General features: G+C 33.0%; 5 protein-coding genes and 1 pseudogene across 6 annotated transcripts; 3 read left to right on the forward strand and 3 right to left on the reverse strand.

Annotated features, from left to right (window-relative positions):
* Positions 1-5344: 5344 nt before the first annotated feature.
* On the reverse strand, positions 5345-12437 carry LOC145590219 (protein FAR1-RELATED SEQUENCE 5-like; annotated as a pseudogene).
* Positions 12438-15633: 3196 nt separating this feature from the next.
* Positions 15634-16994, forward strand: LOC145587375 (peroxisome biogenesis protein 7-like). The gene has a single exon (XM_081644109.1). It carries the CDS (start codon positions 15846-15848, stop codon positions 16803-16805), a length of 960 nt encoding a protein of 319 aa, XP_081500235.1. The 5' UTR covers positions 15634-15845; the 3' UTR covers positions 16806-16994.
* Positions 16995-20231: 3237 nt separating this feature from the next.
* On the reverse strand, positions 20232-21234 carry LOC145590220 (uncharacterized). Its single transcript, XM_081646969.1, has 3 exons — positions 21109-21234; positions 20869-20937; positions 20232-20678 (listed from the first exon to the last, which is right to left on the reverse strand). Exons 1-3 carry the CDS (start codon positions 21232-21234, stop codon positions 20232-20234), a joined length of 642 nt encoding a protein of 213 aa, XP_081503095.1.
* A 1019-nt stretch (positions 21235-22253) lies between these two features.
* On the forward strand, positions 22254-25968 carry LOC145587376 (uncharacterized). 2 transcript variants are annotated; one of them, XM_081644110.1, is made up of 5 exons: positions 22254-22412; positions 23759-23958; positions 24387-24832; positions 24938-25018; positions 25360-25968. In XM_081644110.1, exons 1-4 carry the CDS (start codon positions 22313-22315, stop codon positions 24975-24977), a joined length of 786 nt encoding a protein of 261 aa, XP_081500236.1. In that variant the 5' UTR covers positions 22254-22312; the 3' UTR covers positions 24978-25018; positions 25360-25968. The 2 variants fall into 2 exon arrangements, with proteins under 2 accessions (XP_081500236.1, XP_081500237.1); XM_081644111.1 differs by having other exon boundaries at positions 25427-25968.
* Positions 25969-27199: 1231 nt separating this feature from the next.
* On the reverse strand, positions 27200-53567 carry LOC145589375 (callose synthase 7-like). Its single transcript, XM_081645912.1, has 42 exons — positions 53002-53567; positions 52148-52248; positions 50459-50568; positions 50117-50204; positions 49907-50017; positions 49668-49823; positions 47777-47866; positions 47603-47694; positions 47347-47473; positions 46164-46298; positions 46004-46080; positions 45812-45932; positions 43587-43718; positions 43353-43470; positions 42358-42689; positions 42183-42235; positions 41953-42013; positions 41096-41177; positions 40954-41003; positions 40773-40859; positions 40092-40196; positions 39882-39979; positions 39696-39777; positions 39428-39591; positions 39185-39308; positions 38816-38925; positions 38349-38469; positions 38131-38282; positions 36384-36493; positions 35637-35756; positions 35486-35554; positions 35194-35380; positions 35001-35112; positions 34234-34356; positions 32551-32669; positions 32378-32461; positions 30153-30265; positions 29850-30079; positions 28580-29377; positions 28444-28494; positions 27935-28120; positions 27200-27581 (listed from the first exon to the last, which is right to left on the reverse strand). The coding sequence occupies exons 1-42, from the start codon at positions 53204-53206 to the stop codon at positions 27315-27317; spliced, it is 5853 nt and encodes a 1950-aa protein (XP_081502038.1). The 5' UTR covers positions 53207-53567; the 3' UTR covers positions 27200-27314.
* A 7082-nt stretch (positions 53568-60649) lies between these two features.
* On the forward strand, positions 60650-66744 carry LOC145587377 (putative receptor-like protein kinase At2g42960). Its single transcript, XM_081644112.1, has 8 exons — positions 60650-60912; positions 61538-62299; positions 62386-62490; positions 62648-62770; positions 62980-63150; positions 63255-63384; positions 63563-63772; positions 66187-66744. Exons 2-8 carry the CDS (start codon positions 61620-61622, stop codon positions 66325-66327), a joined length of 1560 nt encoding a protein of 519 aa, XP_081500238.1. The 5' UTR covers positions 60650-60912; positions 61538-61619; the 3' UTR covers positions 66328-66744.
* The last annotated feature ends 5345 nt before the right edge of the window (positions 66745-72089 follow it).

Here is a 72089-nt window from a genome sequence, read left to right on the forward strand (position 1 = left end):
CAAAATCTAAACAAGTAAATGGCTGTCTAGTTGCTTTTGTAATTGCATTTTACAAAAGTTTGAGTTTGGGACAACTTTACATCGCAAGCCGTTTATTTCGAACTGGACCTGTGAAAGTTTGAACCAAAGGATTAAGTCTGTTGCTGAAAATATGGATTATGGTACTGTGAGACTGTACCCTGCTGCTTCACCAAAACAATATGCTGTCAAATCTGAACAGGCTCTTCTTAAAACTTTAAGGCTTGACAGTATTGAGTTTAAGATTGAAGACAATGATGAAGATGAATATTTGGATCAAAAAAAGGAAAAAAAGAAGGAAGATCAGGTTGTACAATCAACTAGCTTTGAATTGAAGGATATAGATGACAAAGCTAGATATGTAATGTACAAGATTCCCAAAGAGTTTCCTACTGATGCTGAAATTGATAATATGGATATCGATGTAAGTTTAAACTGCCATCTTTTATTACATTTTTAGATTTTTTATTATTTGCTCTCTTTAATTAGAAATTAGAATACTTTTATCATGAATAATAAACTGTTATCAGACTATTCAACATTAATAATTTCAGTTAGAAAGTAGAATACTTTATCAGGAATAATAAATTGTTAGTCAAGAATATGGTAACTTTTGTCAGGAAATTAAATTAATATATTAAAGTTGTTGATTTGATAATGTATTATTATTGTCAGGATTTAACATTATATTATCAGGAATTATGTACTTTGTATCAGAAATTAGCATTTTCTGATATTTTATTTTGATTATAGTATATGTTTGTTAGGATTTAAATTCTTTTCATCAGAAATTAAGTTGTATTTGTCAGCAATAAGAAACTATTAGTCAGTAATAAGAAACTATCACTCAGGAATATTGTAAATTTGGTCAGGAAATGAAATTAATATATTAAGTTTATTGTTGATTTATTTACTTTGTTGTAATTTGGCAATACATTATTATTGCCAGGATTTTCTACCATACTATCAGGAATTATATACTTTCTATCAGAAATTAGCATTATCTAATATTATACTTAAATTTATTGATTTATTTTGATTAGTATCTGTTTGTCAGGATTTAAATTCCTTTCATCAAAAATTAAGTTGTTTGTCAAAAATAAAAAACTATAGTCAGGAATAACATAAACCCTCTCAGAAATTAGATTACTATTATCAGGAAAAATTGATGCAATAGTTGAAGCTGCAATGCAGACTAAAACTTTAGCTACTGATTTGGATCAGTTTGATAAAACAAAACTTAAATCTGATGCAATTGTAAGTTTGATTATATTTATTATCATTTTTTTATACTTATTAAAATCATATTAGATATATATCTGATATTATTCTTTATTTTGTATAGGTGAATGATGTTATTTCTGATCTTGGTTTGCAAGAAGATCTAATTGAAGATGCAGGGCAGAATTTAGAGGATGCAAACCAAGGAATTATGGAACCAGAAAAAGAAGCAGAAGATCTTGGTTTGAATAATGTTCAAGGAAGTGATGTTGAAGTCACAACCGCAGAACCCGAATTAGCTGAAGGCACAACACCATCAGAAAAAGAGGTGTATTCAGTTAGTAATGAAGGTCTATTTAGTTCCACATCACCTCCAAGAACACCAAAGAAAGCCAAAGGACTCAATGAATTTTATACATCTGCTATGAATGAGAATCAGGCTAGGCTTGTGCAAGAAGGGAGGAGTTTTATCAAGGGAGATACTTCTTTGCCTAGATTTAATTTAATTACTCCTACTCCTCCTACTTCTCAAGATACACCAGTATCCCAAGAAGAAAATGCACAAGTTACTGAAAAAGAAGAAGCTCAAGAAACTTCTGAAAAAGAAAATGATAAAAACAAAGAAGATGACAGCACATCTAAGGTGTAATATTTGTATTTTAACTCAATAATTTATTTTAATAGTTATTGTATTTAACTAACATATTTTATATAAATAAATGTGTTTATTATTCTATATTATTGTATTTATTTTTATTTGTATTATTCATATGCTTTCGGGTTTTTTCTAAATCTGATGATGTTATTCAGTCTAAAGCTACAGAGGAACTTGCTTTAGCTATTTATCAAGGTCATCAGGTAATGGTTTATGTCAAAAATTATATATTTTTTTAAGGAATACTGATTGAATTAGAATAAGATTGAGTAAGTCAGGAATAAAATTGTCTTTTTCAGGAATTAAATTACTTATATCAGGAATTACATTGTTTATGTTAGGAATTTGATTTAGTCAGGAATAAACTTGTTGTATTCAGGAATTATGTTGAGTTAATCAGAAATTAAATTGAGTTCATCAGGAATAAACTAGTCACTATTATTGTGGTAGTCAGGAATTAAATTGTGTTAGTCAGGAATAAACTTGTGGAAGTCAGGAATTAGATTGTATTATTCAGGAATAAACTAACCTTGGTCAGGAATTAACTTGTCATTGTCAGGAAATAGTTTTTGTTAGTCAGGAATAAACTTGTCATAGTCAGGAAATTAAATTACTTTTATTATGATTTATATTATGTAGTATAGATTATTATTGTCATGGTTTAGAAGACTTTTGTTTGATATATATATATTTTTTTCTTGTAGGAAGAACAACCTCAGCCTAGGGATGCATGTGCTGTTTTAGAATTGCCGAGGAATAAAACTGTTGTTGTTGAATCTATTCCTATTCCCATTGTTTCTATTCCTTTGGACTCTCCTACTGTTGCTACTGGTGACATTATTCAGATAGATAAAACTCCTGCTCCTCCTAGTATTGATTATACACACATTGACTTAATTGATGTTGATAGAATTCATGAATTAAAGCAAAGACAGGAGGAGAGATTGGTAGCAGCAGCTGGTGGTTTAGATTGGGTTCTACCACCTATTCACAAGATTCCAATTCAGATGAAAGACAAGATTGTGTGTAGGAATTTGCAAGAAAACAAGCCATTGTATCTAAAAAGATTGACTGAACATGAATTATACATGTGTGATTACTTGTTTTTTATGCACTATTTTAAGCAGCTTGAGTTAGATCCTACTGGTGAGGATGAGGGAGTTAAGAGGCGTAACAACAGTCTTTACGTAAAGGATATAGGTACTGTTATCTGTCAGTTTCCCACTGAAGATCCTGAATAGAGTGATCTTATTTTGGTAAAGGAGGAGTTCTGTTCCCTTCGTCCGTCTGAGTGGGTTAATTCTGCTATTCATGATACTTGGGCTACTGTGCTCAACATTGAAGAGTGTAAAATAACTGACAGAGGAGTTTTTCAGTATAAAAGATTTGTTTTTCAAACTGAAGTTGCTGTAAGTTTTTTTTTCCTTTCTTTACTTCATTCAGAAACCAATTTTATTTATAATATTCTGTATTTAATATATTTTTTTGTTTTGTAGAATGTTACCTGGAGGTACTTAGAAAAAAGGGCAGTTTACAGAAAAGAAGTTGCTAACATAAAGGAAAATGAGGCAATTTTGAAAACTTTGAAAAACCCAGTGGAGTATAATAAGTTTAAAGAGGAATTGTTAAAAATGGAGATGGATTGTAAATTGAATATGCATAGAGGTGAGGACATTTATGACTGCATTAGCAAGTGGGTTAGGCTTTTTCCTTCATTCAACATAGCCGAAGCCGATTTGGTAAATTTTTAACTTTATTTCTTCTTTATATATTGTATATTCAGGAATAAGCTAAACCTAGTATGATTCAAGCTTTTATTAGTCAGATTTTATATTATTTTAAGTCAGGAATTATATTACTATAATCAGGAAATAATTTATTTATGTTATTAATTAAACTGTGTTAGTAAGGAAAAAATATTATATAGTTAGGAATTAAATTGTTTTAGTCAGGAATAATATTGTTTTAGCCAGGAATAAAATTGTTTTAGTCGGGAAAAAAATTGTATTAGTCAGTTATAAAATTTTGTAAGTCAGGAATATAAATGTTTTACACAGATAATATGATCTTTTAATCTGTTATTTGGTTCTTTTATTCAGTTAATAAATGTATTACTTATTGTGAAAATTATGTTTTATTTATTTTGCAGCTATTCTTTCCCATTGCGTTCGATAATCATCATACTCTGCTGGTTTTCAATTTCATTGATGGTATCGGTCCAAGAATAGATTGGATAAATAACAGGACTGATATTGATCGAGATAGATTAAATGGAATAGACAGAGTGCTGGTAAGCTAATTTTAAATTAAATTTGTGAAAATTATATTTTTAGATGCTTTTAAATTTTATAATTTATATATTTATAATTACAGATTAGAGTTGTTGGTATCTTTCTGAAAAAGCATGAACATCGACATGGTGACACAAACTTGGAAGAATTGGAATGGCATGAACCTAAGTTTACATGGCAAACAAGCCATGAAAATGAGGATTGTGGCCTTTTTACATTAATGTGTATGAAAAAGTACAATGGTATATCTGGAGGTCTTGTCGACTTGAAATATGTAAGTATTTTTTCTCCTTTGTTTTTGGATTTATAACTATTGTTTTTTAGTGTTCTTATATTGTTTTTTATATAAATTTATAGAAGCAAAATCGGAAGATATATAGATGCCAACTTGCTTATCAGATGGCTACTAGAGAAGAGAATATTTTGCGGAAGAAATTGTGGAATGATTGCATTGAGTTTTCAATTAACAAGCTTAAAATTTGGAAAGCTCAACCTGCAAGAAAGAAGCTAGAGGCCAAATATCAGAAAGAAAAAGAAGCCATTGAAAGGGAAAAAGAGAGGCAGTGGAAGTTGATGCAAAAACAAAAAGAAAAAGATGAAAAAGAGAAGCAGCAATTGGAAATTGATCAACAACTTCAGAAAAATGAAGAGGAAGAGGAAGAGGAAGATTAGATTTTTTTTTTAAACAATTAATCATACATGTACATATATTTTTTTTTTTTTTTTTTTTTTTTTGTAGTTAGGCATTATTTTTCTTTTGTATAGATACTTATAAATTTGTTTTATATATGTATATATTTTCTATTAAATCCGTTTTCTGTTAATCATACATCTATATATTAGTCATATATTAAAATACTTGTGTCAGAAATTAATATCAAATTTTAATTTTAAAAATTTTAAATATCAAACTTAAATGAATAAAATGTTTGTCATAAATTAAATTACTCTTCTCATAAATTAATATATTTATTTTAGCAATAAATTTCTTTTGGTTAAGAATAAAATTTTGTTGGTCAGGAATAAATTTGAGTCAGTCAGCAATAAACTTCATTTAGACAGGAATTAAGTTGAGTTACTCAGGAATAAACTTGAGTTAATCAAAATTTAGTTTTTTTAAATCAGGAATAGAGTTGAGTCTGTCAGGAATAATTTTGAGTTAATCAGGAAATAGATTTTTTAAATCAGGAATAGAGTTGAGTCTGTCAGAAATAAACTTGGGTTAGTCAGGAATGATATTGTGTTAGCCAGTAATACAATTAGTTTACTTAAGAATAATATTCTAGAAGTCAAGAATTAAGTCAGGAATTAAAATTCGATTATCAGAAATTAAAATGTAATAGTCAGTAATAAAATTGAGTTATCACAAATTAAATCAGGCATGAAATTGTGTAAATCAGGATTAAAATTAGTTTAGTTAGGAATAAAATTAGATTTTTAAAGTCAGGGATAAACTTCAGTTACTCAGCAATAAGATTTTTAAAGTCAGTAATAAAGTAAGGTTAGTCAGGCATAACATTTATCTAATCAGAAAATAAAATAATTTTTTTCAGAAGTAATCAAACCTCAAAATGGCAAAATATAGTATTGTTTAGACAAGAATAAACTTGAATTAGTCAGGAATAAACTTGAGTTAATCAGGATTAAGATTTTTTTAATCAGGAATAGAGTTGAGTCAGTCAGGAATAAACTTGAGTTAGTCAGGAATAAGATTTTTATAATCAGGAATTAAAATGTGTTAGTCAGTGATACAATTAGTTTATTTAAGAATAAGATTCTAGAAGTCAAGAATTAACTCAGGAATTAAAACTCGGTTATCAGAAATTAAAATGTAATAGTCAGTAATAAAATTGAGTTATCAAAAATTAAATCAGGCATGAAATTGTGTAAATCAGGATTAAAATTAGTTTAATCCGGAGTAATCAAACCCCAAAATGGCAAAATATAGTATTGTTTACAATTATCTTGAATAATAAAATAAAAAATTTGAAGATTGACTTTATGATAGGAGAAGGCAGCAATAGGGATGAATTAAATGAGTTGTGGATTAGGAGTTATTGTTCCAAACTCATTTGGATCTCTTGTTGTTGTTCTTCTTCTTTCAAAATGTCCTCTAATTCTTCTGTTCTTCTTTGGCCTTCCCTTTGTTTTTGGTCGTTTTGGATCTTTAACTGTATTTCTTCTTTCTTCTTCTTCATCAAGTTCACGAATTTTTTCTTCATTTGTTTGGAACACTTTCCTTACAGATTTGTACATTTGTTCCAAAGCATCATCACATATTTTTGATGCTTCTTCATTCCCTTGGCATACTGTCACAAGGTTGTAAAAATTCTTTGTTATTGATTGCCTCCAAGGAGTGTTTATTAATGAATAATCTGTGGTTGAATTTCCTAATCAAAAAAAAATAAAAAAAAAAGATTACTACATTTTTGTTAGTAATAAGAATAATAATATTATAATATCAGAAATATAATTATTTATATTATGAAAATAAAAGTCAGCAACGAGCTATGTGATAATATTTTTATTTTCTGTTTCAGCCATAAATTTTCTGACAAAATTGATATTATTCCTGATAAATTTTAATTGTCAGTAGAAATGTCAAATTATTGCAAAAAGTCTTACAAAACAGAATAAAGTAATTTATTGCCTCATTGAAAATTCATTATAATGTAGAAAAAGTCATTTATTGCATCATTAAAAAGTCATTCTAATTTGACTAAGTTAATAAATTTTTCTGTTAAATTACAGATTAATTATTACTGTTCATACATAACTCTTTTCTATTTAAAGGCTGTTCTAAATTAAGTTTTTTCTATTAAAAGAGTTATATTATAACAACCTCTATTGTGTTCTATAAAAGGTGCATTCTTGTAAAAATAACTTATATTTTTCTTCATCTAATCTATCATCAAAATAATGGCTGATTTCTACGCAAATAAGGAGAAGTGTACAATTATTGTTAAACCAATTGATCGCATTAGTATGGTAAATATATTACATTAACTTTTAAATTTATAAATTTGTTTTGTGTTTTAGTAAAGATTAAATGATATCAAAATTGATTTTTTTTTCTTTCAGGGTCTTTCTGATGATTGGAAATTTTTTCTTCTGAAATTCAAGAACTTTGTTAGAGTCTTTGCTGGGAAGAATGGCAGAGAAGATAGACATTGGGAAGTAAGAGTCTTAAGCATACCAGAAAATACAGGTTGTGGTGGTATGTTGATTGATCGTGAATGGGAAAACTTTGTAGCTGCAAACAACATAGTTGTTGGAGACAGACTTGATGTTTATCATGATCATTATAACATTTATATTAGAATTTTTAATGCTGATGGTACTGAAAGGCTTCCTAATGAAGGAGGAAGTGGTACTAATGTATAAGTTTTTAAATATTTATATCATTTTATGTGTAAAATAAATCTGATTTTATATCAGAAATAATAATAAATGTATCAGTTATTATTATATTTTGTTCATGAATAATAATATTATAATATGTTGTTCAGTGTTCATTATGTTCAGGAATTAGATTATTTTTTTCATTTATTAGAGTTGTTTTGTCGGGAATTAAATTATGTTTGTCAGGTATTAAAATTTTTTGATTACATGGGAATTAGATTGTTTCAGGAATAAAAAATTTTCAATCAGAAATTAGTTATTATAAATTAGAAAGGATCAGGAATAAGGTATAGTTTGTCAGTTTTAAGATTTCTTTGGTCAGGAATTAAAATATGTATGTCAGGTATTTTAAATTTTATTCAGGAATTAATCTGAATATATCAGGAATTAAATTGTATGTTTCAGGAATAAACTTGTTTCAATCAGGAATATTATTATCTTTTTCATGTATTATACATTAAGAAAATCTATGTCAGCAAATTATTTATGACATTAGTTAAAATGTTTATCTCAGGAATAAAGATATTTTTTTTATACTAAATAAACATGAAATAAATTTTAAAATAACAAAGTATGTACGTACCTAATTCACTGCCATCCCAAATGTTTTATTTAGCAAGCTTGGTCCAACGTTTCAGAATGTATCTCTCTGGTATAGCATGTATGCTATACATTTGCATTATCTTGATAATGTGAAAGCACAGCAATCCAGTCTCTGTGAAGCACATACAAGAACACATAAACTCATTGTTTTGAGTGTAATATATGACTTGATAGGTGTGCATATAATCTTCATCAAGAGAAACATCAAAGAATTTGACATATTGCATTGAAGTGGCTTTTTCTCTTGTATATGCTCCAAGACTTGTTTCAAATTCCAGCCTAAAATCCTTGTATAAGTTTAGAGTATAAACTTCAGCTGCATGTTTTAATATCTTTGTTGTTGTTCTTGGTCTCTCAGTAGTACATCTGAAGTTGTCACTCTTTTCAGTGCTTCTCCATCTTTTCACAGTAGCCTCAAAAATATGAAAGAACTCCAAAAGCTTTGTGGTTTTGTTGGCCTTAAATGAAATTGCTCTGTTTGTTACTTCTACCCTTTGAGATGAAAGAATTCCAGCTGAGAAAATATCCTTGCTCAATGCTGTGCACCATTTATCTCGTAGACCATATAACCTATCAAACCATTCTTTTTTCTCTAGCCCATGTTTTTGAACCATCTTGTGCCAACAATCTTCAAAGTCAGATTCAGAATCACATCCACTTAAGCATTTGTGAAACATATTTTTGAATTCAGGATTTGTTTTTAGAGTACCAAAGTGTGAGACAAAAGTCTTTTGCAAATGCCATAGACATAGCCTATGTCTTGAGTTTGGATAAACCTGCAACAAAATTAAAATTACTGTAGTCAGTAATATGACTATTATAATCAGAAATTAGAAACATTTAGTCAGAAATTACATAAATTATGTAAGATATTAGTATATTTTTCTCAGGCATAACAATATAAGAGTTAGAAATTAGCAATTTGATTATTTGTATAATCAGGAATTAAAACTATTTTGTCAGGAATTACATACTTTTCCTCAGGAATTAGATAACATAGGTAAAACAATGTAATAATAATAAAAAGGAATATATTTAAAAATTATATTTTTTTTAATATTTTTTATTTGTCTATAAAAGTATTATTTACTCATACATTTTGCATGTTTTTGTACTTTGGTATATTCTCTCTCCTACAACAAACTTTTTTTGCAATATTCCTCAAAAATGGAAAACAATTCTCAGTCTTCTACTTCATCAAACGATCCTCAATATTTGTCAAATATGCAAAACAATTCTCAGTCTTCTACCTCAACAAACGATCCAGAAGAAAATGCAATTGATAACTTTGAAAAAAAGTTAAATGAACTGTTGGATAGAAGAGATAGAATGAAGAATGGATTGATGAAGCTCTATGAAAAGGTTGAAAAGAATGAAATCGAAGAACTAAGCAAGAGAAAGAGAGCACGAGAGATATGGCAGGAAACCCAGAACAAAAAGCAGAAAGAAGAAGATCAACACAAGAAGGAAGAGAAAGAACAAAAAGAAGATCAAAAGAAAAAACAAGGTTAATATCTGAGGAAGAACATAAAGAAGATTATGATTTTAGGGTTTTTTTCTTTATTTTTTTTTTCTGTTAATTTCTAGTCACAATCAATATCATTAAAATATATGGAAAATATGATATGCTATTTTGTTTATGTTTCTGTATTTCCTGTTTTTATTATCAAAAGATTTATTTAGTGATGGTTTAAAATGATGTGGTTTTGTTGGTTTTTATTCATATATTGATTATTTTTTTTTAGTATTAATAATTTTTCGTCAGGAATTATATTATTTTAGTCAAGAATTTTATTAATTTGTTATATATTCCATATTTATTTCAGAAATAAAATAAATTATCACAATCAGGAATAAGAATATTTTACTCAGTAATTATAACATTTTCAATCAGGTAATAAATAAATAAACAGACTTATATCAGGTAATTACAACATTTTCAATCAGGTAATAATTTAAATAAATTTGAATTAGTAATGACTTGATTTCAATCATGTATTAGAAAACTTATATCAGGATTAAGAATCTTACTATCATGAATAAGATTCTGTCAATCAATATTAAATAATTTTAACTTATTAATATATCTTAGTCAGGTATTGCCTTTATTTTATCAGAATTAATATATTTTTAATCAGGAATTATATTACATTAAATTATGAACATGAAATATATATTATTAGTCAAGAATTAAACAGATATTTATCAGGAATTATATAATTTCTGTCAGGTATTGATCTGTTTTTATCAGTTATTAAGTTATTCTAATCCAGGAACAATATATTATGAAGAATAAAATTCTTACCTCTGGTATGGCGTTACTCATTGCAAGATCCTGATCAGTGAAGATTGATTTTGGTTCGATTCCACACATCGACTTTTTGAAAATTTTAAGAAGCCAAACAAATGTGTCAGTCTTTTCGTCACTTATGAATGCACATCCAAACATTGTTGTTCTCCAGTGACAGTTTATACCAACAAATGGTGCACATATCAACCCATATTTGTTTGTTCTGTATGTTGTATCAAAGATTAAAACATCACCATAGGCTTTGAAATCTTCAAGCATTTGAGAATCACGCCAAAAATAGCTCACCACATTGTTTTCTTCTCCAAATTTCAGTCTATAAAAGAATGAAGGATCATTATCTGCTCTCTCTTGAAGAGTATCCAATACATTCTGCATGTCTCCACCTTCAACCATACTCATTTTCACCCTTGATACATAGTTTAGGTGATCTCTCTTAGTATGACCTACACATTCTTCTCCTCCAGCTTCATTGGTGATATAATTGTAAGCATCCATTGGTTTGATACCACTTTCAACCATGCTTTCAATTAGTTCACCCATTGGTGCTGATATTTGCCTTTCTGATCTTAGATGATTACGTTGAACTGCTATAACCAATTCATGATTATGTTCCAACTCATGTGTAACAGCTTCGAAATTTACTTCTTTGGTTTTCTTGAAACGAATATGAGCTTTGCAACCAGTTCTTGTCTCATTTACCTCCCTATCTTTTCTCTTTTTTTCATCAGTTTTACCCAATATGGGTATTTCCGCTGAATTTTGTTCAGCTGCCATCTTCATTTTACCCTTTGTATGCCCTTCTTTAGAACACCTAAAATAAAACTCATACAATTGATCATTATTATCTCTTCTCTTTGTTGATTTTCTGACACTGAAACCAACAGTCCTTGAATGAGCTTTGTATAAAACAAATCCCTCATTGTAGTCTGATACAGTATAACCTGCTAGACATTTACTTATGTTTTCATCCTTCTCATATTTGTAATAATCTGCAAGAAAAGTATATATGAAACATATCATAATTTATTTTTGTCAGGAAATAAAATATTATACACAGTAAATAAATGTTCTTTAAATTTATGATACTTAAGTATTATCATGTCGTCAGGAATTACATTATTTAAATCAGGAATTACTAAATACTAGTCAGGAAATAAAAGATCTCAGTCAAGATTATGTTTACATTTAATCAGGAAATAGATAATATAAGTTAGAAATAATAATATTTGTATCTGATTATAATATGCTGTTGATTATTTTTTCAGGAATTAGATTATTTATGTCACTTATTAGTTTTGTTTTGTCAGGAATTAAATTTTGTATGTCAGGTATTAAAATATTATGATATCAGGAATTAGATTATATATTTCAGGAATAAAATTGTTTCAATCAGAAATAAGATTACGTTTGTCAGCTTTAAGATTTCTTTGGTCAGGAAATAAAATATGTACGTCAGGTATTTTAAATTTTATTCAGGAATTAATTTAATATATCAGAAATTAAATTGTATGCTTCAGGAATAAACTTGTTTCAATCAGGAATAATATTAATTTAATTTCAGTAACAAAAAATAGTCAAAATATCAAAATAATGTTCGAATCAGAAATTAGATTATAATATTCAGGAATAAAGTTATATTAGTCAGGAAAATAGATAATTATATTAGACTTTAACCCATCTAATGTTAAAGCCTTGTTTAGAAGAACAGTGGCAGAAATTGAGCTTCATAGAAGAGATTTGGCATTTTGGGATTTGAAGCTAGCCTCAAGTTTAGATCCCTCAAACAAGGAGATTGCTAAATTACAGAGTATACTTTTACAGAACATTTAATTATCTGTATACCTATTATACTTGCAGTATCTTCATCTCTTTCTGCATCATCTCTTTCTTCATTTATATTTTCTTCTAGAATAACATTATTTGTTGCATTCATCATTAGTGTTAGTATATTTGAATTTCAATCTGAAATTATCAAAAATAGTTTTGCATGCAAATCATAAGTTGAAATTGAATTCGATCGAATACTATAGTAAACTGAGTATCTGAAAATAAATTAGGCCTGATTTCAAATTATAAGTTGAAATTAACTACGATCTGAAATTCGATTGGCATTAATTGCTAATAATAAGTAGAAATTAACTCCAATTTAAATACGATATGATATTAAATTGAAATTTAATACGATCTGAAATTCAATTTGGCTTGCATGCGAATTATAAGTCGAAATTCATATTTCAAAATCGGTATAATACAATCTGAAATCATGCGAATTATAAATCGAAATCAATATTATATGAAATTTGAAATTACATGCAATGAAAATTATGAATTAGATTGTACCTTTTTCAGCAGTAATTGAGCTGCAAATTGATTCTATAGGTGAATCAGAATCTCCTTCAATCATCATCCTATTGTTTGATTTCTCCATGTTTTTCTGGAATTTGCAGATTTGAATTATATGAATTTTGCAGATTTGAATTTTATGAAATTTTGGGAAAATGAAGTGGTTGAATTTCAGTGAATGACGGCGCTCGAAATTTTATGAAAATGATTAAAATGATGAAAACGACAAAATTAAGACAATTTATAAAATGGCGCGCGGGCTTTGGTCGGGTTGGTCAGGCCCGCGCCTTTTTAATTAATGAGCCCGGACTCACGTGAGTCCGGTCTCACGCAAAATGTTCTGAGCAAGAAAATATTATTAAGATGGGTCAATTACCTAATGTTAACAGACTCGTGCCTATAGGTCATATAATGTTGTTAGCATTAGTAACTTTGCAAGTATCTATCTCTTATCCACCTCAAATGTTTGTGCATGTGTTATGAATGCTTGATAAAAATTCCTAGATTATGGATTTAGGAGCCTTTGATCATATGTCAAGTGATACAAGATTAATTTTTGAGATGAGAAATGTAAGAGTTGAAATATGATATGGTACAATGAGAAGTGTAAAAGAAATAACAAATATGAAGTTGAATCCTCACATAACTCTTAGAGTAAATTGATGGAACAAACAAAATTGAAAGTAATCAATATACTGTTCAAGACCATAGGAACAAATGTATCCACTCAGAATCCCCACAAACCTCGCATGCCTCAATCCTTTTGCAAAGCGCTCTCTCAAACATTTCCAGCTCCCTTTTCCCAATCGTTGATCGTCAATGGCTAGTAGACGAGGCTTTGACGCGAATTTAAAAGGGATTCTCGATTGTTTGAAGTTGCGAAGGAAATATATCAACACCATGAATACAAAATTAACTTAAGCGAACATTTAAGCAAAGATGGTGTTTTAATAGTCTCCTTCTACTTAGCTCCCATATTGAACTTAACAAGGTATATGCACGTGATACTCACGGATCCTTCACCTTCTGGTATAATACCTTAGACTCACTAAAGGCATGCGAAGGGTGGATAAGGTTTGAAATCCCATCACATATCTTGCTAGCAAGTTCAATCTCTTACCCTTCTTGTACTCCTTGATGGTTGTAACATGATCCTCCTTTCACCTACTTTCCTTCTTTTGCTCAATTGAAGAATTGATCCTCCAAGAAGTCATCCTTATATCAATCACATTCTTATAGGCATATGTTCTAGCTTGTTATTGATAATTTGAATATAACATTGGCAACAAAGCTCCTTACCAACCCACAACAATATTGTTTAAATGTATGACCAAAAGAGTACTAAGATTATAACTACTCTTTCTTAGAGCACCCACAATGGGAACTAAAATCCTCATCCTTTATGAATTTAGAAGATGAGGATTGTTGTGAAAGTTTTTATAAGGATCCTCAATTAATGAGGATGAAAGTGCATCCTCTAAAGATGGAGGATGGAGGGGCATTGGCTAAAGAGCCAAAATTTGGGTGGGAAAGTGTGGGTGAGTGACACGTGGATAGAGACTAGGGAATTGCTTTTTTTTTTTTTTTTTTAAACATCAACATGCACCAGTTATTGTTAGACACATGACAATACTTTTTTAGCTGAATTTGTTTATGCATCTGTAAAAAGTAGGAGAGAGAAAAGAAGGATGAGAAAGAAGATCCTTGATTGATGTGGGGGAAAATAGAGGATGAAAAATAGTTAAAGGATGGTAGTGGAAAGTGGAGTATATAAAATAGAAAGTGAGGTATCAAAAGAAAAATAAAAGATAGAGTAAATTAGAGGATGAGGATATGATTGTCCATGTTCTTGGAGGTGAGTTATGTTGGGTGCACCAGGGTGCAGTAGAATAACAATAGTGTACTTGATATCATTTAACTTGAAAATAGTCACAATTAGAATGGTCATTTATAGGGGTGAGCGTAGCAGAGTACCTTGTAAAAATCTCAAGACACGAAATCGGAACCTGTTGCAACAAGTTCTTAAAAATAGGACCCGAAACCAGAACCTGTTCAACAGGTTCCTAAAAATTGGGAACTGGAACCGGAACCTGCAGGTTCTGGTTCCGGAATAGAGTACCCTGCCTTTAAAAGTAAGCTTAATAGTTACTTGATTGTCTAGAATATTTAATACAAAATTACAAATACTTATATTAATACCATTAATTTAACCTTTAAGCGTAAGATTTAAAATGAATAAGAGGAGGGAGAGAGGTAGGTGAATTCTTTTATAATTTTAATATAGGGCTTTTATACTTGGGCTTAAATAATAGGTTCTGGTTTCATGTACCCTATAGGGTACCTATACTAACAGGGTACCCTACAGGTTCCGGCTCCAATATTTTATTACTCGGAACAGGAACATGTTGCAACAGGTTTCCAATTTTATTACCCGAAATCGAAACCGACACTTGTAGAACAGGTTCTGGTTCTACAACTTGCGGTTCCGAACAGGTTCCGGTTCCAAGTTAGGGTACCCTAAATTTTTGCTCATCCCTAGTCATTTACATCACTATCAACAACTAAGTTTATATAGAATTGAATTTCAAAATTTAATTAGTTTGTAACATAATATTGTCTATCTGCAAGGCTATGGCTACTGAATATATCCTAAATTTAACTAATCCAAACTTCATTTTCCTTGAATTTGATACCATCGTATTACTAACTTCACGATAATGCCAAGGATAGATTTAAAAGAGATCTACACATATACTTCTCAATATTTTTGTTTTGCTCCTTAATTTCTCAAAACTAACCGTAATATTGAATCATAAACCAAACCTACCTGCTAAACCATAAGATACAATTAGTTTGCGATTTGGTGCGGTTTAGATTAAACTCCGTACATCCCTATTCATCATTTGTTGAATAACGACCATCCTAATCCCCAAAACCAACCATAGTAGACTAACCCCACACATCCACAACTCCCAACCACCTCCACCACCAACTTCCGATCATGCCGGTGTTCAAAACCCCCTTCAATGGCTACTCCGTCAAATTCAGCCCCTTCTACGAACACCGCTTAGCCGTCGCAACCTCCCAAAACTTCGGCATCCTCGGCAATGGCCGCCTCCACATCCTCGACCTCTCCCCCACCCCATCTCCCACCCCCATCTCCGAACTCACCTTCTTCGACACCGCCGACGGCATCTACGACGTCGCCTGGTCCGAATCCCACGACAACCTCCTCGTCGCCGCCGTTGCCGACGGCTCCCTCAAGCTCTACGACCTCTCTTTACCCCCTCAACAAAACCCTTCTCGCTCTCTCCCTGAACACACCCGTGAAGTTCATTCCGTCGATTGGAACCCAACTCGCCGTGACTCCTTCATCTCCGGTTCTTGGGATGATACAATCAAGCTTTGGACCGTCGATCGCCCCACCAGTGTGCGCACCTTTAAAGAACATGCTTACTGTGTTTACTCTGTTGCTTGGAATCCCCGGCATGCCGATGTTTTCGCTTCGGCTTCCGGGGATTGCACAGTTCGGGTATGGGATGTTCGTGAGCCGGGTTCTACTATGATCATTCCTGGCCATGAGCATGAGATTTTGTCTTGTGATTGGAATAAGTATGATGAGTGTTTGCTGGCTACCGGGTCTGTTGATAAGACGGTTCGGGTTTGGGATGTGAGGAGTTACAGGACTCCCATTGCTGTTCTTGCTGGTCATGGGTATGCTGTAAGGAAGGTTAAGTGTTCGCCGCATCACCGGAATATGGTTATGAGTTGTTCTTATGATATGACTGTTTGTATGTGGGATTTTATGGTGGAGGATGCTTTGATTGGGAAGTATGATCACCATACTGAATTCGCGGTTGGGATTGATATGAGTGTTCTTGTTGAAGGGTTGTTGGCTAGTACTGGTTGGGATGAGACGGTTTATGTTTGGCAACATGGAACTGATCCTAGAGCCACTTAGCATTGTTTTTTTATGGGGATTTTGAGAGAGGAGGTATGGTTGTACTTGCTTGTGCTGAGGAATTTATGTCTAAATGTTGATATATTTAGTGTTTAATAAGATCATGTAACACAACTTTTTTTTGATGTTATTGGAATGAGTTGATTATGCATTCACCCCTTCTTGGGTTGTCCAATGACCTTTGTTATATTTGATGCTGTGTATATGGATGCAAATAGAAACGTAAGCTGTGATTGTCCCGAAAATTTTATAAATTGCTATGAGTAATTGTTTATGTAATGTTGGGAATCTTTATTGTTATGCTGAATTGTCAAGTTATAAATTTTACTTGCTGTACCTTAGGAACTAGTTTGGACAATCTTTATCCTTGCCATATTCTTTATCAATTTAAGAATGTGCACAGGCTGCACATTATTAGGATTCAGGGTTTATAGAATATTCTTCATAAGTAGACTTGCGCCCCCTCTCCTAAGTGAAATCCATTATATTGCATTTTACGTAGAGCTGGATCAATAATAGTAAATTGTATATAGCAAAGATTCGAAGGAGGACCATTTGATCTCACATACGTGGTACTTCTGTCCATATTAAACAGAAGAATTTTAAGGCTTTTTAGGGCAGTGGATGAAACTTTGTGTGTTTTTCTTCCGTAGTTGGGTTGAAGAGATGGAATTGTGTGGATTTGGAAGTGGAAGGAAGGTAGCTGTTGTTAGCTCAGTTAAAAGGGAGGAAAGGGTGTTGCTGCATTGCAATAATCGGGTTAGTTAATTGAAGGCTTTTCTGTTAGTTGTAAGAGTTACATGTATGACATCGAAGTGATTGTCAAGTGAAGGAAGATATTAAAGGTTTATTATTAATTGTTAGGAGGAGGCAAGGAGCTTAATGGAATTGTGACTATGGAGTTTTAAAGTTGTTCAGTGCCTTCTAATTCAAAGCCATTTTGATGTCTCAATCTTCTTTCTTCTCCAAGTTTCTATGCTTGATGGTGTTGTTCTTGGTATTTTCATTCATTATATATATTATAGGTTAGAACCTACTACAGAGTAGTATGTTTCTTATCCTATGTAGAATTTGGGTAGCTAAATTGACTTAAATGGTGACTAGTGAAATAGTTCCTTTGCTGACTTACATGAAAGACTCCTTGGGAAGTTTAGCTTTGAACTTATCATACATTCTTGTAAATACATACTGGGTCGATGAACTTATCTGCTAGTTCTTGGTTACTGTTTTTTCTCAAAATCCTGGAATTATATTGATTATATTTGCTTGGTTTTGACTGAGGCTGTAAACCCTGATCATCATTTTATTTGTTTATTTTCCTGGTTTCGTTTTGTGAGACTTCTCCTGTTTTATTACTCCCCAATCCCCACTAGTTTTCTTAATTGTTGATGTAATGTTGGGAAACTTTACTGTTATGCAGAGTTGCTGAGGTATATGTTTGACTTGTTTTACCTTTGGAACTAGTTTTGACGTTCTACATCCCTGCCATATTTCTTTACAATATAAGAGTGTGCACACGTTGTACATTATTAGGATTTCAGGGATTTGGCTTTATCACTGTATTTTGTTGAGTAAATCCCTAGTTGAGGACTCAAGGGTTGATAGAATATTCCCCATAAGTGGACTTGAGCCCCTTCTCATAGGGGAAATCCATTAATTTACAAATGGAATGTAAAGAACCATGTATGGGATCAATAATGGCAAATTGTGTATAGCAAAAATTCAGGGGAGTGAGGGAGGAGGATTGTTTCATCTCACATCCCGATATCTCTGTCCTTTTTAAACAGAAGAAATCAAGGCTTTTTTGGGCAGTTGAAGTAAATTGTGTGTTTGTTCTTCGGTATTTGAGTTGTAGAGATGGAATTATCTGGCTTTGGAAAGTGGAAAAAAGGTAGCTGTTGTTAGCTTATTTGTAAGTAGAGATGGCAGTTATAGTAATCCCTCCTGAAAAAAAGGAACACTAAAATAAAATAGCCCACTTTAGGAGTAGCAGTAGCTGCTGGAGGTTGTTGTTTGCTAGTAAGTTGTAACAAATGCTGACTGGTTTTTAGGGATCCATTTTAGTACCACTGTCACAGGGTATCAAACCTTGGTCTACGTGTCTGGCATCCAGTTCACATAGATTTGGCTCACACTATTGCATTGATTACAAAAGGATGAAATTCAATTTTTGAAGTTTGGTTCCAATATCTGGCCATTTGTATGAATTGTATCTTCTATCAGGTTTGAGATAGATTCAAGAAGAAGTTTGATAATATCCATCTCAGTCAAAAGTCTAGAAAATGAAAGTTTGAAGTTGCTGTTAAGTGCATTCATCAGCTCATTATAAAGGCACTCCAAAAAAGGCATCCAATTCTGATTGAAAATGAGAAAGGGGTGTTGTAAAAAGACCATTAGGCTCCGTTGCTATATTTAGGTTAGTTAAGGTTTTTCAGTTAGTTGCAAAAGTAACATGTATGAGTGTATGACATTGGAGAGATTGTCAGGTAATTAGGTAAAGGAAGATAGCTTATAGGTTTATAGTTAATTGTCAGGAAAGAGGACAGGAACTTAATGGAATTGTGGATCTGGAGCTTGTAAGATGTTCAGTAATTTCTGTTTCAAAACCAGCTTGAGGTCTCATTTGTCTTTCTTCTCCTAATTTCTATGCTTGATATTTATCATAGGTATTTATTCGTATATTAAGAAGTTAGAACCTACAAGTATGTTTTTTTAACCTATGAAGAGAATGGGTAGCTTAATTGACTTTAATGATCATTGGTGAAATAGTTTCTTTGCTGACTTACATGAAAGCCTCCTTGGGTAGTTTGGCTTTCAACTTATACATCCTTGCAAACACATACTGGGTCAATAGACTTGTCAGCTGATTCTTGGTTTGATTTATTATTTTTTCAAACCCTTGGGTATTATATTGATTTTATTTGCTTGGTTTTGGCCAAGGCTGTAAACCCTGATCATCATTTTTTGTTTATTTTTCTGGTTTCATTTAGTGAGGCATCTCCTGTATTATTACTCCTCAGTCTTCAATAGTTTTCTAATGTGTGGGAAAGTTTAATAAGTTGAAGAAAAGAATGGGATGGAGGGAGTAGTATAACTGGATGGAGGGAGTAGTATAACTAGTACTCCGTACTTTGTATCTATTTATAATTAGCTTGGTCTTGCTGAGTGGTTTATGTGGTACTGTGGTTGTTTATTACCAGATAATTTCAATTTAAGGAAAAAGTTTCTGGATATTGAACTTGTTTAATTCAGGTGGTGTACATGACTTTTGAAGTTCATCTTATTAGCTAGTCAGCTGCTTATGCAACTAAGGTGTTTACCTTTGATTAGCACAACTGAGACTACTTGAATTTGGGGAAATAGAGGTTCAGTGGGGTGATTGCCACTTTTTTTTTTGCTGGAAAGAGACCTAATATGATTTATCATTCATGAATTTCTTGGAGCATTTAGCTTATTTCTTGATGACTCACAGCCACTCTTATCTTCTTTCTTTGAATTTGGTGAATAGTCAACTTGAACAGGTACCACATTAGAACCACAGCAGTACAGCACTCTTTTTTCGTCGAATGGCAGGTCTAGAAACTTATTCCTCGGTAAAGGTTGTGTTTTCATAGTAGTTGCTTCTCCATTGTTGAACAGCTGCTTGCAGGAGCTGTCTTCCATTGGGGAAACTTCTATTTGGCGAGTGACCATCCGTTGTTCAAGCCAGCTCCAGCCCATGTTTGGTTCAATGCCCTCAGAATTTTTATGCTTCTTTGAGCAGATTTTTAACTGAATGAATGTTACCAGATCAAATTGTTCTTGTTGAAGGATAAAGTGATAGACTGTCAGAACTTGTTCAGATACAGGACATGTATTCTTTCCTCTGTATCCCTGCACCCACTGTCCTCTTAATCATTAAATTTCCATAATCTTCATGCATCTCCTTGATGTATAGATTAGTATGAGATGGGCAATCGTGCATAGAAATACATATTTTTTAAAGGCAGTGTACCTGTTGAGAGAAGGCATATGCCAATGCCCTCTGTCATGTTCACGTCATTGCTCTATTTTGTTCTGATACCTTATTTTCGATTTTGCACTGTTCTGGTGTGCTATCAACCAAATCTTCGTGTTTATTCTGAGTGCAACACTAAGCAAGATTTTCAGTGCTTAATATAGAAGGCAATATTAGAAACCATTTTGGATTAGTAAAACATAATGAAGCACTGGAATGACACAAAAGTCGACATTCATTTTCAGCATGGTGGTATAAGCATAGGTATGCAGCATTGCAGCTGGGTTAAAACAAAAATTGTGTAACCTTTGGTTTGTAACCTGAAGCTCGGTTAAAACAGGAGGATCTTCTTGAATTGAAACGGACACCAATCGGATTTCTGGTTTGAACTTTAATGGATACAGCCGATGATTTCCTGCTTGGATTCTTCATTCCGCTGCCAAAGTCATTCTGAAAACTGCAGCCCCCCTCGATTGTGCAAGTACAAAACACGGACAAGTAACGAAACATCAAATTCAATCATGTCAAATACTCCGTACTATAGACTTGATTAACGATTACTAATATGTCATAATTTTAATAGTTAGAGGATCATCCTAAAATGACCATTTTCTGGAAGCAAATCCATATTCAAGGGTACTCTGAATTCAAGAAGCTGAATCTCTTGGCTAAAAAAAACAATTATATACACTTGTTTGGAAGGTGGACCTGTGTTTTCTACTTGTTTAATTTTTCTTTGCTCATTTTAAAATCTTAATCTATCTATCTACTTCGTATTACATATTACTAAAAGCGAACTTAAAATGACACTTGGCAGTATTGTATTGAGTATTTTCCCTCCAAAAGTATTTACTTTAAAAAAAATAAAATAAATCTTACCATAATGAGGATTATTGCATCTCAATAATGAGATTTGCTTTACATAAAATTTAAACTAAACTTTCTAAAATATTAATTGTTCATTATAACTATTATATGTGGTTAATTTTAATTATATACTTCATACTTTCTAATAATTGGTGACGAGTCCTTATTTTTTTATGTCGTTTTATAATTTTTTTGTATTTTAATTACTCCGTATTAAACAATCATGCATCTATTGCACAGGAATTAATGTTATACAAGTACTTCACTATATAATTTAGTAAAATACGTGTATTGCATGAGAATTTAACTAGTATGAACAAAAGAAAAATATCATATTCGAGTGTTATTATTTACTATATCAATTTACATTTTTGTTTTTTTTCACTAATTTTTTTTTTTTTCCAATAATCACTAACTAGTTACTAGGCTAAGGCAAAAACAAAAAGATGAAAAAACATAATAAAGCAAAAGTAGGATACTAGTAAATACAAGGTATAAAACATATCAAAAAAATAAACGTATTAACTAAATATTTTTTCTAAAAACAAATACATGTCAACTAAAAAAAACGGAAGATATTACTCCGTATCCGTAGTTGAAAAAGCCAAAGTGCAGAGGGGAGGAGATTAGAGAGAGAGAAGCGATGATGATAGCAATGTGCTCAGCTTCACCCGTCAACACTGACCACTTACGCTCTCAACTCGATCAACTTCACTCCGAAGCTCACATTACTCGAAGAAAAGGTCGCACCTTTCTTCCTCACTTTTACATTTTTCGATTTTATACCTTCTTCAATTTCGTTTGTGGAAGATTTGTTGATTCATGTTTCTTAATTGGTCATTGGAATTCTATGTTAGCAACCCAATTTATAAGATACGATCTTTATTTTTTTCCTAAAGCTTCAAACCCTTAAATTTGTGGTTTTCATCCTATATTTGATGATTGTCATACTTTTTTTTTTTTTTTTTTTGGTGTGGGATATGCTGATGATGGGTTATTAGGCTTTTAATGAATGTGTTTTGGGAGAGTTTTTTTATGCGTGTGTGAGCGCGCTTGATCCCAAGCACAGGTGTGCTAACAATTTTGTGATGGATTTTGTTAGTGGGTAGATGTTTTAGCATATTTGTTGCTTTGTAGTTAATTTGACTTGAGATCTTGCTGGAAATTGCAAGCACGTACACGAGCACGAGTGTGCTAACAATTTGGTGATGGATTTTATTAGTGGGTAGAGATTTTTGGCATATTTGTTGCTTTGTACTGGTAATTAATTTGACTTGAGAACTTGCTAGAAATTGATTTCAACGAGATGCAACTAGGAATGAAATTGTATAGACATCTAGTGAAGAAATGGATTCAACAGCACGAGTCCCAATATGTGGGTCTAGTACATTCAGCGATGTTAAGTGAGGAGCTTTTGATCTTCGCCGCTGCAAATTCTCTATACAGTCTGTAGTGATGATATGTTTGGGCACAAGAGATGACAAGACCCTTTCGATGACTATGCTACTATGATATTTTGTGATGGATTTTGTTAGTGGGTAGAGGTTTTAGCTAGATTCAATTTTCCTTTGTCTTTCTTGGTTTTTTTTACATCAAATCTTTAGCTTTGATAGTTCGAGTAGGCTAATGAACTGATTTTTAAAGAGACTTTAAGATACTCTATTAATAAGAATTGTTTTGGATCCATTCATGTCATCTTAATTTCAATTTTTGGATTTTAAATTTCAAACACGGAATCAAACTGTATGAACATAGGAAAAAAGTGGGAGATGCTACATGGTTTTGATGGGATAGTGACCACGTTGCCATAAAGTATTACAATTCTAAGGGTTTATTGCTGTATAAAGAGCTCATCGAACGTGATCATTTTTATGCTGGCTTTGCTTAAAGCTTAATGGAACAACGACAACCGCATTTATGTTATAGTGAAACCTGTTCAAAAATGGTGAAAGCTTCTATGAAATGAGAATAAGAAACTGCTTGATTTTTTTTTAAACGTTTCAGCATAGATATTTATGAATCTAAGAGTGCAATTAGTTAATAACAAAACATGACATACAGTGACAAGGATCTGTTAGAGTTTGTTCAGCTAATAATGCAAGATTCAGGCTCCTACGGCTGTCAGAAGCAGCTGAAAACTTATGCCGGCAAGCAGCTGTAAGTGTACGCAAGGGAAAAGATGATGATGCTAGGGAGCTTCTTTTCCAAAAGAAGAAAATTATGTCAGCTTTAGAGAAGTCAAAAGGTCGTGTAGAATTGCTTGACGAGCTTGCAGCAAAACTTAATGAGGTACAGAATAGAACAAGAGACTTACGTAATTTGTGTTTTGGTGTCTTAATATTTTTATCCCACATGCAGTCTATGATGATTTGGTTGAAGTTGGTTAACTAGTCATAATTCAAGTAAAATTTTCTTGGATTCACTAGAGTTAGTTTGACATAAAGCCCATGTCTGTGCTTTTGTGTTCTGAAAAATTCATATCACCTGCATTTATGGCATGCCAACTGTTGAAATGCAGTGCAAAGTAAAGTTGTCCTATTGGTCGCAAGTCTCGCAACTGTTTATGGCTTTCCTTCATTTTATGACTGCTTAGGATTTTCTCCTTTAGTAGCTGTTTAGGGCTCTCTCAAGTGATCCTAATGGCTCTTTCTGGTTTCTTGTTTTACAAATGTAGCCCTCTGTGTTCCCATACCAATGACAGTTTTATTGCTTTCTAGGCAATATCTATCAAAGAAGCGCAATTAGTCAGAAATGCAGCATCAGATCTTGATATTAATGGGGATGATGCTGGAGATCTTGTACGGATTATTTCTCCGACACAAGATTACAGGACGACTTTAGATAATGACAGCCATACGACCTTCTACCGATCTGAATTTAGTGAAGACCAAGAACTAAATCTCGATATTGAAAGGGAAGGAGATATTTCGTCTTATAGTCAGGCAGAAGAAGTTCCCGGAAGCTTCCGCAGTGAAAATGAAGCAAACATGCTTAGTAGCTTCAGAGGTCCATCATCTTATATTGATTTTTTGGAGGATCTTGACCAACAATTAAATAATATTGAAATTGACTTGGCCTTGGTAATAGTTAATGAGGAGATACCCAATAACACTAAAGTGCAGCAGTTGAAAATTCTTGAAAATATTCGTAGTGCTAGAGGGAGGTATCTATTTATTTTTACTGAATCTATCTCATAGTTCCATTTTCTCTTTCGAGGCTTCATTGTTCATAGATCTATCTGAAATCTGTTATATTGTCATCTTTGCAGGATACGCAATTATGTCAAGGAAATCATGGCGACTAGGTAGATGCTTATCTAGGTTTCCCGAGGAGATGTCCCTTACAAGAGGTTAGTGGAGCTCACTGCTCACCCTTCTAAGAAATAGCATTAAAATACATGAGCTGCTTTTAGGTATATCCTCAAATCAGTAAGACCCTTTTTTGGGCTAGAGAGTACCAACCGTTTGCTTGCATATACCTTATTGAGCCAACTTATCTACCTTAAACAAGATACATTTTGGTTTAAGGATTTAAAGTTTTAAACCGAGGGCTGTAAGGTGGAATAAAGTTTATTTGTAAGCATTCTAATGACGAATGTTCATTAATCTTTAGACTACATAATGCACTGAAGCATCTGAAGCTGTACATGCTGTGCCCATTTCTTATGCCCATCTTCTGCTTATTTTTTAGTTCATAGTGCACTGAAGCATCTGTGTCATCAGCTTTCCTCATCATTTCGATCAACATTCTTTATCAGGCCGGTTTTCACAAATAATGGATAGACTGTTAAAGGGAGTGTTTGTTAATGGGTAACTTGAGGGAGATAAAATCCACTCAAGGACCAGGAGCCAGACATGTAGCGGTACTGTAAGTCATGATAGGGTTCAAAGAAAAATTCGAAGTCCAGAGATGAGTATCAAAGAAGAGAACATCAGTCTTGTACTAAGTAATGTAGAAAGAGCAGGCACTTCATGCACCCTAGTGGCTGCTAAGCAGTTCAAAGTTGCAGTGACCAACCTAACTCAGAGAAAGTGTCATGTTCACAGATTGTACTTCAATATATGAAGTTGTGAACATACTGCAATTATAGTACTAATTCATATTATGAACATATTGAAGGATTGAACATAGCATGGTTATAGGGCAGAACTCCGTATCTTTGTCTGGATCCTCCGATTTGCTGGACCGAAAAATTTCTCTAAACATTAATTTACTTCACTCTTTGTATGACTTCAGACTTCTGATAACAAAAAGGATAGCATCCTTAGTTCCTGGTCTATGATTGTTCAAATCTTTGTACTTGCACGGTTTCTGTTGTCGTTGATCATTCTGAGAGCAACCCAGGCGACATTGTTTTCATTGAATGCATATTGAGTCAAATCAGAGGATATTCATGTTGTATTTTTTTAACTTTTATGCTAGTGATTTGAATGCTTTAGTGCTGGTTTCATATTCTGTCACGAAAAAAAAAAAAGAAAAAAAAAGGTTATATTAGTCATGGCTAAGGCTAATTTTTTGGTTGAAGTAGTTCGGGTTTCGCACTATTTATAAATTATAATTTATTTTAATCATATTCTTTGTACTAATTTTGACCATAATTTTTTTCATAATATATTTTTTAGAAATAATGTTATTTATTATGAGAAATGGCAAAGTGTAAATTATTTAAATAGTCTTGTGTTATTGGTGTATGTGTTAAACAATGTTTTTAGACTTTTTTTGTATAAACTTTCTAGTTATAATCTAATTATGTTTTTTTTTTTTTTTTTTTTTTATTTTATTTTTTTTTTTTTATTTTTTTTTACCTCCAAGTATGGGTTAAATGATTTTACCAATCAAACTTACACCTTTACCAAATTGGACTTTCACTTATACCATCACCTATTCCCTAATTCTCCCTCACTCCTCTATCGCAACCTAACCCACCCCATCACCACCATTAACAAAATGTTCTAGCTATAAAGTAATTAAATTATCATGGCTATATATTTTTTTTTCTTTTTTTAAAAATGTTTTTCTATTAAAATGTAATATCTCTATTTATATGCACTTATGTTCTTTATATAAATATGAACAAATCTGATTTTTGACTAACAATGAGCCATGGATGATGACGTATTCCATTACAACAAAAACCAAAATTTGATTTTAATCCTCACTTTTTGATGGTACTTGGATTAGTGTTGATTTTGGATTTAAAAGAATCAATTACTTAAGAGTTGTAGACATAGATCAATGGTACTCATGCAAGCAAGGTATTTTCAAACGATTTCACCCCGAAGAGTACATTATACAGCGTTTTTTGATAGTGATGTTCAATAATGCTGGACTAGCCAGGTTTGGCCTTGTATGTATCCCATTGTATGATCTTTGATCTTCACACAAGAAAGGGAAGATGATATTTGGTTGTAAATTGTACGAGGTTAAATTTGAGACCGACTAGAGCTAAGGTGAGTCCAAGGACCAGATCAGAATGGACGAGGTTAAAGAACAAATGAATCATAGTAAGTACTGTGTTAGAGAACGCGGAGCAAAACCTTACTGATGACGTTGAACATAAACTAGTAATAATGGCTGCATTACAGAAAGTGGGAGAAATTACAATAGTATAAATAAAAATTGTTTACTACAAGAATCATTACAATTTACAAGTCAACCACCCTTAAGCCTTGCATATCTGAGGTGGAATGATCTTTCCGCCCTGCAATAATCATTGAAATCTGCAGACCTCTACTAAAAGCTTGGTTGAACAGCAACCTTGTTTGGAACTCGGAAACAAATGGAAACCACGACAATACAGCAATGGGCATAAAGATTATCAGTCCCATCACATATTCATAGGCTCTGCCAAGCTCCTTAATTGATTCCCAGAACTTTAAAGCTTTCAACAAACCCCTGCAAGTTTGCCCAATCTTGAAGAGGGCAAGAACAAGTAGGCACAATTGTTAGGCTTATGGTAGGAAACTCATAGTCAAAAGACAAGCTTGGACTGAGAAAGCAAATGGGCATGAATTAAAAAAGGATTGTTATCATGAATTCATGCATTAATACTTGCATAGACAATCTGGATGGTAATGAGGACATAGTAGTCAGTACAATCAGCTAGAGGTTATTTAGATTGCCACACTTAGAAATTCAATTCAGCACTGTCTTGGGATTGCATCATGCTTGGTAGTGTGTATGTGTGGCACATATGCAACAGTATCATAAATTCATAAGAACAAGAAAATGAAACAGACAAGAAAAGGATAAACGTATAACTTACTAGAAGCATAGCCCACCCGGTGGGCAAGAAAGCAAGGATAGAAGCAAATAGATCTTTTATGGTGAGGTTGCAGACCACAAACAGTACAGTCATAACTGATACAAAGCCAAGGAACAGGAGTCCTTTGAGAATTCTAAACATTAGCTGAAAATCAGTACCAAATCTCCTCCTTCCCATCGAGACCATCTGATGCCAAGAGCAAATAGCCATTGAAAAATTACTATAGGCGGTATAATATTTAGATTCATTAGCAGAGTAAAAAGAAATACATGTAAAAAGAAAATATTTGCTTGTAGAAGAAATCATGTACTTTACTGAATGTTATTTGCTTCAGAACCCATGGTCAAGGAAATTAATTAAAAAAAAAAAAAAAAAAAAAAAACTCATAATACCACCTTTTAATTATCAATCATTGCGTTTAAGCTTTAAGTTGCAAAATTTTAAGTAATTGAAACTATGTCCTAGGCATAACACAAGAGGGAAAATAGGTGATAACTTGCTTATGTTACCTTCAAGACAAGAAGAACAGTAGCCATAACGACCCAAGAAAGTGCATAGACCTATCAGAATAAAATCACAGATAAAAGTCAAGATGTAACCTGCAGCAATGTATAACGAAAATAAATACATGGGATAGAATAATACCAAGACACTCCTGCTTCCATGAGAAATATCAAGATGGTACACGATTCCGTATTGGTAAAGGAAGAAGCGAAGAGAGAGGACTATTTCCAAGAACCGTCCCCTCACAGTTGTATGCTTCAGGTGTTCTTGTTCTCCATCCCACCATGATTCCCAGCTTTTATCTGGCTGTATACCTATTCCACCACGATTTCCCATCCACCTTTTCCAGTCTGTCCAGTCATCAACTGTCTTTTGCCAGTCAAATCCAGATGGATTAAAGAGGAACGGAGCAAACAGCCAAGAGACGACAAGAAACCACATGGACCACGTAACAAAAAGGTAGAGATTTGAGCTGCGGTATGAGTCCCCATAGGCTTCATAAACAATTAAAAGAATAAAAAGTTCCAGAGCTTTCACAAAGTGACTTCGTGAATACCGCCTATAATTGTCTGCAAATTTTGCATGGAAAACAACAAAACCACGCCCTGTCGCTCGATACTTGGAACCTCCATGTAAGATAGTTCTTCCATAGTAATGTGCTTTTGTCCCTAACTGGAAGGTAAAGAACACAGAAGCCAGCTGAAGTTGCATGATTACAAAATCACCTATTGCCGTTCGAAAGCCTCTTTCCAAGCCAATTTCCATAATCATTGGAAGTACTAAAAGTACACCAATTTGAAACATACTTTGTGGTGCTAGAGCCTCTTCAAGGGCCTTGGTTTGATTTATTGTTGCACTATCTATGATCGATTTCTCTAGCCCACTCAATACCATGTACAGACGTCCATACAAAAATATGTATACAGTCAAAACAGTGACCTGAAATGTGGAACAAGATGAGATATATTATAGAGATATCCGAAGCAATAAATTTTAAATGCAAATCAAACAAGTCCCTCCTAAACTTCATCAGCCTAGACCAATTTCTCCAACAATTTTCACTAATTAAACAAATGGGAAGATAATACTGAAACTGCTAGAAAAGTACAAGCATGTCAAGTCTAGCTAAATGCCCATTATCAGGGTAAAATACAGTTTGAGCAAAGAATGACGAGCAAATGATTTTGAGGATGTGTATTATTTCATTTTAACTTCATTGGCGTTAGACTAACCTACTTTCTCTCAAAATGACTTCCCTGATATTAATATTTCTTAGTGCATTTGAAGAACAATACCCATAGTATGTTGACTGGTTCCATCTCACTATTCAACATATGAACTTCAGATAAGACAATCACAATTTTACAAATTGGTTACCATTAAGCACTTCAATGTTGTCAGGGATCCATACCATGCTACTAAAATAGAAGCCCACTGTGGTGTAGTAGAATGAAAGCATCCTGTAAAAGTCAAATCGGCGGCCAAGTCGATAAACATCACGGCTAAGTGTTTGCTCACCATTGCCATTGGCAACTTTAGCCTCAAAAAGGGATATTTGATTCATTCCAACATCACGGCCTTTTCCCACCTGAATATACTCATGGTGTGTAATGAAACCTCCACGTAAGGTTGAATTATAACCTAAGAAGATTAAAGGAAATTAGCAAAGGCTACAGATATAAAATCTCTGTTTTTGAGATGTAAAAGGACATACCTGAGAATATATCTTCGCTCAGGTTAATGATTTTTGAAGCTTTGCTAATTCCTCCCCTGGTTATATGAAATAGTCTGTCAAATATATCAGGATGGCCATAATGGAAACGCACCCTGTTCAGAAATGACAGAAAATCAAACATAAGAAAGTTATATAACCATAAAGATGTTTTCTATGTTTTATTGCAGATGATTGATGAGAAATGAGCCGGCAAGTAAATTGGTAAGTACAAAAGGTTTGGCCTTGGTTGGAGACGTAAGCAATGATATGGTAACTATTTAATAAAGCACGACAGAGAAATTTGTCAGTGACAATCTCATAACTGAATAAGCATCCACCTCTGGGATACTTTTACAGAATTTGAGCTGCTAAGCTGCAGACTGAACACACTTATTTGGCTATTGAACAAAAGGCTTACTTACCACTTCAATATGTAGCAGTTGTATTACGATGTTTTCTATCATTTGTTAACACGACCAAAGATCCTGAATGTCGCTTTTTTTTATACAAAAAAATAAAATTGTACATCCATACATCATCAAATCAGGTCTCTTACCAGTAACTGCCTTTGCAAGAACATCCAATGCGATGACCTCAAATTAAACTTCAGGAAACACAAAAATAAAAATAAAAATAAGAATAAAAATAAAATTGGCTCCTGATTTAAGGCTTTTTTGAATGATCGGTTATGGCTTGGTTACTTTGACCTTTTTTTCTCTTCAGGATCACAGTTCCAAATTTCAGTCAGCCTGACAGACTTGTGACACAATCAGATATAAGTCTAAGCTGGCAGGTTGTTGCCACAGTCAGGCATGTCTAAACCATCACATTAGGCCAACCTGTAGCCATTACACAAAGAAGATACATCCCAAAAATCTCTCCAAGACATTATCAAATGGTATTGAGGTTTCAACTGATGGATATGAGAAAATGTATGGTCATAAAACTCATAGTCTATGGAGGCAATATTCCCATCCAAATTCTGGTAGGCTCTACTAAAAATATCCCACTCTGGTTTGTGCCATATAGTGATACAAAATATTTCAAAGTGTATGCTTTTCAGCAATAAACAAAGGATATATTGAATCATAATCAAAATATGAATCAAAATAATAACCAATGCCCAAGTGCTTCACATGTGGCTGCCTCAAAGGCAGGGGAGGGTTAAATGTATTCAGCCTTTACCCTTGAAAATACCGAGACACTATTCCAGTTAAGACCCTGCAATTGAAAAGTGTTGAATGCCTGCAGCTTCACCAAAAGTGACAATCATACTAATCTATTAAGCCATTTTTTATTAGGTCCATTTTATAGCTCAGGGAACTAAATCATGGGAGGTCATGATCGCCTAAAAGGTCAAATGTTGAAATATGTACTCCATCCTCAAATAATTGTCCTATACATTGCTTTGGTCATTGCATAAATAACTGTCATCTTGCCTTGCATGGAAAATTTACCGGTTCACCCCACCCATCTCATGTGATGTGGGCCCCTCCACTGAATATTTCTCTCTCATGATATCTCCCTTCATATCTCATGTCATGTCCCCCACCAACTCTATGTCCCTCAATTTAAAAAAAAAAAAGTTACCAAAATTTAAATTCCTTACAATTACTCTTAAGTGACAAAGTCTAAGAAGACATTCAATTGACGGAGAGCCTACTTTTTTGCATTGTCATGTAAGAGGTCACAGTTGATACTTTAGTGATTTTAATTTCAGAGTACCAGCCTGTATCAACTTGCATAGACAGCATCGATTGTTGTCTTGGTGGCAACTGATATTAAAGGCCTTTACAGCTCATCAAATATAAGTTAAGCAAAGCTTAATTTCATTGCTTCCACCGGCATGGTCAGTAATAGCTCGTAACTCCAGCTTCCATTGGCACTGGACATCTCATTTAAACAGATTTTAAAGAGGGAATGATCACCTCATTCAGCCCATATATAAAATGATTCATTGGCTCTTAATCTTAAGCGGGAACCAGGGTTATAAACACAGTTATGGTCAAGATCGTGGCACTAGTTACACTTAGTGGAAGTGTGCTTATCTAAACTTATTAAATCTAAAATAAGTGAAAATTAGTTGAGGAGAACAAAGCCTTAGGAAAAATCAAAAGCCAATACGCATCAGCCAAAGGATTGCATATCAGACAATATTGAACCATGACAGGAAAGTATAATGATGATTCATATATATATATATATACAACCAAAAGCAGTGCTACCTCAGAGGGTTGGCCAGGACTCGCTGACCAATGGTAACAAAGCTAGTCTCCTGATTGGACATGAACCACGCTAGAGATGAAACACTGAAATATGAACACAAACAGAATCACAAACATGTTATAATGTAATGTTCTTGCATAAAATGGTTGTAGAGAAAGGATGAAAGGCCAACCTTCCAGTGAAAATATGCTCCCTCAAACCCAATATTGTAGGTTTTCGACGCTTACGACGTGACTTTTGAAACTCTTCCAAAACATTTCTCATTTTAAAAGCTTCTTCAAAATAATTATCCTGTGACACAAATATAGAAAGAGAGGTATGAAAACCCAAAAATACTACCGTCTTGGCATGTCTTGTATTTAAACATATTAAAATATAAAATAAATCCAACAACATTGTCAGTGTCCTATATATAGAATATAGTTATTTATTTATTTTTTTAAAAAAAATCAGCATACTTAAACACAGTAAATTGAAAAGGCACAGCTAAATCCCATCCATGGATGAAAATAAAAATATATATATATAAAAAAAAAAAAAAAAACACATAGATAAAAAAATTGATGGATTTACTATCCCTTCCAAAATTACTTGTCATGTAAGGCTAATTCCGTAATATAATGGCCCCAAGTTAGGGCAGCTTAGTATCAAATCGTAGGAATGAGTCGTAAAATTGTAAGCTTCTACTCCCTCCGTCCCATAATTTCGTGCCTGTATTCCATTTTGGGTGTCCCAAAATGTTGTGCCTGTTTCTAAAAATAACCCATAATCATTACTTACTTCTTATCTTTCCCATACAAAATACACATATACCCAAAGAATCATTACTTTTTCTTTTTTTCATACAATATTCTCTACTTTTAATCTTTCCCATACAATATTTTTTATTTTTATCTTTCCAATAGAAGATTCTACTACTTCCACCATTCTCCTTAATTACCATGTTTTTTGAGAAATAGGCACGAAATAATGGGACGGAGGGAGTACATATTTGCTCAAAAAATTATAAGCAATTCGCACTTGAATTCTAAAGTACTAAAAAATTATCCTCTAACCCAATCTCATACATTTGAAAGTTGTGATGAACAAAATTATAAAACAAACACAATCATTAATAGAATTAATTGGTGAATAACATGTAAGAATGATTTTATCATTTCAAGTAGTCATTGTAGGGATTGTATCACTGGATCATAAGTTTGTATTAACAATTCAAATATTTATCTTGATAGGAATAAAATGTCCTACTTAAAATTGAGACCAGCCACATATTTTTGGATCATATAATAGTAAGATTCTAAGATTCAAATCACAATTCTAACAACCATGATTAAGGTAACAATTACTTCTGGCAGAAGTTATAGTAGTAATTTTGAACTCCACATAGGATACATACACAGTTTCCTGAAAAGCATCTTTTTTATCCTTTCAAGTGTGTAAGTAGTTAAAGCTCTCTTTTAATTACATAAGGTCAAGGAGGAAAACTAAAAGAGCAAAAAATTAAGCTTAGAATTCTATCTAATCATAATAATCAATTCTCCTGTGTTCAATACAATGCAATGCTTATACTTTATACCATCCTCTGTACTCTAGTAGCTATCAGTACCCACTCACATCAACCTATCCCTTCAATTCCTGCTTCCAAGTTATCCAATCAAATACCAAAAAATAACATATAAAACTGAACATATATTCAAAGTCTTCCTTTGTCATTAGATTATATAGTAACTTTGGGATCTTTTGACTCTATAAACCCAAGCCCCCTACCCAGCCATCCTCTCTCAGCCCCTTAACAAGAACCTTGCTTTCAGAGGTCAGAAAGGGGACATCAACTGATAAATGAATGATGACTGACCTGGTTCATGTCTATTGTTTGTAGGGCCTCTCCACGTGTGAAAATAATGGCATGATTTTGGTTCTCAGGCTTGCCTTCACCGATTTCTGTAGGCGGACCCGGAAGCTTGATCCGATATATTTCCTAAAACACATGTAACTTAGTCAAATTACGATTATGTCACAAACTAGGAAATGAATCACACAATACTGAAACATCAGAAATAGAGGATACTTGAAAACTAAAATTGCTATCAGGGATCAAACCAGATCAGTCCACTTGTCAGATATATAGAGCCCTCAGGGAACTGAGTTACTCTGTAAAAATACCTAATTTCTTTCCCAAGCATACAAAAACTCCAAGAGCTCAAATAAAAACATAGAACTATAAGGCATTGTGCAATACGAATAATGCTAAAATAAAGATTCAGCAAACATGGTTATGACAGGATCATCATACTATTTAATTACCTTGTACTAGCGGTTTAAGATACCAATACAACGAGGAAATATTATCTTATCCCTGGCCACATACTAGAAGGGTTTTCATCTTTTTTAAAAGACAAAAGTACGAATAATCAAGCAAGTAGGATGTAAAATATTGTATAATTCTTAAAATAAAAATGAAATTTATGGCTTTGCAAAAAGAACTTGTGAAATATTGTGCAGGTATAAATTTTGCTTCCGGTGACATAAATCTGTTTCTGCCATAATAAATGCAGAAACAGCGCTAAGATAACCTAAAAAGATTGATTAGTACATAAAGAAACATCTTTGAAAGCTCCATACCTCATCCAACTTGAGACCGGCTTTGACCAGAACAGAGTAATAGACCTTCCCATTGTTTTCAGCAACTTTCTCCTCTCTCTCATCTATGTAAGCAACACGCAAAGATGGGTACCTACAAACTTACTACATTACTAAAACATGTGGGGAGTTCATACCCTATTTAAACTACAATTCACTTGTAAAAGAAACTTACGTAATCATGAGATTTAGTATGTTAGTAGCACAGCTTCGTTCCCGAGCATCACTAGATTTTTTCTGATTACCATAGACTTGACAAGAGACAACATAAGTGAACTTCAAATCAGTGAGAGATTGAGAATATTCAAAAATCTTCTTATGTGTTTCACTTTTCTCAATGGTTCGGTAGCCAGTAAAGATAGCTGTCAGGTAAAAAAAAAGATTGAGTCATAATTTATACATTATACAATACTTGGTGCTAATAATTCCAAAAATTAATTGAAAAATTAAAGAGAAATATAATATACCCGTATCTTCAGCATATTCCAAGAAGCACTGAAGCTCCAAAGCCAGACGATAATACATCATTCCTCTAACTAGAGCACACAAACAGATAAGCTTGAGTGACAGCTACAAGCCATACAAAGATAAAAATAAAAATCAGCATGTTATGCACACCTGTTCTAGCTAGTGTTTGCCCTCTATAAGATACCCAATGACGAACCAACTCCCTGGTGTCTTTGCTAGCATATCCGAGTTTTGGATCATTTACTCTTTCCCTGAAGTTATTCCATTCATCTGGAGTGATCCCAAGTTCCCAACATAGAAATACAATCATAAGCCAGAACTTAGTGAAGAAACAACAGAAGACAGAATATGAACATATAAGAATAAAACAACAGAAACAATTTCCATAAAATAAGACTTGAACTTGCATGCAGCAACTGCGAGGCTGACATACAGAAAATAGGGATAAGGGCAAATAGGGGAGAACCCTGTATTCTGTTAGAAGAAAGAGGTGGCAGTGGTGTGAGGAAATAATTATGTGTGTTGAGATCACTATAGTGAGGGGGGGGGGGGGGGGGTAAGAAGAAGAAGAGAGAAGATGGAGAAGGATTTCATTCAGGAAGTTGTTATTTGGTTGCTTGGGAGAGAGTTGAACCTCTCGAATGCTCAGTTGTAACCCCTTTTACTGCAATTTTCTCTTAAACCAAAGAAAACAATTCTTTTCCTTAATTGCTTGTTAATTCTGCAGATTAATTATCTTTTTTATTAACTTTGATCTGAGTTCACCACAAAATCTCCCAACATTGGCACAGTTAGAAGGATCAAAACAAATATATGCAGGCTCAGCTCCACCAACCAAGGCAAGGTTATAGAGGCCAATAGAAAACAAAACACAGAAGAGACAATATTATGACTAACCTGGATATATCTTCTGCAGATAGAATAAGGTTGAAATTCCATCCTCATTTTCTTCGTGAAGTTCATCCCATGAATAGAGAACATCTTCTTTGTAATAAGGGGTCAAAACACTATAATATGTGAAAAGAAATAGTAATGATTAATTGATTTGTAGAAATAAAATGGATAAGGATTGTTACTTTTAAAACGAAGGAAACAATCAAAATCAGTTTAGGATCATACGCCTGATTATTACAGGCTGTATAAATTAAGCTATATGGAAGAGGTCCAACAGACCAACAAGTCCGTTCACAGGTCCCCCACTCCCACCAGCAAAAAAAATAAAAATAAAAAAAAAAATTAAATTAAAAAGATGAAAAGAAAAACTCTGACCCAAAAACAAGCCTTATGGTGAAGTATTAGCAAATTAGGCCCAGATACAAAGAAGAATCAAGGAAGAAAAGATTCAGTTTCTTCTCGAGGTCAAAATTATCACACTTATATTGGATTTGTAACTTTCAAGCTGCGATGGATCACCATGCAATGAACCACCACCCACCGTTCTCACCTACTGCAGACAACAGAAAGGGCAGCAGCAGACCAACAACAAAAACAAGCAGAGCAGCAGACCAACAACAAGCAGTCTGGGTGTTTGTTTGCTACTGTGATAAAGTAGGAAGAAGACAAGAGTAGTACTTGTAGTAATTAAGGCCTTGTTGCCACTTATGCAATGTAGTAGTAGTAATATAAATAGTAGTAGTCTAGAGTAGAGAGTTTTAGGCAGAAAGTATTAAGTTTAGAGAGTCTTGGAGAGTGATGGCCTAAAGCCATTGACGATTGTACGAAAAGCTTCGAGCTTTATTTATCCAAATCAACCTTCCGTCCATTTTATTTATCAACACCACGCTAGTTCGTTGCACACCATACGAAGGTCAACAGTCAAGAAGCGGCAACCGATGAGAAGGGGACAGCAGAAGCAAAGAAAAGGGTGACTTGAGTCAACAAGCACCAAAGAGCAAAGTGACAAAACTCATTAAAGAGAAGTTAGGGAAAAAGCAACAAGCAGTAGCAAGGTCTTAGGTTGGTTTAGCTATTTTGGTTAAGTAGTCACATGAAGGCTAATTGTTCCTTAGAAGTTTGAGTATAAATGTAGTAGTAAGCTTAGTAGTTGAATTATCCAGAAATTAAGTGAGTTCAGTGAGTTCTTCATGAGAGTAGTAGCCTCAAGCTACCTTGAGATTTATAGCCTAAAGCTATAGATATCCTTCTTAGTTTGTATTCCAAAATCATTAGCAATTAATTACTCAAGCTTTTAGCCTTAAATTACTGTTCTTTGTGTTAATCTTGGAATCGGAAATCTGGTCTATTACACAAGCCCATGCATTGAAATGGCTTAAAAGTAAAATATAAAATTTATATGTGTAATGTTATTGTTCTACTTTGTATAATCTTATTCCCAGTGTACATCCACACTTTTATTATTTCTACATAGTCACTCTTACTTGCAAATATATAATTATAACATTTGGAATTTGACACTATTTACACACTCTCCTTTAAAAAGTCTTTTATAAATTTTACTAGCATATAATAAAATATATATATAATGTGCATTGACAAGCGTGAAACTCCAAACATTGCAAGTAAAAATGAAAGAAGTGTATAGTATTCTCTCCCTCATGCCTTAAAATTTTAAGAAGAAAAACAACAGTGAAAATCAAACAACTAAAGTACAGAAAGAACTACAAGCTTATTTTGAAGGTCTCACCTAAAGGAAACCATATTGCGAACATAGGGAGCTGATGGCATGGTCATGAATAATGAATTAGTAAAAAAAGTCATTCGTCGGCGTGCTTCCAGATTTGTAGGAACATTTATTGCAGACTCCTTCTCACTCAAGAGAACATGTAGCCGAACAACCTGGGAAGATGGAAGAAAGGGTTATATCTGAGTATATCTGGTACTAAAAAAGTAAGATGTGAATACCTTTTCCCTCCACGATTTATTACGTAAGAGTGAGATGTTTATCCTTTCAAACCTCTGCTCTCTTTTGCCATCATCGTTGATTTGATGGTCTTGTTGAGTGCCTTGAGTCTTCTTAAAGATACTAGAACATCAAGAACAACATAAGTAATCCGGTTAACCAATTGATCCAAAGTTTTTCTGACTGCTAGATCTAATAACGTAGTTCTTTATTTATTTAGTTGCAACGTTTTGAATTTTGCACAATCTTTGGTAATTTATACTTAAGATATACAGTCATGTGAGATCTCGTTAGTTTCATCTCAATGTATATTCAAAATAGTAACTTTTTTTAAACTTTACTTGTTGACAATTACAGTCATTAATGGTTGAAATTATGCATTGGCAAGTGTAAATGACATCATGTGTAATGATCTCCATAATATCCTGGAGAACATTTATTATATGAGGCTGGACTTCATAGAGCTTACCCAAGGTCATTATAAATGACATCATGTGTAATGATCTCCACAATATCCTGGAGAACATTTATTATATGAGACTCGTATAGGTCTTCATCCGTATAATCACTGTCACTCAGCTGTAAAATATGCAATCTTGTGAGAAAGAGCATAAAGAATACATCACCAACATCAAAAATCACCATCAACTCAATGCACAAAACTCAAGGACTCAGATGTTCACAACCAAACTCCTGCAACTGCAATGGCAGAGAGCAGTTTTTTGTCGGGCCATTCCACACAGGGCACTCATCATGAAAATATTGACAGAATTGCTAAAATAAATACTGAAAAGGGGAGGGAGAGTCAGGCGAAGATGAACTTAATGAAAAGTCTCACCATTAATTTCAGAAACCTCTCCAACTTGGCATGAAGAAAAGGCAGTCCAGCCATACGAAAATCAGCTAAAAATTTGTGCTCCTGTATGCTAGTTTCTACTTTTTCACATATTTGTCTAATTGCTCTGAAACAAATGAAAAGAATTAGTATACAAGTTCACTTCTTGTAACATTTTAAAACTCTATAGGAAGCTGCTCTCTGTTAAAACACAGGCCAATGGTAGAATAGAAACAACTAGCTTACAGTTTATCCTCTCGATCATCCAAAAGCTCAAAGAGAATTTCCCTAAGGGTTTCATAGCATTCAATCACAGCTGAATACATGTAGTCGTCATCCTTGATCTTGTTGAATAACTCAGAATCGTCCTTTTTCTTAAAATCTTTCGCCATATCTAGTGCTATAGGAATCTGTTAAACATTGAATCACAAAGAAGATAACAATACAACCATCAAAGTCGAACCAGCATACATATATGATAATAAGGTCACAAATAGTTAGTGAAAGGGCACACCTTGCTAGCAAGAAGGAAAGGAGGCCATTGAACAACTGAAACCTTACTTGATGTGTATGGTACAAGAAGCAAATCTCTCTCCCTATGTAGAAAAGAAAGTTAAGTAGAAGAATAAAGAAAATGAAAAGAAATTAGGCTGATTCGACATATTAAGCTAATTATCTGGTCTCAAGCAAGATGACCAACCTGTGGCTGATCAAATCTTCTAGCCGCAAATAATGTATAAATTCATTCCACACTTGAGAGAATTTTGCAACATTTTTTCGAGCCTCCTTATCTTCTTCCTACACATTATATGTATTTTAGCTTAAAATATATTAACGATGAAAGATATTAAACATGGATTATATTATACATGAGTAAACAACTAAGATATCATTGATAAAATGGAACTACCTCTGGGCTATGATGAGTTTCCCTTTTCATTCTTGGCACAAGGCGTTCCCTGAAAGCTATAGGCACGGATTCAAATCTGGAGCGCAACATCCCAAGAGTGCGTATCTATATAGGGAAACAAAGTGTCAAATTAGCAAATATTTCATCTTTTTGGTTTTCACTTCAAATTTTTTAAAGAAGAAGTAGAACCATAGAACAACCCATATCACAACTCAACAACTGACATGTGCTGGTCTTATCAGAGGATGGAGATACTTCCTTTTGTTTTTTAGATTTTAAATGCCCCAATTTGACTAGGCACTTATGCCAATGTGGAACCCCGATTATATCTTATATTGTCAACGAGTATTAATTATAAAAAGTAAATTTTTTTGAAATTAAACAATGAGACGATTCTAACAAGCGACCATATGACTATTTTTTTTTTCTTATGCAACATTGGTCAAAGTTGAGTATCTATATAGTGCGAAAAGTCAAACCAGGGAACTTAAAAAAAATGGAGGGAGTACTTCAACTGAGGGCTCATGGGTTCAATCTAGGCACCAGTTTAGTAAGCAAAGGTTTCACTGCAGCAATGTCTGCTTTAATTTATCTCTTTCATAAGATAAATTCACCAATATAGAGCATGGACAAAACATCTATTAAATGTTGCAATACAATATTGACAATAAAAGCACAAACCTCGCCCAAGTGACTGAAAGCTCCAAGGATGCCACCAACAATAGTAGAAAATATAGCATACCATATTTGTGCATCCATAAGATAGACCTAAACATGAAAATAAGGGTATAATATTAAGTCACCACAGAAACTACCAAAATGTAACAAAGTAAAACATTTCATCTACTTATGAACAACTTACAAGAACAACTGGAGCCCATATAGCAATGATAATACCAAAATTGTGTGTCGCTGCATGTACAACAAATATAATTGAAGTCAGTTTATAGTGAACCATCTAAACAAGAAATCATGGTATTCACAAAAATCGAGAAAAAGCTTACCATTAGGAAAGAACTCATGCCATTCGTAGTTATCAACTCTCATACCCCATATTAGCTTTGTTGGCCCAACTAATGGCAAGATCTATGCACCAATTATGAAGTATTAGAACTCGATTGAACTTTACTTGAAAATTTGAGCACAATAAAAGTATAATTTTTGCCAATCCTTCAACAAATTCCAGGGTATCTAAACTTCCTACAACGTTATCATACCAAGAAAGTAATTTTTATAATTTTTTGGAAGGGATGATTGAGGGAGGCTCAGGGGTAGAAGAGACACGATTTCTTTGTACCCGTTATTTATTAACAACATGACTGAAGTAGATTCCAAGATTTTATATTATGTAATTTAGAAGTTTTAATTAAGATCTCAGACCTATTATATAAAAACACAAACCCAAAGTCATATGTGTATCTCCTACTAAATTCTCCCACTTTTTTGGAAATTTTTTTATATATAATGAGTAGTGAGGATCATTAATAGTTGTAATTTAGTTTTCCTTCTCCTATTTCATCCCCTTAACTAAAGTTAATTTTTCTCCTCCCCTTACCCTTCCCTCTCTCGTTATCACTGTCTTTGTCCCTTTCTTCTACTGAGACAGCTTATGTGTTGCATGGATCACAAGACTAGTTAATAAATATTTATAGTAAAGAGATATTGAATTATCAATGATAAAGAAACTTATTCAAGTGAATGCAGTTTAGTACAGGGACAAAGTTCCCCATCAGAATAGCGGAGAATATTTAGAAAATCTAGAAATAATACTGTACAGCTCAATGAATCCTCATGCATTAAACAACCAAGAATACTTTATTGGCAAAAATGCAATAGCACATTCATACTGAGCCAAACTTACCTCCACATAGTAACTAAATGCCAGCTTGCACATTAACAGCAAGATCCAGAACAGCATATACCTGAAAATTGTTGATATTTCCATGGTGTACCACAAGCAAGAGCATAATAATTAACAACACAACATAGATTGTACAAATAACTAGAGAAATCATGGAGCATGATATGATCAACAACAAAATTTGAAGTCATTTAATCTCTCCTAAATACATCAATACAAAGTGTCCTTACTTTAGAAGGGAAAATGTGTCTTCATGCATGCCTCTTGCGATATACAATTTCGGCTGCACCAGCAAAAAAAATGAAGTTCAACAATGTTGCAAAATAGCAGTGGCTTGCAAGAGGTTAGCAGAAAAAATATAAACAATGCAAGAATGAAAGACGCAGAATATGAGAATATGCTTACCTGAGCCCACCACATAATGAGAATAATGATACGTGAATTCGATCTTTCCACAAATTTTCGCACTGGTGGAAAGAAAAATAACAAAGCAGCCAAAATGTTAGGAGCCATGTATAAGGCAATGGCAACTTTGAAAAATAAAGGACTCCTAAGATCTCCTGCCCAGCTTGTGAGAAAGTTTACGAGCCCTGCTGGATTCTGCACAAAGCTGGTATAGCCTATAGGCAACACTATAGCCCAAATAGCTGCAACAACAAACTTCAAGAGATATCGCAGTATTTGAGAAAACTTCAAGCTCCCCCAAGCCTTCCAACTGAGAACTATATCCAGCGTTGCTGCACATAAGAAGTGAAAAGAACATTAACTATTAACAATACAATAATCCTAGAAGAAAACCCTCCAGCATGTGAAAAAGGAAAGACTTTCTGCACAATAATTTTCCATCATTAATCGAGAATTCATCAAGAAAAATGCCAATTAAACAAAGAACGCAGATAATAACCATCACTATGATCCTATCATTGACTTACAAATGACTCTGCAAATGAGTATTATCAGCCTCCGAGCACTCCCCTGCTCATGGATACAGGGAAAGTGCTTAGGGTTAAGTGGAGAAAGCTTAACAAAAAAAAATACAGAAAATCAGGGAAGAAAATTTAAGGAAATCATAGATATGTTAGAATTGGGAATGGTGAGGAGCTTCTGTGACCATATATAGGGAAGGAAAGCTTGTGTACGGGATTATTGAGATAAATCGGGGGAGAATGCATCCACATACACACTGCCATGATAATCCAAACCTCACAATAGAAGTCATTTTCCAGTTTGGACTTAAATCCCATACCCACAGCTACTTACATCTCCAGCAAGAAACACATGACTAGCCAATCAGAACCCAGGTAGAATTCAAGGAGTAGAGATGTTGAAGCATAATCACATTAATCAATCATCAATTTAGATAATATAGACTCAATTAACAAATTGCTCATTTAAAGTACCTCCCATGAAATTGAGGAAAGCAGCAGTAATGAATATGCTTAAAACAGTGTCGAATACATCCGGATCAAATATTGAGGTAATTGAACCAGAAGAACTCCATGCAACAATAACCATTGTCTGCAAACAAATTAGAATAATAGGAAACTATACTATCAGAATCTTCAATTTTCATGAATACTAGATACTAAAAATGGTCAGTATTAAAAATAACAAAGTCTATACTCAGAAGCTACCTGAAAAGCAAGTAAGAAGAATATCCACATGCGGTCAAAGCTTCTATAAAGGTGCCAAAAAGTACGCATTTCGACAAAATTTGTCTTAGGCTTCCTCTTACCAATAGCATCCTGATGGTCATGCTCATGCCTCTGCAAAAGAAGACATGTATTTCATTACAAATTTGCATCCTGTACATGATAAAATACATGATAAAATGCAAGAGCAGAAGACCTGTACATGATAGTTTGTGTCTCGACATGAAAATTTGGAATTTCTGCCCAAAAGTAACATTAATATATAAACCCCCCCCCCCCCCCACACACACACACACACACCAAAAAAAAAAAAAAAAAAAAAAAAAAAAAAAAAAAAAATCAAATCTACAGGACTCAATAGTCAATATGTATGGAGAACAAGTTAATTACAATATTAGCTTTTATTAAAAAATTGAGGTGAAATAACAAAATTCAATACAAAGAGTTACAGGTAATACTAAACTTAGGCATAGAAAAATCTCAATTACAAGTTAGATCAGGAAAAGTTATATTACATGAAACCAATTATTGTGTCATGAACCCATAACCATGATGTGTATCCTATATGTCCTCACAAGTATTGAGCTTCTTCAAAATGAAAGTCAATACAAAATTACAAATGCCTTCATCCAAACTGGAAGCTTTCAGTGGAGAAATCTGAAATCTTTTTAGACACCAAACAAAAAAAACTCCAAGAATCCCTTGTTCCTTGGGCAAGTAAGGCCTATTCTCTTGGACTTATTAAAAAAAACTATTTAAAGAAAATATAGACATCCATAAAGTGGGGGATGCAAGTGGAAAAGTGGTCGATTTTGAGTGGGAAAACGGATATTGCAATGCAGAATTGGGTTTTAAGTTTGGAAAAAATTGGTTTGAGAAAGAAAGACTCCAAGCAGGTTGATTAAAAAAAGGGTAGTGCTATATAAGCATTAAATACACTTCCTAAATATTATTTTAAAAAAAAATACACTTCCTATATATTGAAAATTTAGAAATTCATGACAAAAACATGTGTAGATTAGTGTGAACAATGTTTATTTTTTCAAAATCTTTACTTTTTTACGTACATTGATATACACGTTTTTAGAAATGTATTTAATGCTTATATCAAAGGTTGCATATAGCAATACCCTTAAAAAAAGACGAACTAATAAGGGAAGTACGAAGACTAGTAAAGGATGGATTTACGGAATCATAGATAATGTTAACATAACAGCCACTAAAAATCAATTTACTTACAGACATTTGTAAGTAGTATCAACAGTTGATATGCAAACATTTAGAAGAAGAAAAGTCAGATATTCCATAAGATAATGCTGATTATACTGGCAATAAAATTAAAGATGATTCAAATTTGTAAGCAAAACGACAATAAAATTGTAAAAATAATAATTCTATTATTATCGATTTATCATTATGTAAGACTAATAAAATAAGCAAAAAGTTGTTCCAACAAAAATTCAGCTTAGATCAAAAAAATAATCTGAACAATAATTTCATTTGAGCATAGAACAATTTTAACTAATAAAAAACCAGTGTGTTCAACATAAAGCTTTTGGTCACCACAAAACAATTTTAATCTTCATATATCAACCTAATGTTCCAATCAGATGTTAGTTAAAAAGGACAATGCGTCAATGCCTAAAATAAGATTCCTCTTAGAGAAGTTGTCCAACGACTGCTTCCAATACTTAAATAAGCTAACTCCAGTACTCCACAATCATGTTCTCATTTTCACAGCCACACTCTAGGGAACTAAAACGAAACAAGAAAATTTCCAATTGAAACAGGATAGCAGATGCTCTGAGGTGAACTAAAAAATCAACATGACAACAAAAAACAGAAAAATTCCATCAAGACCGGATGTACATAATTGTTGCTTCAAAATCTACTAGTTAGAATCTTGGAATAGTAGTTGTTTACTATGACTTCAGTGCCATGCTTTATCTGACTTCATTTTTATCACTTAATATCATTTTAGCAACACTATTCAGAAAATGTAATAACAATCTGTTTATCAACAATCCTTATGTTACAATCTGCTTGTCACTCTTGTTGCACACCATGTTCTCTTGCTTACAATAAATGTAATAACAACCATCTCGGCCATTGACAAATACTTGGAAGAACACAGTTCCAGGATGATAACATTGCAATTCATTATCACAATCACAGAATTAAAACAATATTAGTAAGCATTATTTTACCAGCTGTTTCTCCATTCTGTTAGGCTGTGTCTCCGTCCTTGGAGGATGTGTCTCTTTCTCTTTCGGAAAAAAGTCAGCAGTGCGATCCATTGGCCACCCTAACTTGAAACATTTTTTAGACCTATAAAAGAACTCCGTTTATAAGAAATATCAAATACGGCACAGAAACCGTTATATGCCCTTTAATCTTACCAAAAATATTCATTCAGATCATCATAATTTCTCCAAGCTGAGTGGCTTGCCGTGCCTCCTTTGTTTCTTCTTGCTTCCTTTTTGAACAATTGGAAGTCATTCGTTTGGGCGAATTTTGCATATGGACAGTACAGATTACATTCATGTGAGAAAAACATACCTTACGAACAACGTCATATATTGGAGTTATAATTTCCTTTAGAAAAAAAATTTCTCTGTGCTCCATAGTTTGATAAGGCTCTCCCGTGATTGGATATACGTTGCTATACAAAACTCCATGAACTTCACTAGCCATCTACACGCATTAGGAATACATAACATACATAATTTAGAGAATGGTAACCAAAAAATGTTGATCGTGAATTGCGTCAAAGATTGATAAGATTTTCAACGGAAAATGTGATTATCACAAATCACTCAATTTCTTTTCAAGGTTTACATACCATATAATCTCACAACACACAAGCATGGAACATTTTCCTCCAGACCAAGCATCAGCAGTATAGCATTTTTGTTGATCATATATATGGGCTTCCAGTGACAGAACACAGTTCTAAAGAGAATTTTCTTTATAGATTAAAAAGTCATGTCAGGGTTATATATGCAATAAACAGCCTCAACAGCAAATATTTTAACAGTTAACAGTTCTATTAGGTGTTATTCCCATACTCCATTCTATTTGTTGGTCCTTACTCCCTAGTACTTTTGACAATTCTATTTGGTGGACAACAATTTTTTGGAATGTACATATTACCCTTTTTTTTATTGAGAATTTTCACTCTATGCCCCTTCGTCATATATTGGAGTTATAATTTCCGTTAATGTTCATGGCAAATGTGTGGTGTGTGTAATTGAGCAGACCTCCCATACTTTTTCATGACCTTCCTTATGTAGAAAAACAATCATAGAGACAAAATGAGAATAGGGATATTTTTGGGGACCATGGTTTATGGCTGTTTATAATAGTTGTTAAGGAAGCTTTTTAAAAAAGATTTATATAGGTTGTGTTCTCAGGTTATTATAATTTTATCTTTGCTGAACTAGAGATAAACCATAGTGTTTAATTGACCTGAAAACATTATTATTGCTTAGTACTTTCATGCAAACAAATAGAAAATCACTTGTTAAGCACCAAGAGATACTCCCTTCCATACCAGTTGAACACTTGAATTTTATGAAAATAACATGAACCCATGAAAAATAGAGGATGAATAAGCTTTAGGGGGAGGGGGGGGGGGGGTTCTGGGAAATTCACTATTGGAGTTTTGTTATTATATAGAGAATTTCAACCGAAGAAAGAAATTTAAATCAAACACTTTCAGGTGTGATCACCAGTTACTTACATTATGGAAGATGTAGCATAGGCACTCGGGCATGAAGCGAACATTTGAAGCTTCACCCCAGATAAGGAGATAAAGTGCAATATACAAAAGTTCCGATTGCTGCTGATGATCAGCATCAGGAGGAAACCTTGAAAATTCCACGTAAAACCAAGTCAACAAGTGACCTATATGCCTTATTCTTGAGAATGGGTAGTGCATTCTGGCTGTACATTAGATAAACAATATTACTTCCATTCTACAGGACAAGAGAACTTACTTGAGATTTGATTTGCAATGAAGATAATCACACCATCTTTCATAATTTTTAAAAATCTTATCCTTTAGCTGGTGGACAGTTTGATGGTCAAGCTGCATCCCTCAATCATTAAGTACTAATTAATCATATGTATCAAAACCTTAAAAATAGTTAAAATAATAGATGTTAACCTACCACTTCATAGTCCCCGGGCCTCCTAACCCTTACATCCATGTTTGCAAGTATCAATATTAGGTGCTCCCTCTGATTTGCAACATTTCCTTTCTTTTACCGCAGAGAAAGGAAAAAAAGAGGAAAGAATGAAAGAAAGGAAAAAACAAATGAAACATCAGATATTGGCAACTATCAGATTGTGTAATCTCAATAAATAAAAGCATTGAATGAAATCTATAGATTATTCAACATACATAAACAGAAAAAAGATGATGTATGCATGGTTGCATAGAGACAGTACCACAAAACACGCATTCTGATGATCAAATTCATCAAACCACCTTGCTATCTAAATTTAAAAGAATTTTCTATATGAATGGTACTCCACTGGCACATGATTAAATCTGATTTTCCATTACTCCCTCCGTTTTTTTTAAGTACCCCATGTTGACTTGGCACATATGACGATGCAGAACTTTGATCAATAATACCTTTAATTATTAATTAGTACAAATAATAAGAATATTAATAATCTATTCATTGAGACGATTCCAACAAGTACCCACAAGACTATTTTTTTCTTATGTACAAATTACAAACATTGGTCAAAGTGGATAGTGCAAAAAGTTCCAATGGGGCACTTCAAAAAAAACGGAGGGAGTATCATCTCGGCTATTTAAGGCAAAAACGACACCCTCCCAAGCAAAATTGACTGAGCAGAAATTACCAGAGCCAAAAGACCAAATAGATACTGCTATATATAGAAGTGCCTTATCAGGCCGAAGAAGCAAGCCGATTGTGTTACCTCAACAACAGTATGTTCTAGTACATACATGGTATATGTAAAGAAGCCAAACTAGTTCATAAGTGAACCAGTGTACAAAACTACATACACAAACCAATTCGCACATTCCAAATTGTGGCTCACTAGGAGGGTGAATGATATACTTAATACTATCCATTCTAAAATAGACAGATGATTAGCCACACGGTATGACAGATGCAATCATTCTAGTTCATTTATATCATCAAGACCAATCCCTGATTTATCGCATTTGTCACCAAATTTAACTCTTTCGAATTGGAAGGTATGACACAAAGAGTTACATTTCCATGGTGACACTATACAATTCTTCATAACAGGACCAGTGGGATAATACTTATGACAGGATATTGGACTAGATCGTTATGGGGCAGTCACTAAGCTGGTGCTTTTATGGGCTAAGACAACGAGGGATTTCAAGTATCACTAGACTGTGAGATTCAAAGAAATTGGGATAATTCCTGCTTTGATTTTAAAGGACAGTGTTCCCTCTTTTGCTTGAACTCCTTTTTCTGAGCTTTTATACTTTTTTCTTGTCAAACAAAAAAATGGAAACAAATTTTGGAAATCCAATCAACCAATCCTGCCTTTCAGACTATTAGATTTTATCAGAAAAAGGAGAAAAAGCAGATCCTCTTACCTATGCTATAGTGGAAAAGATACTCATACAGAAAACATAGTTTCTTGTTTCTCACAAAAACTAAGCAGCCAAGTAGTGATTTCATGTGGAACAATAAAAAGTATAAGATGAATTTCAGGAAAAACAGGATACCAATTTGATATCTCAGTATAAAATGAGACTTCCACTGAGTAAACGAAACTAAATTGACTGAGGGTACATCAAAACATATGATCTTGATTAGTGATTTCGAGGAATGTAGTTGATCAGAATACAAGCTTTTCTCTTGCTAACACTCGTCAGAAAAAAGCCTTGCTTCTCAAGGTTGGAGGAAAAAGCATTTTAGAGCTAAAATTGAAAAGGTTAAACTACTCAAAAAGGCCTAAAGCTGTATACCAGCTAAATTAATAAGCCTACCCTCCCTCAAGCCCAAAGCAGAGATGGAAAAGACCCTCATCAACAATGTTTACCTGAAACCCAAAGATGGATGCTAGCCAGTCGAGTATATCATTGATAGACTTGTCCTTGTACTCCGGCATAATAATATTATCACCTAGTGTACTAGACGCTAATCGAGGCATGGGAAGATTGGCTGTATTGCGTATAGCCCGAATTGCAGCTTTTATCTGGATGTTTCAGACAAACATGTCGTCATTAAATTTACACAGTTACGGACAATGCAAAAGCACAGATGGAGAATGTAATTGACCTCAGGAAGTTCCATAATTGCTGGCTTAACTCCAATATCAAAGAGAGGAAGAATATTATAATGCTCATATTGCTCTCTATTCCTTTCCACTTCCTTGGCATAACTTTCTGTCTGCAATAAACTTGAATGTTAAGATTTAACCTGATACTATTGATATGAAAGGTAATGTCAATAATATAATAAAACATTAAAAAAATGCATGAATCAAACCTTTGCATCAACTTTTGCATAGGGTACCACTGTCCTTAAAACGTCGTACAGCACAGTTGCTATCTGATAAACCTTGGCCATTTCTTCCCTTAAGAAAGCAACATAATTCAGAATCTAATGAGCAACAGAATTCATTTTGGGTACTACTGGGGCATAATAACACCGTATAACATATTTTGTGTGCTTCTCTATTTCACCTTAGACAGGATCAACAAACAATGATAAGTACTTCCTCTGTCTCACATTAGTTGGAACACTTAACACTATATAAAGTTTTAGGAGGATTGTAACCCATTGTAACAATCATTGATATGAGAGGAGAGGGCAAGAGGGTTGGCTTACAGTGTCTTTGTTTGTGCACCCTGCCTAATGTTCTTCTCACAAAAGTCCTGGTAGAACTCCTGAATTTCTCTTGGATCACTTTTAGTCCTTGGGTGAGTTTCCACCTCCTCCTGTAATAAAGAGGATACAGTAAACTCTTAACAAAAACCTTCCACACTACTGGACATAACAAAGGAGAACATTTGTCTATATATCACTAGGAGAATCACATAAGAATCAGTGACATTATATCTTCCCATAACCCCATTTGACCACTTAAATGACCGATAGGCTTTAGTTTAATGAATACAGCACCAGTGCCATATATGAAACAGCAACGACAAGCAAGTAAACTCTCCTCTTTCTTATTTCTTTTCATGCTCGTTTTCCACATCAATATTAAAAAAATTAAGAATAAACCATCTTCTAGATTTAGGCTCAAATATTCATTCGATATGTTAGCAACTCAAGAGAATTAATAATTGACTTAGTCTCTGTAAAAGAAGATCTATCCTGTAGCAAGGCAACTGTTAAAGCATTTCACTTATAATGCAAATTTAGCAAAAAAAAAATTTGTGAACAGCATAAGATCTTTTTTGTCGATAAAAAACATAAGGAAAATTGGCTTAAAATAATCCTAATTATTAACAGTGTGTGAAATCCTCAACTATTTGCTATTAGCAGTACAATCTTTTCTACTATATGTGCAAAACGGTATGCCAGCCACCGAAAAAGGCATTTTAAGAAATATTCCGTCCATATTCATTATTAAATTTTTTTTATTATATTTTTTTTTTCAAAATACATTTTTTGTTAATAATTCATGCCTACCCAATTGTTAGGCTTAGGCTAGTAAATTAATTTATGTAAAGAAAACAAAAAATTCTACTATCAAACAAAAGTAAATAGGGTATTTAAATACATTGCTATTTTAAAAAAGTGATTAGATTACGTAAGCGAACAAATTATGCTATAGATTTAAATCGAAGTAATTTAACACTTTTTTTTACATAACACTTTCTTCTTAATGGTGGTAAAAAAATTGTTAATTAATTTGACTTTTTATCTAGTCTAATATCTCTCTTAAAGTATGTGTCATGTCAAAGTAATGTGTTATTGTAAATAAAAATGGAGTATGTATTTTAAAAAATTTATAATTAATATGGAGTATAAAAATAATATAATAATGAATATAGACGAAATATTCCACGAAATACCTTCTCTGATGGCTAGCATACCATTTTGCACATATACTATAAAAGGTGGTATTGCTGAAAGCAAATAATTGAGGTCGTATTATTTTACACCCACCGTGAATAGTTGGGATTATTTTCAGCCAATTTTCCAAAACATAAAGATAAGTCAATAATTAAACCTATTATTATTAAGCCTAAATTGAGACTTCAGAAAGTAAGCAATGCAATAGGCATTATTAAGGTCGTATTATGGCATTATGCAATAGGCATTATGGTATAAAACATAATTCCCGTTATTCTCCGTGTCTCATAAAACTCTTGGAACAAGAAACAGCAAATTCATAGCTAAATGTGATGGTATTTCTTAATCAAGTCGATACATGGATGCTACCCACCACCCAACATTCTGTTATTCAAGTTGCAAAACCTCCTTGAAATCAACTGCTAGCTTACCCAAAAAAAATAAGGGAAAAAAATTGTTCAGCATAGAGATCTGGTAAAGAAAAGATCCCACCTTTTCAAGTCTATGTAATAGATACGTTTTGAATTGACGAACACCTCGCCCGCTTGATGTTGGGTCCATCTTATGAGCCTTCTCAAATGCATGAAAGCGACCTAGTTGATAAACAACATCAATTGAGAAAAAGGAACATCACAAAAAGAAGATTTATTGATACCAATATACTTGTGTCCTTTTTCAATCAATAGAACAACAATATAACTTCTGAGTCTGAAACAGATGATAAAAACAGCCATTGTTGCATAAAAATAAAAAATAAAAAATAAAAATAAAAAGACCAAGACAAGCAGAAGTGAAGCTGTTGATGCAGTAATATTATTCCCATATTATGGTCAATATAGTAAACTATCAGTTCCTTATGATTCAGTATTACTCCGTATACCATAACTCCAAAAGACGAAATAATACCAATGCCATTAAACAACAAATCACCTAAATTTTGTGCTCAAACTCACTAAATTTGGTCATAAATTTGTCAGAGATTGTATTGAGCTCATGATTCATAATCCATTCTACAATTTGATATAGTACTACTAATATATGCTTCTAAACTTATCTAAAGTAGCATTTTCGCGAAATCATCATCATACAATGTCTACTTTCTACTATAAAATAAAATCAAATAGGAAAAAAAAAATGTAAAAATTAATTTATAAAATAAAATTCACAAATCTTATTATACTAATTAAAGTTCTACCATTATCTCAATCAGTAAACACAAACCAAAAACAAATAAGCCTATACCCTTAAATTCAATTGAAACACAAAATGTAAATAAAATTAAAAACAAAACTCAATAAATTCCAAAATTGACCAAAAAAATAAGAGAGAAAAAGAGATGAGATTACATAAATAAGCAACCCTAGGGTTTACAACTTCGACTTCATTAGCAACCCTAAGAATAGGAGCAATAACAGCAAGAGAAGAAGGAACAAGTTCACTATCAATCGGAATCTCATCTTTAGTCGGATCAATCATAGTAAGAGCTCGAGTCATCCGCCTCGAAGGCGGCCGTGACCCTAAATCGCCTTTGCTCCCACTGGAACTCGCCATATCGCACCACCGCCGGTACCAGCACCAGCACCGCCACCGTATGTAGTATCCACAATTTCAGTCTCTTGGTTTTTCGGCTCGAGATTGCGAATAAAGAGATAAACAACATTGTATGAATGATTTAGAGAATGATGAAGATACTTTGTGTAGGAAGTGGGGCAATGAATCCAAAGTAGTGCTTTTTCTTTATTGCTTTTCTCTTTGAGCAAGTAAAGAATTGCTGGTTTTTTTTTTTTTTTTTATTTGTTTTGGTTTTTGTCTTGGTTATGAGCTCCCATCAACTTTAATGGAAAAAAGGAGATGTTTTCTGGGTTTCTTTTTTGAATTATTTGTTATTTATAATGGTTTGGAACTTGATAAAGTTGGGGCGGGAAGAAAGAAGAAAAAGTGGGTCTTTATGTTTACAACTAACGACTATCCCACTATTCTACTCCTAATTTAGTATTCTTAGCTTGGTAAGCTATTACGACGCAGTCCTCCTCCGTCCCTCGATGTTTGCCGCACCTCCACACTTAAGCCCCTTTTTTTTTTTTTTTTTTTTTTTTTTTTTTTTTTTTTTTTTTTTTTTTTTTTAAGCTGCTATAATCTACTCTATTCTGTTGCTAAAAGCTCCTCTATTGAGCTCTGCTGAAATTTGCTCAAAAAAACAGAGCTTTGATTAGCTTATTTTTAACAATTGTTAAGAAACGCGTTTGAATGGTTTGATTGTTAACAACTTAACATCGCACTAATGTGTATTTTCGTGTCTTTGATTTCATTTATAATTTTTATATTCACTAAAATCTATAATCAAAGTTTGTCCACATGTGGCTTATATTCATTGAAACTTGTTGGAGATTTTAGAGTATTTAGTTGATTATTATTCATGTTATGTTAAGTTTAAGTCATTTGGTTAAGGTGTCATGACTTAGACAACATATGATTAAGGTGGTAGTGTTTAACTAATCAAGAGAAAGGAAAATAGTGGCTTATTTGTCACTAATTATGTTGCGACCGCTACATAAGGATTTGATATCTCTTGTATTAGTGTGGCAATTACGTTACTTAATACATAATAGCTTATGTTTCAATTGATGACTAATGCATTGTTTAATGCATGTCTTAATACATTGTTTAAGACATGTATTGATACATTGTTTCAGTTTAATATCTCTTGATAACATTTGGAAGTCAATGCATTGTTACATTATGCATGTCTTAATGCATTACTTAATGTACTTAATACATTGTTTAATGCATAACTTTATGCATTGCTACGTTTGGAAAATGTAGTGACATACTACTATTTTATATATATGAGAAACTCCTCATATGATGGATGGAGGTTGTGAGATGAAATATAATTTCTATCTTATCACTTTGGCATAGGAAGTTATTATCAGTTGTTCATTTTCACAAAATCACAAACACTTTTATACATTGAATTGCTATCATCCTACAAGTGATAGTAATTGTTCTTCGTTGTATCTCCTGAGTAATTTCCGTGATACCCGGTTGTAGTATAGGGTCGGAATTATACTTTTGGGAAAGTGATCTCGTTCACGCCTCGAAGGTTTTACCAATAATTTCATTTCCATTTCTTTGTGACCCTTGTTTATTAGAAAATCCCCAACAAAACTTGCAATCAAATTTTATCTACATCTACTAGACATAATTATGTAAATAGTGCAATTTATATGTCTCATGATCCAGTGCATCATCAACACGCTAAGCATGTGAAAATGGACATACAATGTGTCTGTGAAAAGGTTGTTCTAGGACATATTCGTGTTTTCCACGTGCCATCATCTTTCAATACAATGATATTTTCACCAAGTGATTTCCCCGACCCTTTGTTTGTGAACTCTCCAACTAAAGAAGTATGTCAGACATAATTAGCTATAAATAACATAGTGTAATTATATAAACTAGGTTAGATATTCATGCAATATCATCATATTCCCTATGTTCTTTTTTTATTGTTACTCTTGTTTTATATATAGGAATAATTAAAGTGAATAAATATTCCTTTTTTTTACTTACAAAGTATACAAATCATATTTTATCGTATTTCAAGGAAGTTTAATTTTTTTAAAAAATAAAATAAACATGGACAAGTGAAAAAAAAAGGTACATGAATATACATAAATGAATTGACTAAGTACATAAATAACCAATGACTTAGTTTTTCATCTAATTGAAGCAAAGTATAATGATTGATGATTAACCACAACAAAGAGCTGAAATATTTAAAATTAATCTCACCCTGGAACTCATTGTGGTTGTTGGTTGCCGCCCACCATTTACACTACAAAAACCAATGGAACAATACTCCATTTGATAATCATAAAATAAAGGTTATAAAAAAACTTTAAAACACCACCTCTAAAAGTATATCAAGAGGTTTGGGATTTGCAACAATTAGAGTTTCGGAAACATTATAATCTCAACGACATATTACCGAATCACTGAACTTAAAGAACCCAACTTCAACAACACACCATTAGATTATATGCAAAATGAACACGTTGAATTTGGAGATGACCAAAGTCGTGAAAATGCACCAACACAACAAGGCATTATTCATCATAAGAAGCGCATACTCAAGTACGCAACATTTCAAAGTGGTTAAAGCCTAAAGGTACTCATTAATGCAGGAATTCTCAAGCATGGGTCCATGGAAGAATATAATGTTCTACCTTTGAGAATAGACATGTTAGGAAAAGACATCATCAATCACTGCACCCTTAGATAATCAATGGAAATGGGTGAATGGACATGCATTAGAGATTTAGCATCCATGCTTAGTTTGGGTAACACCCTAGTGTAAATTACCTAAATAAGATTAAAATGCTTGAACATGTGCTTAACCAGCTAGTAGGTGGTACACCCCTAACATAAACACGTTATATTATTCAATGTTTAACTTTGAGCATTTGGATAATATGTGGTTTAGCTGACTAAAAAATCACAGAGGTGTTAGTTAATGCAGAAACACCCTATATAGAGTAACACCAATACACCATGAAGTAGAGATGTGCCAAAAATAATGTTCAAAACAATAGTATGGCAATGTGAACTATATAATAAAGGCAAATTACAACCAATGGAAGCCAATGTTCAACCACCAAAGTCAATACATATTGACAGTAAATTAAAATTGGTACATTAATTCATAATTTATAATAATACTAGGGTGGCTAACATGCATGATGCGCGTGCAATAACTAGCCATGTTCAGAAAGCTTTTTCAGTTATTGATTGTATATATTTTTCTTTTCTTTGAAAGATTAATGTAAACAAATATTTCAGTTGTTGATTGCATAGCTAGCCGTAGCTTTTTCAATAGTTGATTACATTAGTTAGGAAAAATATAAAACAAATATTTTAGGGGTATAAATGTCTGTGCACTATTCTAAATAATTTATAAAAAAAAAAAGCAATTAATTTTAATAAAGGCAAAATTAAACTTGTACATATTATCGACCTGGTCAATGGGCGGGCCAGGCCGGGTTTGGGATGTGCCAAGGCATAAAAAATCTATCCATTCTCAAGCAAGGCCTAGTGGACAAAAATTTTCATGCCCAAACCCGCACAAAATGACCGGGCCGTGCTGACTTTTTGGGCCGGGCAAAAAAAAGAACTAAAGCATAAAAATGCATTCCCAAGCCCGCCCAAAAAATAAAAAATTTGGGCCGGACTTGACCAATTTCGAGCAGAAAAATGATGCCCAAAATCTCTTGTCGAACCCATAAAAAGTGGGGGGGCTTGTTGGGCCAAAGTGGGTTTTCAGGCTTTTTTTTAGTTGGGTTCGGATTTTATCTATTACGTAAAATAATTTTTTTTTGCTTGCCCAAGCCTGTTTTTTTTTTGGCCGGATCCAAGCTAACGAACCGGACCGTAGTTAATTACCTTCTATATGATCATCTTCATTCGTATACTTGTACTATGCAAAAAACATAGGCATAACATCCAACTTCTCCCTCTAAATCTTTCGCTTCCGATCACTAACTTTATCTTCGAATGCGAATATTTCGAAGACAGAGTACTCATTATTTTATTGTTTTGCAGGTGGTCATCCGTACAAGTGTTGCATCTTAGTCCGTAGCCTCTCGAGGGACATCTAAAAAACCCCCAAACAATATCTAGGATTTCCCAATATGATATGCACGATATATATGCTAATAACTCAAATTTATTTTGACGAGCTATATATATCATCTATCATTCATAACATCGTACAAGAATAAATTGTAGTTAATGATATGTTTAGTTGTTAAATACAGGCGTGAGTGACATCTACAACCAAGAGAGAAAGTCCACTTCACAAGTACAAAATGTCAATAGGAGTCTTATGAGGAGCAAGTCGAGCAACTCCTTATCTCTTCTTTTTTCAATGTGGGACACTTATTTGTGATATTTGGGAAAGTCTACTTCAACAATAACTCTTAAGGCTACATATATAAATATTAAATCAACTTTCTAAATGGAATAAGTTGAAAATTCATCGTGTAATTAATAAAATCTATCCTTAATGAAAATTATAAATATTTTTTTGACTTCTTATACATAATCCTTAAGCTATATTTATCATAAGGGCTACACATAAACATTTAATATACTTCATTTTTTAGAATTAAGTTAGAAATTTATCCACGAGTAAACTTCTTATACATAATCCTTAGACTATATTTATCATAAGGGCTGCATATAAACATTTAATATACTTCTTTTTTTAGTATTAAGTTAGAAATTTATCAACAATTCACGAGTAAATCGGTGTACTAAATGTTTATTTATGATTTTTTCTTCCATTTTTAGCTTCTCTTTTTCCTTTATCATAAAATGTCACTCGATTCACCCTTTTCAATTAATCAAGGATATCTGTTTGGAAAGACTATAGGGGTGAACATGGTTTGGTTTGGTGCGGTTTGTGTTCAAACCAAACCAAACCACAAAATACGGTTTGGTCAATTTTTCAAACCAAACCAAACCATATTAGTATTGAAACCAAACCAAACCAAACCGTAATAATACGGTTTGGTGCGGTTTGGTTTACGGTTTATGATGAGATTATTTTTTTTTTCTAAAAAATGTCAAATAATACTTCATTAATTTATAATAAAGTTTAAATAATTAGCCCAAACCGATTAAATTGTACTACAAAGTTACAATAAAAATAACAATCCACTAATCAAGTGCTAACACGTAATAAAAATAATACATAACAATCATAAATTCATAATACATTTGTCAAAAAATAAATATTCATATGAAGTATTACATTATTATAGTAATTAATAATAGAGTAGTATTGAACATATAGTTTTTATCTATTTTTCATGTATTTTTATTTTTTTTAGTATATATGATAATTAAATTTTTTTAATTTAAAAATTATATTAATATTAAAATACGGTTTACGGTTTGGTTTGGTTTATAATTTTTGCAAAACCAAACCAAACCATAAACCATATTTACAAAAAAATCGAAACCAAACCAAACCGCTAAAATACGGTTTGGTCTGGTTTGGTTACGGTCCGGACCAAACTGTGTAAAGCCCTAAAAGACTATAACAAAAACTACGTACATAATTCGTGATAATGAGAATTCAATAGCTTAAAAGTTATACGAATAACAAATGCTAATGTTAAATGTTTGACCAAAACCATGAAATTAATTGAATACAACGGCTATATTAGAATGACTTAAATAGCTTTTTGACTAGGATGACTAAATGTCAGGAATTATGCTTTAATTATATGATAATAAATGCTAGGAATATTAAATTAAATTAATACTCGTATTATAAAATGTATAGATCTAGCTTGGTGAAATGAAATGCTTTTCAGAAAGAATTATCATCACATTTTGCAGTGTGGTGGGAAGTTTATTATACAAGTATAAAGTAACCTTCATTGCTAGAGTCACCCAAACTTATTTATTTATTTATTTTTTTTAAAGTAATCCCTTGTGATTAAAGAAATTGTATATTTGTATAATAATACTACAATTTTCATAGTTACTTTTTGTTTGATCTATTTGTTCCTTGTACAGTTTCAATACACACTAATTTTTAGGTGTACGCGATCGATGCCCCGAAAACCTGCATTATTTTCACGATAAAATCCTTATTACATCATAATATTTAATTTTAATATAATGGCAAGTAATATGGTTGTAGCTTAGTGGCTAATATGTAAGAATTTAAGATTAAAGTTATAAGTTCAAATCTTGAAAGATCCATATTTTTGAACATATGAAATGAAAAATTCGATTAAATGAGAAGAGAGCCACGTGGCACATAAACTTATTTATGAATGTCTTTTAATATATAAACTAGTGTTAGGCCCGGGCGATGCCCCGAGTACTGCATTATTTCCATGATAAAATTATTATTAATATTTAAATTTTATTGAATGACATGTAATATGGTAATAGTTTAGTGGCTAACACGTTGGAGTTTAAACTTGAAGTCGTGGGTTCAAATCTTGTAAACCCTACACATTGAGATGCAGTTAATAATATTGCACATATTAGTGATGACTTTGAATTTCTCACTAATTTTAATGTGTTCAACCAAAAATGTTTCGGGGACAAATGATAATGACCGACTATGTGCAATTTCTAGTACGGACTACACTTTTATTTGGTAATGATAACAAACACCATATTTTTATATCTCGTATTTTGCATAATGATGTTGTAGGTGTGGCTATGCCACGTTTCCCTTTCTAGAATAACCTAATCATGAAATCAAATCGATCGACCCATTTCAGAGGTCGATGTCTGGACGAGACGACGAATATTCATACGCTCGACCCCATGATACAAGTATAATATAGGTCAGCAATACTCAACGGTAACGAGACTCGTAATTGTGAAAACGAAACAAAAAAAGTAAGCTCCTCCACTTAGAAACATAACATAACTACATAAGAATATAAGAACACATCTATCCAAATAAGTACGTAACATAAACAGGTGGAATGTATTGTTATTTGTCTTCCAGCTAGGCATCCTCCGCTTTTGACTCTCTTTCTTTCTTCTTCTCCTTCTCTTTCCCACCTCTCTCTCACTATCTTGATTCTGACCCTTTTTCCTCCTTTTCTTCTTCTTTTTTCTACTTCTACTTGTACTAATTATACTTCTTTTTACCACTATTATCATTATTCACAAAATTATTACAAATATATAATAAAAATCTCTCTTCATTTCACAATTTCACCCTCAATTTTGCTTCTTCTTCACTGATTCTGGGTTTTCTTTCCTCCATTGTAAACAAAGCTTCAATCTTTCTTAGATCCCTACATTTTTTTATTTGATTTTTTTTTTTAACCATTTTTTTTCCCTACCCTTTAATATTCTTTGGATTTGCCGGCCATTGAATAAAAATTAAAACTTGGGAATTTTCCCAAAAAAAAAAAAAAAAAAAAACCCTTTTGTCTTCCTTTTCACATTTTGGTTAATCAATTTTTTTGATTATTTAAAAAATAATTTTAGTGGGGTTTTAATTGAATCCTTCAAAATTACTCTACATTTTCAAAGGTGTGACCTTTCTTCTTTATTGTTGTTGGGTACTGCTAGCTTGCTTTAGGTCTACATTGGCCTATCTATGCTTATTGAGTTTGTTTTGGGTGTAAAGCAACCCCTTTTTTTGCTTCTCTGGGTTCTTAAGGAAGAAGATCAAGGTGGTTAGGTTAAGATTTCATCTCCCTGCTAAAAAGGTATAATGCTTTCCTTCACTCTTTCAATTACTGTCTTATCAATGTCACAATTAGCGTAGTTGGTTAAAGTCTTTTGGGTCGATAATTAATACCTCGGATCGAATCCCGTCTATACTCGACTCTTTATACACATCTAAAAAATAAAACTACTGTTCAATTATTATTAAATTTACTGTGTATATATATTTTTTTTCTGTAGTTGTATTATCCCTCTTTTCCTTCCATCCCCATTGACCTTTTTTTCATTTGACTTCAAGCACAAGTGATGCTATTTTCTGAATTTGATCTCTGTTATATTTGGAAAATTTGAGTAATTTCAATGATTTTTACTATGATTTAGGGCATTTTATGCTGCAATTTCATCTTAATTTGGAGTTTCCCTACAAGTGATGGGTGAAATTGCTAATTAAAATGTCACTTGTTTACAATTCTGTAATTAAAGAATGTGCTATTCATTAGGTTTTCTTGTAATATTATTAGCTCTAATTTGACAATAACTGTACTGATTTCTAGTATATGCTGCCTATTCAGTGAAGTTTGTTGGGGATCATATTGTTCTTTTTGGCTGATGAACAATTAGACATTATAGAAGTGTGAAATTTGAAGCAACATTGTGGTGTAACAGGTGAAGATGTTTAGGTTGTGCAACCTGTAGACTCAAATAAGGGTGAGCTAATTAGGCAATTCGTATTGGCGGAAGATTAACAATGTCATCGGGTAGCTCATTGAGTGCTAAACTTTCACAGAAGACAATTCTGGGTCTTAAGCTGTGGGTTTTGATAGGATTATGTGTTGGTTTGTTTATAATTGTGATTCTTTGTATCTTATGTATATGGTTCACATTCCGGAAGAAGTCAAGAAGGGTAGACAGGTTTTCCGTTTCTCAGATTCCAAATGTTACAAAGGATATAAGGGTTGATAGAATTGGGGCTCCGGGTCCTCGGGAATATAATAATAACCATACTAATAATAATAATAATCATCATCTATCCATCAATGTACATGATAAATCAAGTGACAGAAATTCAGGAAAGATGTTTGCCTATTTGGGTAGGAGCAAGTCCAGTGATGTTGAAACTATGAGCCAGTGCAGTTCGGTTCATCACCACGATAGGGCATACAGCTCACATTCTGGGGATGATGGAAGTTTTGGCACCATTCCAAAGCATGCTTCATCTTATGGCCTTCCAACAGCTTCTCCTTTGGTTGGTTTGCCAGAGATATCACATCTTGGTTGGGGACACTGGTTTACTCTTAGGGATCTGGAAATGGCAACTCATCATTTCTCTGCAACTAATATTATAGGCGAGGGTGGTTATGGTGTTGTCTACAAAGGGCTGTTAGTCAATGGAACTGAAGTAGCTGTTAAGAGACTAGTGAATAATATGTAAGTAAATTTCTGATTCAAAAGATTTTTAAGGCCTGCATATTCTTATGCTATTATTTTGATTGCCATTGAATGTTTATTGACAGGGGGCAAGCCGAGAAAGAATTTAGGGTAGAAGTTGAAGCTATAGGTCATGTTCGACACAAGAACTTAGTGCGCCTCTTGGGCTATTGCATTGAAGGAGTTCATAGGTGACTCACCATTAATCTTGATGTAGATAGAATTTTCTTTCATGATTATGATTATGATTATGCAATGCTGAATTTTTTTTTACAAGTTATCTGCTATAAGTTAATTTCTTTTGGCCCAGCTGCCCAAGTATAAATTAGATATGAATTGGTTTTCCAGGATGCTTGTTTATGAATATGTGAACAATGGCAACTTGGAGCAATGGATTCATGGAGCTATGCGTCATCATGGTACCCTTACATGGGAGGCTCGCATAAAGGTTCTTCTTGGGACTGCTAAGGCGTAAGTTTATCTTACCATTCTTTGCAAACATGTATCATGAAGATATAAATTATTAGTTGCTAATCTTGCTATATCCTGTTGGTAGGATGGAAAATTAAAAAAAAATTAGGAAGAAAGAATTATTGCATTAATGAACAAGATTCATATTTGACAAACTGGTTCTGTAAACCAGATTTATACAAGATTCAAATTGTGTCTATTGGTTGCAGGCTTGCATATCTGCACGAATCAATAGAACCAAAAGTTGTTCATCGGGACATAAAATCAAGCAATATTCTGATCGATACTGATTTCAATGCCAAAGTATCTGATTTTGGATTGGCAAAGCTCTTGGATTCTGGAGAAAGTCACATAACCACCAGAGTAATGGGGACTTTCGGGTTAGTTTTGTTATTGTGTTTAATCTTTCTGAGTGCAGCATTTCATATTTTAGCAATTTAGTGTAAATTTCTGATCTTGCCGCTGACACTGCTATGAACTACAGGTATGTGGCACCAGAATATGCAAATAGTGGTCTGCTGAATGAGAAGAGTGACATTTATAGTTTTGGTGTTTTGCTTTTAGAAGCCATAACTGCAAGGGACCCTGTAGATTATAGCCGGCCTACCAATGAGGTATCAGAAGCTATGCTTTCATGAATGCTCATTGTAGTTGCAAAATCACTTGTTAGTTCATATTCATTACTCTCTGCTGATAACCTTATTAGTTGTACATACTTAAGAATTTAAGATAATAAATACACTATCATATTGTGCACAGTTGTTCATGTAGATAATCGTTTTCTTGTGATAGGTCAATCTTGTAGAGTGGCTGAAAGTCATGGTGGGGACTAGAAGGGCTGAGGAAGTTGTAGATCCGAATCTTGAAGTTAAACCTACAACTCGTGCTCTGAAACGTGCGCTTCTTGTAGCACTTAGGTGTATTGATCCTGACCCTGAAAAAAGACCGAAAATGAGTCAGGTTGTAAGAATGCTGGATGCTGATGAGGTTCCAAATCGTGAGGTATGCTTCTCTAGCTGTCACTGACTGCATCTTTTAGATTGTTATTTACTTATGATTGATGCTCTCATTGATCTTGAGCTGTCTCTTTAGACTGCAATTATAGAAACCAAAAAAATCTAACTTGTTGTCAACTTGTCATGCAAAAGTAAATTTTTTCTCCACATTATATGTCGGAATTTTTTTGTGGATGACTATACAGAATAATCACTTTTGGTTCATTCATGCAACCGACCCCACTTATTGGGATTAAGGCTTTGATTGATTGATTGTCGGAATTACTGCCTCATTCCTATAGACATTGTCAAAATCTTCTTTTTTCCCCCTTCTCCCATGATGTTCTCAAATTACAATGATCAACGCGTAACTGATGCTATATTTGATCTATCTCACCAATGGGCTGATTTTTATCTACTGAATTACCTTACTTTGCATCTCTAGGATGAGGCATAATTTAAAGCATTTATAAGTTTTCCTACTTCGTTTAGAAGATTGTTCCAGAAATTGTTCATGACCATGTGATGTTAAGACTGCTAGTATATGCTGATTTTGGTATAATTTGTTATGCTTGACTATAAAATCCTACAGCCCTATAGACTATTAATTTTTAAACCCTAAGATAACTAATTCGATCAACTATGTTATGAATGGAGAGGGAGCAAGGTTGGAGATTTCCGGCTTGACAGGTCAACATTGTAGAATCAGGTTGATAATAGTAAGATTCTGTTGAGGCTAAAACCATGATGATATGTAATTAAGAAACAGCTTATAATTACCAAGCTTCATAATCAAAGTACATAGGATCTAGGACACAACTGAGACTTTTTTATGGGTTTTCTTGGATGACTTTGGATCAGTTTTTGTCATGGGGCTGCTTTGTGTGGACGATTCACTGCAGCCACTCGATTGTTTTTTCTTGAGATTGAAGAGCCAATACCAAGTCATTGAAAACCGCTAAGCTCATTTTCTCCTCTTCAACTCCATCTTGTATGGTTTTCGACCCAGTCTATTTTATTGTGCTGTTGTGCCTTAACAATTATAAGACCCTCATCTTTACATCTTGTTACTCAGCTTATTGAGCCCAACTACTGCTTTCCCTTGCAAACAATTTGTCATTTGGTGTTTTTTCATCAGTTCGTAAGCTTCATTGAATCTTTCCTTTTAACTTTTTGTACCTGAAATTTTGCATCTACTCAGTCTAGATAGAATATGGGAGGGGAATGAATCTACTGATTATTTTGTGAGACAATAACACAAAATGCCCCATTTTGGAGTCTAAGATGCTCTGAATTTCAGTGTACTACAAGCAATAAGATCCAATAGAGGTGGTTGTGTCTTTATCATTGTAACATGCATATGACTATATTAGTAATTTGGTGCTTATAAGAGTCGTCCAAATGCGCTATCCAACTTCTTGAGAGGTAGAATTGTTCTCATAACCTTAAAGGCTAGAAGTTGAGTCAAGTACTAGTTTATGAAACAGCAATATGGTTTGGGAGCTTTCAAGTAGAGAAAATTCTGACTTTTGAACCTCCTTATATTGGTTATTGGCGTGCTCAGGAATTAAATTGCTTCTGCTAATAGTTAATTTCAATTTGTGAGTTAGAAGCTGCTAGGGTGTGATTTTATAGCGTGTACATATATTTTGACACCAATAAAAAAACCAACCTGAGCTAAATAGACAATAATATCTCATAGGCATTGCTTAAAATTTTCAATGAGTAAAGCATTTGGGATGGAGTGCAACATGAAGGCTGTTTTACATATAGCGAAACCAATGAGCTATACAATTCATGGGAAAATAACCTGCTTTATGATCCTTTAGTTTGTAGTCTTTTAGTAGCAAAATGAATTCTGTTTATCTGGTCTAAAATTCTGAAGACCCTATTTACGAAAAAGGAAAAGGGAGTGTGAATGTGTAGAAACCAGGAACCAAGGATCATATACATAGGATGACAAACTTGTAGATAGAATGTATTGAATTTTGTGCAGAAATTGATGCTGTGAGCTACTGAGCTTCTTTCCAAGATTATTTTTGAAACATTTATACCTTTTTGACAATGGAAAACAATTTTTGTAACTTTTCCCCATTGCATATAAACATGTGAACCATTTGATACCATGACCAGTGCCTTTAGAAAAGCTCCTACCTTGAGCGGAGTGGATTTTATGGAGCTTTGGTTCCAAAATAGAATGATGCTCATTACAGATCTTATTATGTTGAAATATAAATCCTAAACTAGCGAATGTTCATGGTTTTAGAGCCAGCAGATCAGGAGCTTGAACACATTACTCTTGTTTAGAAGTCGTATTTAACTGTGACCAAATTTTCTCCATATGCGCAATTTTTACTATCTGACCAGGTCTTCTAGTTGCATCTGTTGAGATTATCTGACTTTAAAGGGTGTTCTTTGCAGGATCGTAGAAATAGAAAGAGCCGTACAACGAGCATGGAATTTGAGAGTGTGAAGGATACTGGTAGTTCAGTCGGTGATGAAATTAGTATTAGTAGAGTGGAAGACACTGATAGCATTGCACCTAGTTCTAGTCAAGTATAGGCATTGACTGTAACATGGTTTTGCTAATATTGGCCACTTTTTCCAGAATGTATGGTGCAGCCACTCATCTTGACGCTTAACGAATACTTGTGACTGGTTTACCAGCCATCCTGTTTGATTGCTGGTGCCTCCCTAGTAAGACACCTTCCGGGAATCGGGACAGGAGGGGGGACAGGAAGCTGGGGAATGATTGGAAATGCTAAGAAGAGGAGAGAAACCTATGTACAGAAAATCATCAGATATAAAGTTAATTTTCATTCATGGTGGAACCTAGGTGATTCTACCCGTTTTAGCTTTGCATTTATTTACTTAATTTTTTTTGTTGCTTTTCTTTTTCAAAGTTTAACATCTGTATTTATTCATCTTTATGTACGAAGTATTTTGAAGATTTTTATATATAAATTATATTTGAAGATATGTTAAGATGAACCCTCATATAATTTGTCTTGCACCGACGAATTAGAGGATGATAAATTAACAAGTATTGTGGGCTTGCCTTGTGTTTTTTGAATTAGTTCTAGCATGAACTTTACTCAGCTTATACGTGATTAGACTCTATGAAGACAATGGGACATCGATGATACTTGGGGAGTTCGGACTTTGGATGAGCATCCTAATGCTTGATTAAGGCGACAAGGCTTAAGGGTCGAGTAAAACTAAAAATCTCTCATTTTTCTTCCTTCTCTTACTCAAAACACTAACTTGAGTTATTTGACACAACTCATATATATTTTCATCTCCCATAATCTAATGGCTACAATAAAATTGTGGTCATTGTAACTGAGTGAATCTCAACCGTCCATTTAATAAAATTCATCATATCTATCCATTTAGTTGACTTATAATACACCTTATCAAAAAAAAAAAAAAAAAAAAAAAAAGAGAAATTAAATTTCAACTTTTTAATACTAGAAAATTTGGTGGAAAGATAAACTTATAATTAATCTTAGGGCCTGTTCATTTCAGCTTAATTTCAGTTCAGTTCAGTTCAGCTCCAATCAATTCAGTTCAGCTCCTAATTTTCTTCTCTCATAAAATATTCAGTTCAGTTCAGTTTAGCTTCAATTAGATCAGTTCAGTTTAGTTCAGTTCAGTTCAGTTCAGCTCAGTTCAGTAAATGTGAACAGACCCTTACTTAATTTTTCAGTTTTTATCTTTAATCTTCTTTTTTTTTCCTCCCTTTTTCTTCTTTAATAGAGGATTTGAGTAACGGATGCAAAATTAATGGACCTAGTAATATGTATATATTGTCGTAGGGTACTAGTTCATAGGTTTATTATTGATAAACTATAATCAAATGTTGGTTTTTAATGGAGATGGAAGAATCCTTAGAATTTATAAATTGCAAGTATGCACGTCATGCTCAGTATTTAGTTTTAGAAACTGACAAACTTTTTTTTTTTTTTTTTTTTTTTCCTTCTCTTCTATACAATTTGCTTTTCCATTAAACCGTCACTGATTAGAATTGAGTCTAATTTATTGTTATTGTTAGAAATACTTTGCTATTGCAAGTAAGCTTTTGTGTAACTAGCAAACAATTTTCTTGAGTGTCGCGTGTCGTATAAAAAAAAAGAGATAGGAGTATTTTTATTATGCTACACTATGCGAATATCATTTTATTTAGATTTTTATGTTCTTTTCTTTATGCTATAATTAACTAGTTGTCCCGTACTATGGATTCATAATAACAAAATTCATTAATAATGATATTCAATTGAAGTTAAATGACTTATGTAACATATTTTTTTAAAGTATAAAATTAATTGATGTCTACCCTTAAAATTATTAGTATGTGATACATATATACAGTGGTGGAGCTAAGATTTTTACGATGGCAGGGCACCGTATCATCTAAAACCCTTTTATCAACGCCTTTAATTTATTTATTTTTTTTTTAAAAAAAAATCAGACACATTTGTGAAAGAATGTTCATAATATCAAGACTCAAAATTACTTAACAATTATATTTGTCAAACCTTTATTATTCAAAAAATACATTAAATATTACCCCTATTCAAGGCTTTAAACAATAAGCTCGTACGAGTATTTTTTTAGATCTTTTATAATAGGTTTGGAATCAGATATATTTTTTCATATCAAATAGGATGATCCAAAATACTAATAATTCGAGTATACTAATACATATGTAAAAGAATGTTAAACATAAACTTGACTAGTTTTCAAGTTTTGTAAGTGTAACACTCTAGAAATTCCTTTCTTTTAAAATACATGTTTTGCCCCCGTTTAAAACTTTAAATAGGAACATCTAAGATATTACCGCCACCGTGAAAACGGCTAAGGCAACTATCAAAGACACATAGCGGAAGACAAACTTCAAAACCAGTCAAAACAAGTCAACTTGGAAAGTCCATCAACGAAAGTAAAGTCAAACCAAAGTCAAACGAAATAAAATAAAATCAACTTACAACTTGGAACCTTTATAGGCCTTTATTAAAAACCAAATCGAACTCAAAACTTTTATGTTAGTCATGCATAATAATAATATCACAATTAATTAAAGCGATAACACATCATATACTTATAGAAACTAGCATGATTCGCTCTTCACTCATGCCCATTCATAAAAATGCTTCATCACCTGAAAAGCTTATCTCTTCCTATTTCCACTACTCTCCATTGAAAATGGGTCATCATAGGATCATGATAAAGACAAGGCCAATAACACACCAAACACAAAATCAGCAAAGCTGAGTACATAAGCGTAATTAACACACTAGCATACAATTCCCTATCAACACACGACTTACCTTGTTGCACCTGTTTTTCAAGCATACAACATTCAATAAAAGTTCTCACTAGACACTAAATAATTTATTTATCGTTGATTACGCATCGAACGTGTTTCCCACTAACCTCCCCCAAATAAATCGAGGTTACTGACACGGGAGCTAACCGTGCCAGCATCAAAAACCACTCGTAAGTGGCGGAATTCCTGCGCATAATAATAATAAAAGGAATGTACAGCGTCCTGTACTCCAATAGAAGTTATTGTTAATTATAAAACCCCATAACTCCCCCCATGTGTTCATACTCAAGGTATATACGTTCCAAGAGTTTTGGTGCGTAATCTCTTTCACTTTACGTTATTTACAGATTATTAAACTTGATGATGACCCTCAAACCATAATCATTCAATCAACAATAATTAATCAAACAATTCAATATATCAATTTAATTCTTGAATAATTAGTGATCATATAATATTTAATGTTGAACCCCTTTTAATTCTACCTCGGTGTCAAAGACACCTTAAACGCATAAAGCGCCACAAATTCTATCTCTCGGTGTTAAAAACACCTTAAGTGCACTAAGACACCAACATACAATTTATTCCTCGTGTACATAGACACTTATATAGCTCTTTTCTCATGCTTATAGCATCAATAAAAATTATATGAATCATAATAAAATTACTTTTTAATATCCCAAACCAAATTAAACATTTAGTTTAATTAAACATGTTCTCTATCATGCCATAAATATATATGTGGTTCATAAATAATAATCCAACTATTATTTTCCAATCAATGATCCATCACAAATAAATCATGCCTCATAATCCATTCACCAATACCATCCAAATCATAATTTCCAATCCAAAACTAGCATAATACTACTTGTAATCAATCAAACACATTTAGCATGCTTCTACATCAAACATAATTATGCTAAGTACGCGAACGTACCTTGTATACGATCTTAATATCGCCACAACTAATAAAAATCGCTCACTTCAAAGTCTCCTATAATTTAAAATTATAGAAGAGTATTAAAATCCACTCTACACAAATTTCCAGCAATATATACTATTATAAAACCCCTCATAATTTATTTAAATAAGCTGAAATTATATTTAAAACATCATACTTTAATCCCAATTAATGGGTAATTAAAATTCCTTAAAAAAACTTGATTTTTAATGCTTTACCAAAAATTCCAGCACTATATTTTAATTAAAACTTACTGTAATTTAGTCTTAAAACACTTTAATCAAAGGTTTACACCATTATATATCATAATCCTTCAATAATTTATAAATCAAGAACCTAGGGTTTCAAAAATTGGGGCTTTTTAATTAAAAACATAATCTGAAAATTAATTAACATAATACTCATAATCAAACATCAAAAATCAAATCACAAAACCCATAATTAATATTTAGATCGGGATTAAATTGGTTTTTTAAACAAAGATTATTTTTTTTTTCGGAAAACTTGGCAGTCGACAGCCACCAGGCTGCTGCCGGTGGCTGGCGGCCACCGCTGCCGGTGGTCGGCCGGTGGTGGTGAAGGGCAACCAAAAAAAGAAAAGGGGAAGGGGAAAAAGGAGGAAGAAAAAAGAAAGAAAATAAGGAAAAAGGAGAAAGAAGTTTACCTTGGGTTTTCTCCACTCTGGGCAAAGTTGATTTGCCTCATATGTGGAATATTTATACCCCTTCTCTAAGACCCTTCTCCCTAAACTTTCCTTTTTAATTTTCCTAATCCCATCCCTAATAAAAATTTACTAAAATAAAACTTTCCTAAATTAAACCCCAACTTAATTAAAATAATTAATTAAATAAACTTTCCTTTTATAAAAATATTTCCAAACCTATTAAAATAAATAACTAAAATACTTTAAATAAGACATTTCAATTCAATTAAATACTTCTTAAAATACTTATTTTAAATAAAATACGTATAAAAATACGAGGTATTACAGTAAGCATATATTATTATATCATCAATTTCATTATCTTATCTAGAAAAGTAATCTTGCCTAGTGTGATCAAACTTTTATGTTGGTAATTTTTTGTGTTATTTAGGAAATTGGGTAAATAAGACATTAAGAAAAAAGTGGAAAAAAAAAAGATTGTTGGGCAATAGATTAGAAATTTAGAACCCATGACCTTTGATTTGATAAGGTAATGCTCTAACCACTAGACTACTAGTAAGCTCTAACAAAATAATGCACTTTTTATTCTATTAAACAAAATTTGGACTAACTTTTTTTATTAAAAAAAATAAATTTGGCAGGACACGTGCCCTACCAGGACTAACTTTTTTTTTTTTTTTTTTTTTGATGAGATTATTCTTTTCCTCTCTTACCAACCCCACTTACATTACATTTTTTTTAATTATTTCTTTCTACTATTTACAATTAAATACCAGTATATCTCCACTAATTATATTTATACGGAGTACTTCGTATTATGAAATTTCTCTTTTGGTCTCTACCCTATAGTTCTCCTAAAACTTTGAGTCTACTTTAGTGATCCGATTATTACGAAAAGGAGGGAATATATAATACAAGTATAGATTTTTGATTGTTAAGTTTACCTCATTGGTAAACAATTGATAAGTTGTAATACCACTAATACGTAAATAATTACGTAATTTTTGTACCGTTCCCTACGTTTTTTTTTAAATGCATCACTTTCCATTTTGGGGTGTTTTTTTTTTAAATGCATCATTTCTATCTCTGGTAACTTTAAACTATACTAGCTATTTTATTATTTCTCTCTCTTCTATAATGCACCTAGAGATGGCAACGGGTCGGATCTGGACCGGATCCGACTGGATCCAGATCCAGATCCGTTTTTGTACCCAGGATACAAATCCGATCCGGATCCGCCGGGTATGAAAAAGAGGGATCCATATCTATATCCGTTGGATCCTACAGATCCGGGTCCAAAACGGATCTTTCCCATTTCACCTATTTTAAATACCAAACTAAGTGTTTTTTAAAAAATGTAACACTAA

This window comes from Chenopodium album, chromosome 17, assembly GCF_948465745.1.
Source record: "Chenopodium album chromosome 17, dcCheAlbu1.1, whole genome shotgun sequence".
In the NCBI taxonomy this organism is placed as follows: domain Eukaryota; kingdom Viridiplantae; phylum Streptophyta; class Magnoliopsida; order Caryophyllales; family Amaranthaceae; genus Chenopodium; species Chenopodium album.

Excerpts from the sequence above, each read along its gene's own strand:
- LOC145587375 (XM_081644109.1), top strand. The coding sequence starts at position 15,846 with ATGCCGGTGTTCAAAACCCCCTTCAATGGCTACTCCGTCAAATTCAGC.
- LOC145590220 (XM_081646969.1), bottom strand. The coding sequence starts at position 21,234 with ATGAAGAATCCAAGCAGGAAATCATCGGCTGTATCCATTAAAGTTCAA. Across the intron at positions 20,938-21,108 it reads CTTCAGGTTACAAACCAAAG|TGTTGCACTCAGAATAAACA; the intron begins GTTACACAATTT and ends AATCTTGCTTAG. Across the intron at positions 20,679-20,868 it reads AGTGCAAAATCGAAAATAAG|GGATACAGAGGAAAGAATAC; the intron begins GTATCAGAACAA and ends CAGTGGGTGCAG.
- LOC145587376 (XM_081644110.1), top strand. The coding sequence starts at position 22,313 with ATGATGATAGCAATGTGCTCAGCTTCACCCGTCAACACTGACCACTTA. Across the intron at positions 22,413-23,758 it reads TCACATTACTCGAAGAAAAG|CTAATAATGCAAGATTCAGG; the intron begins GTCGCACCTTTC and ends GAGTTTGTTCAG. Across the intron at positions 24,833-24,937 it reads ATTCGTAGTGCTAGAGGGAG|GATACGCAATTATGTCAAGG; the intron begins GTATCTATTTAT and ends TCATCTTTGCAG.
- LOC145589375 (XM_081645912.1), bottom strand. The coding sequence starts at position 53,206 with ATGGCGAGTTCCAGTGGGAGCAAAGGCGATTTAGGGTCACGGCCGCCT. Across the intron at positions 38,283-38,348 it reads ATAAATCGTGGAGGGAAAAG|GTTGTTCGGCTACATGTTCT; the intron begins GTATTCACATCT and ends CCATCTTCCCAG. Across the intron at positions 36,494-38,130 it reads CGCAATATGGTTTCCTTTAG|TGTTTTGACCCCTTATTACA; the intron begins GTGAGACCTTCA and ends CACATATTATAG.
- LOC145587377 (XM_081644112.1), top strand. The coding sequence starts at position 61,620 with ATGTCATCGGGTAGCTCATTGAGTGCTAAACTTTCACAGAAGACAATT. Across the intron at positions 62,300-62,385 it reads AAGAGACTAGTGAATAATAT|GGGGCAAGCCGAGAAAGAAT; the intron begins GTAAGTAAATTT and ends GTTTATTGACAG. Across the intron at positions 63,151-63,254 it reads AGAGTAATGGGGACTTTCGG|GTATGTGGCACCAGAATATG; the intron begins GTTAGTTTTGTT and ends TATGAACTACAG.